The sequence below is a fragment of the Camellia sinensis genome, chromosome 7, assembly GCF_055761805.1.
Source record: "Camellia sinensis isolate YWXY chromosome 7, ASM5576180v1, whole genome shotgun sequence".
Lineage (NCBI taxonomy): Eukaryota > Viridiplantae > Streptophyta > Magnoliopsida > Ericales > Theaceae > Camellia > Camellia sinensis.
In genome coordinates this window covers 189,122,466-189,194,554 of record NC_138967.1, presented here as the reverse complement: position 1 = coordinate 189,194,554, position 72,089 = coordinate 189,122,466, and the positions used below count along the sequence as shown (strand labels likewise).

The 72,089-nt window shown below is 35.2% G+C and overlaps 4 protein-coding genes, 1 long non-coding RNA gene and 1 pseudogene across 10 annotated transcripts; 1 reads left to right on the top strand and 5 right to left on the bottom strand.

Annotated features, from left to right (window-relative positions):
- The first annotated feature begins 5,350 nt into the window (after positions 1–5,350).
- On the top strand, positions 5,351–6,005 carry LOC145796402 (uncharacterized). Its single transcript, XM_082881497.1, has 2 exons — positions 5,351–5,533; positions 5,619–6,005. The coding sequence occupies exons 1-2, from the start codon at positions 5,351–5,353 to the stop codon at positions 6,003–6,005; spliced, it is 570 nt and encodes a 189-aa protein (XP_082737623.1).
- Positions 6,006–20,453: 14,448 nt separating this feature from the next.
- On the bottom strand, positions 20,454–25,026 carry LOC114263194 (ribonuclease 3-like protein 2; annotated as a pseudogene). The gene is made up of 4 exons (XR_014336611.1): positions 24,538–25,026; positions 23,363–23,515; positions 22,103–22,478; positions 20,454–20,927 (listed from the first exon to the last, which is right to left on the bottom strand). The product of XR_014336611.1 is annotated as a ribonuclease 3-like protein 2 (transcript).
- Positions 25,027–33,322: 8,296 nt separating this feature from the next.
- On the bottom strand, positions 33,323–33,949 carry LOC145796401 (uncharacterized). The gene has a single exon (XM_082881496.1). The coding sequence runs from the start codon at positions 33,947–33,949 to the stop codon at positions 33,323–33,325; it is 627 nt and encodes a 208-aa protein (XP_082737622.1).
- Positions 33,950–35,443: 1,494 nt separating this feature from the next.
- Positions 35,444–43,228, bottom strand: LOC114263180 (ribonuclease 3-like protein 2). Of its 2 annotated transcripts, none has more exons than XM_082880220.1 (4): positions 42,475–43,228; positions 41,372–41,524; positions 40,659–41,035; positions 35,444–35,956 (listed from the first exon to the last, which is right to left on the bottom strand). In XM_082880220.1, the coding sequence occupies exons 1-4, from the start codon at positions 42,874–42,876 to the stop codon at positions 35,782–35,784; spliced, it is 1,107 nt and encodes a 368-aa protein (XP_082736346.1). In that variant the 5' UTR covers positions 42,877–43,228; the 3' UTR covers positions 35,444–35,781. The 2 variants fall into 2 exon arrangements, with proteins under 2 accessions (XP_082736346.1, XP_082736345.1); XM_082880219.1 differs by lacking the exon at positions 35,444–35,956 and adding an exon at positions 36,400–37,270 and having other exon boundaries at positions 42,475–43,081.
- On the bottom strand, positions 37,989–39,941 carry LOC145795535 (uncharacterized). Its single transcript, XR_014336612.1, has 2 exons — positions 39,787–39,941; positions 37,989–39,707 (listed from the first exon to the last, which is right to left on the bottom strand). It is a non-coding gene; the product is annotated as an uncharacterized LOC145795535 (long non-coding RNA).
- Positions 43,229–53,327: 10,099 nt separating the features above from the next.
- On the bottom strand, positions 53,328–66,491 carry LOC114263179 (uncharacterized). Of its 4 annotated transcripts, none has more exons than XM_082880214.1 (9): positions 66,197–66,491; positions 64,475–64,546; positions 58,601–58,690; positions 57,917–57,959; positions 56,799–56,905; positions 55,857–55,952; positions 54,926–55,116; positions 54,717–54,786; positions 53,328–53,667 (listed from the first exon to the last, which is right to left on the bottom strand). In XM_082880214.1, exons 1-9 carry the CDS (start codon positions 66,341–66,343, stop codon positions 53,560–53,562), a joined length of 924 nt encoding a protein of 307 aa, XP_082736340.1. In that variant the 5' UTR covers positions 66,344–66,491; the 3' UTR covers positions 53,328–53,559. The 4 variants fall into 4 exon arrangements, with proteins under 4 accessions (XP_082736340.1, XP_082736341.1, XP_082736343.1 ...); XM_082880215.1 differs by having other exon boundaries at positions 64,475–64,543; positions 66,197–66,459; XM_082880217.1 differs by lacking the exons at positions 53,328–53,667; positions 54,717–54,786; positions 54,926–55,116; ... (2 more) ...; positions 57,917–57,959; positions 58,601–58,690 and adding an exon at positions 59,331–61,905 and having other exon boundaries at positions 66,197–66,432.
- Between the last annotated feature and the right edge of the window lie 5,598 nt (positions 66,492–72,089).

The following is a 72,089-nucleotide window of genomic DNA, read 5'->3' as shown; positions in this document are numbered from 1 at the left end:
ATTGAACCCACACCAAGTGTTGATTAGACAACTTGAGGTCCAACCTCCTAACCAACTATACTTCGCCTAGGAGATTGGCCCAAGGGAGAGAGGAATTAAACATGTGACCTTGGGGCTTAAATCCCAAGCCTTAACCACAATGCCACCCACCCTTGGATTAATTTAAAGATTTTTATGAGTAAGAAATTTCAACTATTTGATCTAATTAAAAATTCAATTAGAGAGAAATCAAATTCTTTGAAAAATTAATTTAGTTTGATTTTTGAGAACAATCGTGCTAGATTCTACAAAAATCTCTCATAAATCACTCCCCTCTAACTGATAAGAGTCTATTTACTTATTCTACAATACTAAACTCTTACCGGTCAGAATCTATAAAAGGACACTTTTGTAAAAGACTCTTGCAGGAATAGATTATTTTCCTTTTAAGAAATTGCTTTAAATGAATATTTGTTTATTTTTAATAATTTTTTTAAATGTTGTAATTATTATTTTTAAATATGAAAAGTTCTTTAAAATAAGCAAAAATATACGCAGATTTCTTTTTGAATATTTGTTTATTTGTAATATATTAGTCAACTTTAGAGTTAGAGTGAGTTTGGCATTGGTTTTTTAATAATTTAAAAAATTGGTCGTCTGAGAAGTTATTAAAAAAAAAAATTGTAAGTGGAAAATATTTTGGTTGTAAGTTTTTTATTTGATGACAAATAATTTTTTATTTTTTGACTTATTTAGGATTGTTTTGAAAATTGATTATGTTAATTAGCTTTTTAATTTTTTACGAAATAATATACAAAAAAAAAAAAAAAGTAACGAGAAGAGTGACTTTGATGTTTTGATTTTTTAACTATTTAACTGATTGTCAAAATAAGTCTTTGGAGTTGTTTGGCAACCTACTTATGTAGTATATTTATTGTCTATTTTAATCAAATAAAATTTATTTATTTAGCTCATTCCAAACCATGCCTTAAAAATTCAAATGAATTTGGTTAGATTTTAGGGGGGTTTTACAAAGTGAAAAAATAATCAAAGAGTCATAAAATCTGTTAGGTTTTTATTCTTGGCAATCTCGTTTAACAAAACTCCTTTAAGTTGTATTTGTTTTTATTCTTGGCAATCTGTTAGGTTTTTATGAGTGTTTAGATGCGAATCCAACCCGAATTGTGTCTTGCAGAGAAGTTTGTGATGTTAATACTTTCAAGATTGCCACTTCGCTGATTATGACGGGGATTGAGCTGCATGGTCAGCTCGCAGGGGTCGAGGGGGCAACGCCCCTTGGCGGGTCCAGGGCAGCGCCACGGCGGGGTCGAGGGGCAGCGCCCCCGAAGCAAAATGCAAAAATGCATTCAAAGTCGCCTCCCCGCTTGAGCGTCTACTCCCCCGCTCGAGCGGAGAATGCTGAGTTCTAGAAGTTTGGTGAGTCTGCAAAAATACTGTGATCCGTGTTTTCACGCTCGAGCATCGAAATCCCCGCTCGAGCGTACATCCTGTTTGAAGCATTTCATATAGTGTCCAAGCTCGAGCGTCAATTCCCACGCTCGAGCGGACCTCGCGATTTCAGATTCTATAAATTCACAAGTTGCTCCAAATCTAGGATTACCTCTCCAGATCTTCTTCTTGGGTTCTAAGGTTTATATCTGGGGATATTTTGCTAGTTTTCTTTGATGTTTTGATTGAGTATTCAACTCATGGTTTAAAGAGTATACATCAAAGGATTATTTGTTTGTTCTACACAAAAGAGAGAGTTGTTCTTCGGTAGATTCTGAAGAATTCGAGCCTGAAGCTTTGGTGGATTCCGGAGTGGCTCATCGTCAAGACGATTCCGAGGTGAAGATGGGGTTGGAAGAGGCACATAGGGGTTGGTTCAATTCGGGCGTGAATTCGCTAGGTAATTGAGAGTATACTTGTGTAATTCCTTTATATCTTCTTAGTGGATTGTTTTGTGGCTGTTGCCCGTGGTTTTTTTTATCACAATTGGAGGTGTCCAATTGTGATTTTTTCACGTAAAATCGTTGTGTCTATTTGTCTTGATTGTTTGATTAGGATTGTTGTTTACTGCTTTAAATTGATACATAATCACAAATCAACATCTAGGGGATTTCTAGATTTTTCAAAATCATTACTAAAAAATCAATTACTCTCTCTATTTTTTTATATGTCATATTATAAAAAATTAAAGAATTAATTAAAACAATCAATTTCTAAACGAACTCTTAGATTTTGTTCAAATTGAACTTTTAAAGTGCAAAGAAGTTGGTACAAGTCCAACTCAAGCTTGGATTGTTAAAAGCCATCCATTTGGGATTGTTTTAGGAGAGATGAAAAAATGTGAAATGCTAGTAGTGTTTTCTTAATTGTGTTGCTTACATTTTAAAAATTGCCTAATCAAAAAGATTGTATAAATGTATTGAAATTATTTGTTCAGTTTAAAAAATAGGGGCATTTACATACAAGTCCCATTTTGTGAACTTATACTCCATTAAGTCCTAAATAAAATCTTTTGCTCCTTCAAGTCCCGTTAATTTTTAATACCCTAATTTATCCTTCCAAGACCACCTCATAGCTGCCAAACATCATTGCTGTCTTCATTCTCTCTCTCTCTCTTCATCAGATCTGACTTCTCTACCACCTCCTCCTTATCATCTTTGTCGTGCTCGGCTTCAACAACCGCTTGTAGCGGCGGCGGTGACGGAGGTGAAGAGATGGGAGGTGAACCGACATTAGCGGCCCTCAACAACCACCTCCATCGGCGGAAGAGGTGGTAGCTTACAGTCGTGCCTACAGATATGGTGCCTACAGATACAGACTCTGGAAAATCTAAGCCTCCCGACATTAGCGGCCCTCAACAACAACCTCCATCGGCGGAAGAGGTGGATTTGGCGGCGGAGGAGGTGTTCGTGGAGCCGGAAATCGAGTCAAAAACTTGCTGCCGATGTCATACCTTGAATCCAAACCAGTACAACCAGGATAGCCTCTGCTGAGCTCTTGAAACCCCTTGATTATATCTTCACTCATAAGTATATTAGGGATGAGAATGTCATTATTATTCTCAGAATCCTCCTCCATTTCAGCGTATCTGTTATTGTTGTTGTTGTTGTTGTTGTTGTTTTGGGGGGGTTGACTTTGAGTGTTTTTGGTAATTAACTCTAAAACACGATGGGTTGGGCATGATGGCAGCGGACGGTGGTGGTGCTTTCGTATTAAAATGGCTAAAGAAATTGAGAATATTCTCAGTTTATAATATTCTCAATTTTAATCATGAAAAAAAACTCAATTCAGCAATCTAATGTATCAGGTTCGCAGAATTATCTTTCTTTTCAATCCCATACTTTTCTCAGAAGCCAAACAGAAATTTCTTAGTTTTGATAATTATATACTGAAATCATTCTCTGTTTTGAAAATTGAGAACATTCTCAGTTTTGAAATTGAGAACATTCTCAATTTTGGGATTAAAGGGCAAAACGTCTTTTTACCTATAAATGGGACTTATTGGTTCAAAAACTTTTTGACAGGACCTAAACTACCACCAAATATGTAAACAGGACTTTTTGGTAATTAACTCTAAAAAATACTTCATCCCTTCCAAGATATTAGTTCCTTATTCTATTTTTATTGTCTCAAAATATTAGTCCATTTTCAAAAATCAATAAATAAATAATATAAATTTACTATTTTTCCATTCTTTTAAATTCATTAATAACACAAAAAATACGATTATAACAATTGATATTTCCCAAAAAATATACTATCAAAGGGTAATTTTGAGAAAATTAATATTTTCAAAATATAATAATTGTACTATCAAAAAAAGTTAGATTTCCCAAAAAAGACCATTATTTTAGAACGAAGAGAGTAATTAAAGTTTAAAAAAATGTCTGATAAAAAAAATTGAAAAACAATTGTTAGGCACCAAATGCTAATTATTTCTTAACCATGAGAAAATTATAAAAATTTAAATATTGTGAGCCCAATTATTATGCTTTACTCTTAGGCTATGTTTGGGTAGCAGGAATCTTGAGGGAAATGAGAACTTAGTACTAGTAATAAAATTTTTGTAATAATATTATTCAAGCTTTTGGTTTTGTTTGGAATCTACCATGGGAAAATGATAAAAATTTAAATATTGTGGGCCCAATTATTATGTTTTACTCTTAAATGGGTAACATTCCTCTAATGCGAGATTTCCAATAGGAAGTCTGGGAATCAAATTCTTACTGAAGTAGGTAATCATGAATTACTTTTCTATTGCAGTCCGTTCCAAACGGTGGAATCATAGGAACTCGGAATCACATTCCCCCCCGAAGACTATCATCCAAACTTAGCCTAGACCATCTCCAACGGTTCACCAAACTTGATATCAAATTTAAATTTTGATGAAAAAGTTATTGTTTGGTGCTCTAACGGTTGCACCAAATCGATATCAAATTGAGATTTCACCAAACAATTCATCAAACTGAGGACAATATACAAATTTCACCAAAACACTGTGTATGACCGTTGGAGGAAGGAACCGGTCAACCAGCCGGTTGCCCGGCGGGTTGACCGACCGGTGCACCATTTAAGCCACTAGTTCGTTTGAATCCTCAGCTAGTTGGTTTGAACTGCTACCTCGCGTGACCGTTGGAGAGCAACCGGTTGACCGGCCGGTTGACCAACCGGTCGACTGGGTTGGGTAATTCGGCTACGGTGCACAACTAGCAAACACAGGTTTGAACTAGTTGGTTTCAACTTGTTTGAGCTGGTTTATTTGGACATAGGTTAATTTGTGAATTATGAATAATTTGAAGGGTGATATAAATTTAATTTCCCTATATATTTGACATACATATTTCACAACTAGCCGTTACAATAATTTACCGTTGGATGGACAGAGTATTTTGAAAATTTACCGTTGATGATGTGCTCTATAAAATCGATCTGATTTGTATATCAAGCTAACAGAGTATTTCATTTTCAGAATAGCATTTATATGTTGTGAATTTTTTTTCTTTTGTGTCATTAGATATTTGTTTCCCTTGAAATTTTAATTAATATTATCTGATTAAATTATCTGAATCTGAGTTTGAGCTTTATACCATTACAATATTTTTTAGTAAGTGTATTGTATTTTTTCTAAACTATGGAAGATTTCGAAATGTTTGAGGAATCACAAATGTTTGAGCACAACACTCATATTAATTTTATGTCGGAATCTTCACGAGAATAGAACACGCAGAACAGTGATAATCATTTTATTCCAGAAACTTCTCGTGTTTCTTGTGGTAAAGTATTCACAATTATAGAAGATGAAACTTTATGTAGATCTTGGTTAGCAGTCTTTCAAGATTCCATTATTGGTAATAGTCAGACTATGGCTATATTTTGGGAACGAGTACTTGTTTATTTTAATTCACAATTGAGCAGTGAATCAAATCGAAATCGTATTTCGTTGACTCAACGTTGGTCTGCCATGCAAAAGGCAATTAATAAATTCTGTGATTTTCTTGAACAAATTCAACTGAGGCAACAAAGTGGAACAACTGAGGCAGATATGGTAAAATTTATTTGTGTTATTAAATATCAATTTTCTTTTTTAAATGTATACTTGTTATTGAAATCTTTGTAATTTTTTTTTGTAGGTCCCTGAAGCGAAGCGGATATATCATGCAATACAGAAAAAACACTTCACATTTGATACATGTTGGGAGATTTTGCGCCAAAGTTATAAGTGGGATGAATTTCGATCAAAAAGAAGCACGCAACATGCTGATCCATGTTCGAATCCACCAAGTGAATATGAGGCTTCTCAATCCAACCAGAATAATGCGGTGCACAAACAACTATCTCATACATCAACACGACCAATTGGTACTAAGGCAGCGAAAGAGAAGTTGAAGAATCAAACAACGCACGATAGTAGATTTGATGAAATGGCTGCCAACCAATCCAAAATTGTTGAAGTGTTATTAACTATCTCTGCTAGAACTATTCAGCGAGATGAACAAAAGGTGATAGATCGTGAGTAGAAGGCTGCAGAGCGTCGAAGAAGGGCCGAAGATAGGGAGGAACAACTAAAACTCCTATCTATGATGAATGAAAGAGAACACCGAAATGAAGATCATAAAATTATGTCAATAGACATGACAATTTTAAATCCCATGCAAAGGGTGTACTACGAAGATCTTCAACGACAGATTTTATTTCGAACAACTAATAGATTGCCTTGAAAGGTTCCATATTTGTGCGTTTCATCTTTTGGTTTTATTATTTAAAAATATTATGTCTAACTTGTATTGGTTAGTTTTATTGGTTTTATGAATTTCCCCCGATACGTATTTTTGCCATATTTCAAGTTCAATATCTAATTGTTGCCATGTTTTTTGCATAGGGAGATCTTTGGCCTATAGTTCAATGTGTTTTTTTTTTAATTAACCTCGTCTTCTCTAAAATGATATTTAAAGTGAAGTCATTGACTACTATAAAATGATTTGTACCAGAGGAATCATAACTGGATAATGACCTTTTTGTAGCATTTTCAGGATGTACATAATCATGCCCTTTGTCAACTAGGCATTAAAATGAAAAACTACAATATAAAGTGATAAAAACTGCATAGGCCAATGGTCATAACTGAATAGGTTTTAATTAATGTCGTCCTCTTTAACAAATTGACCCAACAAAAGGTTGTTTAAATAACAAAATACAAAACAATACAAATACATAATGTGAAACACATCAACAGTCATTATTTGGTGGTGGTGGTGGTGGTGGAGAAGGGTAGTAGTGATGGTATATGTCATTTACGCGATGCTCAATCGTATCTACGCGATGCTCAATGTCCACACGAAAATCACCAAATTGTTGAATTAATAAGTTCTGTGCAGTGGCAAATGTATCAAACTGAGTACCCGACGAATTGACCTGATTAGCCGTTTAATGTTCCCATTGAACGTGTTGATTATAACGTTGTTCTTCCATGGCCAAAAACTCAGTCCAATATTGAGGTTGTTCAGTTGATGGCATCACATTGGCATGAGGATCTTCTGGTGCATCATCTTCTGGGACTTCATCTTCTGAATCTTCTGGAGCATTAACACTTCCCATTAAATTGGAGGCTGCACCAGCACAGGTCACTGTATACTGATTAATTGGTGAACGGATTTTGATATCCATTTCATCTACAAGATGAACCTTAAAATGTTTGAAAATTTTTGTTAAGAGTGCCCCAAACAGTAATGACCGACCCGAGAATTGACCTTGATTTTCCAGTATCATTTCTTTCATAATTATGTAACACAAATCTAACTTCTAACCAACTTCAAAATAGTATAACAAATAGGCATTAAAATATGGGACCGCATCATGATGCCCTTTTTCTGGAGTGACATTTTCTACAATCCACCGGTGGAGAATCCGAAGATAAGGTTTTAAATGTCTTGCTTGTAAACTAGTCCCAGTAAATCTGTTTCGACAAATAGTAGTATAGACATCAGTAGCATTACCAACGATATTAGCTAACTCAGTCTTAGTCTGAAAATGAATATTTTCATCATCTAACTCAACTCCAATAATGCTTGCCAAAGTAGGAATATCAAACTGTATACCCTTTCCTTTCACATATGACAAAAGAGTAAAATTTCCATTTTCTTTCTGAGTACCTCTTAGGTGAACATAAAATAGAGATACCAGCCGTAAATATACCTTTTGGGGCAGATTAATTAAGTTTAGCCATCCTATTGCTTCAAGTTTACTAATTAATAGTGCATCATATTGAGATGGAAGATTTACCCTCCTCCCTGTTACAATCGGTCGGCCAGAGAAGTTTGGAAAGGCTAGTGCATGACTTTCACTAAGAAAATCATCAGTAGGATATGACTGAATTTGAGGCTGTTGTTCTTCGCGTCGTGGAGGGTTAGAACTTTCACCAACTTGTGCTCTCGCTCTTTTAGTTCTAGGCATGATGTCAAAATTTGTTGAATTTCAATGAATATAGCTTTAATATTACAATGCATATTAAAATGGAAAAACATTACCATATTTCAGTATGCATACTAATTACATGTTATTTTCATATTACATGTTTTTTTAATTACCCTAAAAGTCAATAGTGAATATGCTGTATGAATTACAGTTCTGTATGAATGTGTTGCCTTAATATGCTATGAAAGTCAATAGGGAGTTGAAAATTCATACAGTACATTCTCTATTCATTTGCTGTATTACAATTCTATGTTGCCTTAAAATCAATAGGGAGTTCATTTTCATATTCTATGTTGACTTTCAACATATTCTCTATTCTGTATGAATTACAGTTCTGTATGAATAATCCTAAAAATCATCATATGCCAGTACCACAGAAAGTTTGATTAAAATATTGAGAAAGTTAAAGTTGAACAACATCAGTAATTGAACATACAGTTCTGTTAATTTTTAAAATATTGAACAATTTTATGTTTTAAAACATTGAACATAAGTTTGATTCAAACATGAATTTCATGCTGTTGAGAAAGTTAAACTTGAACAAATAAAACATAAAATTGAACAAATACAGCATACACACTGAAAGAAAAAGAAAAAGAAGAGAAAAAAAAAAACAGGGCCGGTTGACCAACCGGTTGACCCGTGCCTTTCACCATGCAACATACTACCTCTTGGATGCTGCCTTCTTGTTTCTGTTCCTGCCTTTCTTGATTCAAATGGTTTCCCTTGCTTAGTCTGTGGATTCACACTTACACTACACTGAATATGCAGAGTTTGGGATTAGATTTTGGTTAAGCCGAATTTGAAGGTAGTGGTGGAGGGAATACACTGACTGTGTTCTTAGAGCCAATCTGTGGACAGACAAGCAATCTGTGGGCAAAGGTATTCAGTGAAGGTTGTTAATTTTTTGATGGCAGGTTTGTATATAATTTTGAGCTGATATAGAGGCTCCATTCTTGAGGTAGGTGGTGAGGAAATTAATACTCAACAACCGTATGCAGTGTGTAAAATGAGGCATGGTAGATGAAATGCATTCAATGAATGGTAGGTGGTGTGTGTAAAATGAATGGTAGGTGGTTCAAATGTATGCAGTGTGTACATAAATAATTGAAGACATTATGATTTGTAAGTGGAATGCATTTATCTGCTGACTAAATGAATGGCTTATTATGTATTTTTTAACTATGTATGTTGAATGTATTTTAAGTGATGTAATAAATGAATGGCAAGATCAACATCATTAAATCAATGCCACATCAATAAATTTGTATAAATTTGTATATGCAAAAATAATGATTATGCAGTAATTTAAGAATTGACCTTGAATTAAGAATACTAATTCAAGACATTATTATTAAATTATGATTATGCAGATCAACATCAGTAAAAGAAGACATTATGATTATGCACTTTAACATCAGTAATTGAAGACATTATGATTATGCACATGAACATCAGTAATTTAATATATTATTATTAAATTATCATTTAAGACATGATTATGAAATGTGCATAAATGGATGTGGTATTATCATTTGTGGCACATCAACACAGAATTTAAGAAAATCATATTAACTTTATGCGAAATTATCATTTGTAACTAATTAAGTTATGTATATTATCATTTGTAATTGTCATGAACTGAACACTGCACAATTTTGAATATTAAAGATTGAATATTACAACAGCACATCATCACATAACTTCTGAATTACTTAGTTAATATAGTGCATCATAATGAAGATTACAAACAAGAGAACCTTCCATTCCAAAACTATAAACAAAATTACATGTATTGATGTGGTGAATTTGGTGTTCACCATGAAGATGCCACATATGTTTTACTAAATCATTACGGAGGGCATGATATGCATCCTTATCTCTAATACCTAAATGACGAGACAAAAATGATTGGAAGTCATTGGTAGGAGTAGAGAAAAGTTGCACTGGTGTGTTGGTTGATGAAATATCATAATTGAAATCAAGGTGCTCCTCCCTCTCATCTTCGACAATCATATTATGTAATATGATGCAACTCTTCATTATGTTGGCAAGTATTTTTGAATCCCAATAACGTACAGCACCACTTATAATTGCGAATCGAGATTGAAGGACTCCGAATGCCCGCTCTACATCTTTCCTGGCAGACTCTTGCATCATTGCAAAATGTTGTCTCTTTGCTCCTTGAGAGAAGAAATTGTTTGAACCAATGTTGCCCATTGAGGGTATATACCATCAGCAAGGTAATAACCCATATCGTAACTATGTCCATTAATTGTGTAATGGACAGGGGGAGTTTTACCTTGCGCAAGATCAGAAAACAAAGGCGATCGGTCCAACACATTCAAGTCATTGTGTGAGCCAGGCATTCCAAAAAATGCATGTCAAATCCATAAGTCATAAGATGCTGCTGCTTCAAGAATAATGGTTGGCTTTTTTTGATGGCCTACATATTGACCTTGCCATGCCTTTGGACAATTTTTCCACTCCCAATGCATGCAATCTAAACTTTCCAATATGCCAGGAAATCCCCGAACCTCCCCAATAGCAAGTAATCTAGCAATGTCAGTTGGCGTCGGAAATCTCAGATATTCTTCTCCAAAAATTTCAATCACTGAATTACAAAATTGTTGCAAACTTTGAATTGCAGTCACTACAACAAAAACATACTTTAGTGGCACTACACTAGTGGCATATTTTTAGAAAATGCCACAAAAATGATTTTTAGTGGCACGTTTTTTAAAAATGCCACAAAACGACAAACATAAAAGGCTCTAGTGACATTTCAATGAACAAGTGTCACAAAACTATAACAAAACCACACTTTAGTGACAATATACTAGTGACATCTTTTTAGAAAATGCCATAAAAATAATATTTAGTGGCACGTTTTTGAAAAATGTCAGAAAACGACAAACATAAAAGGCTCTAGTGACATTTCAATAAACAAGTGTCACAACACTACAACAAAAACACATTTTAGTGGCATTACACTAGTGGTATAGTGGCATGTTCTTAGAAAATGTCACAAAAATAATATTTGATGACCCATTTTAGAAAAATGCCACAGAACCACAAACATATAAGGCACTAGTGGCATTTCAATGAAGAAATGTCGCATCAATTTTATGAAATTTTATAAAAGAATGACACAAGATATTGTTTTAGTGACATTTATTAACAAATGCCACTAAACTTTAGTAGCAATGGCATTTTATAAAAAATGTCACTAAACTAGATAGGTGCAAGTTACTTTTTATGACATTAGGTGAAAAGTGTCTTAAACAAATACGAATGTAATCATCAACTGCATCTGCTGCGACACCATATGATAATATTCTCATCGCTGAAGTCATTTTTTGTAGGGGAGATAATCCAAGTACATAAGCTGCATCTTGTTTTTGAACAAAATATGAATTGTGTGCTTGGATTGCATTCAAAATGCGTAGATACAAAGGACGACGCATTCGAAAACATCTCCGAAATATTGTAGGTGAATACACTGGATTTGCAGCAAAATAATCTGCAAACAATCTGTCATGACCCTACCTTCTATCTCTGTGTATATATCTATGACCTACAACAGAGCCACCTATTTTCTTTGAACTATCACTTGACTTAAGAATCTGAAGCATACTAGTATTATTCTGCTCATAAGCTCCTAAAAGTGTGACGATATATTCATCATCATCAGACTCATCATTAGAGGAAGAGGAAGAAGAAGAGGATGAAAATGAAGTCAATATCATGGATTTGAATTTGAAGGCATTCATTATGTTCTGTTTTGTTTAAACTATGATCGTATCAGTTGTGTGGAGTTGTCTGGCATATGGATAATGGGTTTATATGGGAACATAATCCATATGCCAGAAATATATGTAATGGAGGGAAACAGAAATAGGAAAAAGAATTGGGAACAAAAATGGAGGGAAACAAAAAAAAAATAAAAATTAGCTGACCGGTCGACCGGCCGGTCGACCAACTGGTCGCCCCTTTCCCCGGTTCACAAAGGTGGGTTCAAACAATTCAAAAGGGTAAAAAAAAAAAAAAAAATTTACACTTACTAGTCGACCCACCGGTTGCCCCACGGGATTTGATGCACTGTTGGAGCTAGTGATATCAGATTTGGTGAAATGAGTCATTTTTTACTCAGATTTGGTGAAAACAGAAGTTCACCGTTGGAGATGCTCTAAGAGATTATTACCTTCATCAAATGCCATTCTGATGAAAAGATTATTCTGTGAAAGTATTAAAGTTGCTCTTACCTTTGTTCAAAGCAAGAAAATTATTTGAAGTTCTACAACTATGGCTTCTTGAAATTTTTGAATAAATGCTTAAAGACAAGACTTTCATTATCTAAAGTAGTTCAATATGCGGACATTATACACTTAATAATCGTTGCTTACATACAAAAGAATAATTATGATGATCATTATTTATTGTGTCCGTGGCTGAATTTTTCTTCTTTTTACAAAAATGAAAATCCTCTAAGAATTTCTTCATGTCCATATGAAAACTGTTTTTTTTTTTCATCGAAATTGTTGCAGGTAACAGCAGGTGCTATATTAGGATGTATAGTAGCATACCTCATGAAAGGATCCAGTTAAGGGATGGTGCAGTTATTGCTTCTCAATTACCAAATCTTCAAAAGGCTCTCGGGCTTTTCAATTGTGGTAACAGCAGGTGCTATATTCTAGTATTGGTTGCAACTCTTGCTTCCTTTGCTTTTCTGTGTATAAATTTATTTTCAAGGTTTATTGAATTTATGCGGTGTTTGATATTTAAAAATGATTTGGAAACCCCAGAAGTTCCCCATCTCTATACTTTATGATAGTTTGATGGTGTTATCATTTCTATTTGTTGAGTGATTAGCCTGACAAAGTTAGAATGTTAAAATATTACAATGATTGAGGAAACATATATTTTAAAAACATATATGAGTTCATAGAGCAAGTTGAATGCTTCGCCATAATCCTCTGTATATAGATGTTTAGTTTGGATTTGTAAATAATTTTTTTAAATTTTAAAATTTTTTATCAGTACCAAGGATATTTCAGGGAAATAAATCATTCTATTTTCAAACATCATTCTCTTTTTGTTGACACATAATAAATACAAATTTTATTACAATTAGATCAAACAAAATGATCAAGGACGTTAGTACACAACATATTTCTATTGGTTCAGTAGTTCATATCTAATCATGAGTTTTTGTTTGGTACTAGGTTTTCAGACAAAGGGTGTGAAAAATTTCAAGTGTATAAACTAAAAAATTGAAATTTGTGTAAATAAAAAATCTCTCCAAACATCACCTATAAATTGTCATTGTACCAACAATGTCTCAGCCCTAGCCTTCTCATCCGGTGTGGAAAACCTATTCCACGAATTCAACGAAATCATTTTCCCTTTGTTCATCATCACATATTCCACTTCCAATCTTGCCTACACTGAAACACTAATTTTCAGGCCTTGGTTGGTCACTCAACAACCTATCTCCTTGTAAGGATATAAAAATCCGGCTGCAAATGGGAAGGGTTCAGTGCTTTCCAGGAACCAGTCCTCGAGCATCAGAATCACAACAATCTTGCCTTCAACAACACCACAGACAACCATCGAGGTACAACCACCACCTGTTTCATTCCAAGCAGTTTCACAGAGAATCGTACAATGTAAAGATAAAAACAAGGCAAAAATTAGAACGAAAACAGCAATTAGCTATTATGTACCAATAAGGTAACTTAAATGGGCTTTAGGACATCCCATATAATTGGTATATAATTTTACAGACTAATTTTATAGCACCAGCCTTTGTGGGTGTTGATCCCGTGAAGATGCATATACATTGTGTTTTAACTTACGTGGAAACACGTTAGACAATCACTCTCTCTCTCGATTACTCTCTATTCACTTTCTTCCAATCAACTCCTGTCTAACTTAATTTTCGGAGCATCCACGAGGAGAAACCAATCTAGTCTTGGTACCTTCCCATCGGACCTTTTGCAGGCACGTATCAAGAAGGCGAAGGCCAGCAAACCCATAGAACACGTGGATCAATCCAAACCATCTTCCTTTGACTGTATTGCATTATCAAAAACCATCTTCAATCCTTAAATCTTTTAAAATTTCATCAAATTTAAGTAACAATAAATTATTGAAAATTTAGCAAAACTCTAAAAAATTTGCCTCTCCTTGATGGTTGGTGCATAATTTAGATAAAATTGATAAACATAGGGGAGAGTTTTGGCTAAAATAGTCTAATAAAAATAAAATAGATTAAAATAACTAATAAGATAAAATATTACATTAAAATTATTAAAAAAAAATTCTCACAACTATCAAATAAACTAGTAAAAAAAAAAACTATCAACTCGAACACAACATTTTTTAAGCGAGGTTTAAATAATAAAAAAATCAATTAAAATAATTAAGGGAAATTTACTAGAAAATCATTTTTCAAATATTTGTATTCCAATTAGTCTATAAGATATTTTTATATTCCAATAAGTCATATTATTTGAACATTTGATTTTCCGAATCCTAATTTTCATATTTAAAGTATTTTATTACATTTCTATCATTACAAATATTTTTTAAACGGTTAGCAATTTAGTGATGTGAACATTCATATTTTACAATATGAATATTTACATTGATGTGTGAATGTTCATATTGACAGTGTGAACATTGACATATTAACATTTACATTGATTATGGAGGTGTTTGGGAACTTAGTTTTTAAGTTTTTTTTTGTTTGTTTGTTTTCTTTGCTACAAAACAAATGCTTTACAAAATAAAAAAAAAAACAAATCCAAACAAAATATCACATCAAACCTTATAATCATTTCACTTTTTCACTCACAAATATCACATCCAACTACAAAAAAATCTAACTATCTTCTCAAACACAAAAATTTTTTCCTCCAATAATATCCTACAACTAAAATTGGAGACCAGGGTAAGCACGGAAGATGAAATTGGAGATCGCGATTCCTAAGGCGGTGTCGCCGATGAACTCAAGCCTCTGGTACGACGGCGAATCGGTGTAGGAAGGGTGAGTCAGAGCTTCCTCCAAAAGCTTCTTGTCGTTGAATCTGTAGTTGAGAAGCTATTCGATCGCTCGAACTGAGTCGTCCATGTTCGTTATACACTCGTCGGCGATGGCGGCGGAGGAGTCGCTGGCGAATGTGCACGGAACAATCTCGAACATTCCTGATGTGTCGTTCATGGTTTGAATCGCAAGGGTTTTAGAGAGAGAATTTGGAGAAGTTGAATATGAGACACAGAGAGAGAGAGAGAGCGCGCGGTGTGGGGAAGTAATTCTGGTTACATGTAGTCAGGTGTCATGGTTGCGTAAACAATGAATTTGGAATAACTTGGTTCCATTTTTGAAAAGAGAATGCTTCTGTTAAACTTTCAATTGGGAGAATGTGTTTGGTTATGCTTGCGGTGTTTGGTTTCGATTTTTAAAAAGTGGATTCCAATGCGATATTTGAAACAACGATGCTAGAGGGTCACAATTTTTGTGGTCACAATAGCTCAAAACTGTCAAAACGACGTCGTTTTGGCATATTTTGCACCCAAAACGATGTCGTTTTAGCAGTTTGGAGCCATTGTGGTCACAAAAATTGTGGCCCTCAAACATTTTCCTATTTGAAAACTCAGTCTAATCGGTCATTCTTTTGTACATCTCCTGAATGTTCGGCTGATTGTTCGTCAGTTGATTAGGACAGTTTTTTTTTTTTTTACTTTATATTTTTTATATTTCAAATAAAAAATATGACCGGAATTTTTTAAATTTTTTATCATTTTTTTCACTTGTTATTTTTTATATTTTAAATAAAAAATATTTTCAAAATTTTTAAAATTTTTATATGAGTTTTGAACAGTTGTGTGTTTGGTTATGAGTTGTAAGTTTTTTAATCAAATAACTTTTTAATTTTAAAAACTCAAAACTTCCTCCAAAACTCAATTCAAAATTTTTTTCAAAACTCATAACTAAATAAATTTTTCACACTCAAATCATAATTACAAAACTCACAAACTCAAAATATAACTCTATTCTCAAATCATAATTTTAAAACTCTGTCAAACAATATAAGAATCAAAAAATTTTTATTCGGTAAAAATTATTAACCAATGGTCCAATACAAATTTTTAAAACAATTTAATTGAGTCATATTTTTATAAGTTTTTATCGGTAAGAAACTTTTATTTAATGATTTTTATTAGTAAGAAATTTCAACTATTTTGGTCCACGTAAAAATTCAATTAGAGAGAAATCAAATTCTTTGAAAAATTAATTTAGTTTGATTTTTGAGAACAATCGTGCTATATTTTACAAAAAATCTCTCATAAATCACTGCTCTCTAACCGATAAGGCCCTGTTTGTTTGGAGTTATAAGGAGGGGATTGGGTTTGGTAGTGAGGAGGGGATTGAGAATGGGGTGTTTGTTTTGAGAGATAAGGAAGGGATTAGTAATCCCTTGGTATTAGTAAGGAGGAGGAAGGGGGATTGGTAAGGAGGAGGTAGAGATGGTATTAAAAAAATAGTGAGGGGATTAGAAATTTTTTTAATTTTTTAATTTTTTATATATTGGGAATTTTTTTTAAATATAATGTTTAATTTTTTATATTTTTTTATTTGTTTTATTATTTTATATAAAAATAATTTAACAATTCCTCACTATTAATCTCCTCACTATCAATCCCCTCACTATTAATCCCCTCACTAACAATCCCCTCACTATTAATCCCCTCCATTCTATCTCTGAAAACAAACGAGGCCTAAGAGTCTATTTAGGGGTGTTTTGGAAACTTTAATAAAAAGTCAGTTTTTTGACTTTTTAATTTTTTTATACAAAAAAATCCTAAAAAATCAACTTTTTTGACACAAAAAAACCAAAAAGTCACCAAAAGAAGCCAAAAAATCAATATTTTATTAATTTTCCACAACACCACTTACTTATTCTGTAATACTAAACTCTTACCAGTCAGAATCTATAAAAGGAAGCTTTTGTAAAAGACTCTTGTAGGAATAGATCATTTTCCTTTTGAGAAATTGTTTTAAATGAATATTTGTTTATTTTTAATAATTTTTTTAAATTTTGTAATTATTTTTTTTTAAATATGAAAAAGTTCTTTAAAATAAGCAAAAATATACACAGATTCCTTTTTCAATATTTGTTTATTTGTAATATATTAGTCAACTTAGGCCCTGTTTGTTTCACTGGATATAATATGATGTGGGATTTAGTCAGGATATATAATGAATAGGATATAAATATTGAATAATATATCCCCCAATTCATGTTTGTTGACTTGATATATAAGATTTGATATATGTTATCCATGTATTTTACAAAATATATTGTGGGATAAAAACAAATAATTTCCAAGATTGCCCTCATAATATTATATTATATTAAATTCAAATTTTATATTAAATTATATTATATTAAATTCAAAATTTTATATTAAATTATATCATATTAAATTAAATTCAATAATATTATATTATATTAAATTCAAAATTTGTATTAAATTATATTATATTATATTAAATAATATTATATTATATTAAATTCAATTCAATAATATTTATATTAAATTAAATTCAATAATTATATTATATTAAATTCAAAAAATATATTAAATTATATTATGTTATATAGACAAAAGGGTAAATTGGACTTTTTAAATCATATCCCAACCAAGGGGATATGATATAATGGGGGGTGGTGGTATTGTATATCCTCTACTTTTGGGAGATATACAATCTCATAGTATATTACTAGTGGTCATCCGTGCGATGCACAGGATTTTAGAAAGTTAATAATTACTAAAAAAAAATTTGCTATTTGTTTATATTTCTTAATATTTTTATTTGGTTTGTGTATATAAATCTTACTTCACATCATTAAAAATATTTAATATTTCACATTATTGAAAATTTTAAAAAAAGTATTATACATTAGTAAATCATCACATATATAATAGCTAATTTATCTAAGAATTACTTCAGACAACCAAAAGTAGAGTAACAAATGCATATTATAATTAATCAAAATGACTAATATATTAAATAAAAATAACACTAATTTTGCTTAATCAATGGTAGATATTACATTAATCATCTCATATAATATAATAAATTAAAATAAAATTAATTTTAATTCCCATTATATTCAGTTAGTGGTTAAAAAATTTTACATGCTATTTGTTTTTTGGTTTTATTGATTCATTAAACACAAATAGGTTTGGAATGATTATAAAAAAAAATTTAAAAAAAAATGTTTGAAAATGCATTATACTTGAATTGACAAACATAAAGAATATAAATATTTAAATTATTCAAAAAAAAAATTAACATTTTAAATATGAGATATCTTCCATTTGCTCAAACTCTGAATCTAAATAAATAAATAAATAATTTAAACAAAGAAGAAATTTGTGGTTTAGTTCTCAAAGGAAATGAGTTACTAAAAATAAATTTAATCATGAATTATTTCAATAGGATAATCAACAATAAAAAATCAACTGATGAATTCATTTAAATTATAACCCATATCCAATAAATCTTGATGCGTTCTTCATTTTCAATCTAACATCTATACCAAAAAAAAATTAAACACAAATAATCAATAGGTGAGAGTTACAAATTGATAATAGCAGTACTTTTATAAATATAAAAAAAGAATAAAATCTCAATTAAATGACACATTATTAACAAAAAGAAAGAAATAAGGAAAAATACAGATTGTAACCAAAAAAAATTAAAAAAAAATAATAATATCCATTTATATGAACTCACTTTCTTACAAATGCAAAAACTCATGCAAGTTAGAAATGGCTCAATATCGATTGTTTTCCCCCCAATTTTCTGTTCATAGTTTCTTTTGCAGAAACTTGTTTTTATATTAAAAATATTATGTTTAAACAAAAAGATATATATAGAATTCTATCATGTTTAAAATTTGTATGGATAAGTAATTGATGATTTTGAAAGATAAAATATTAAATTCAACTTAAAGATAAACTTTAAAAAGATTAAGTTGAAATATATATAAATTCTATAACAAAATAACAAAAGATAAATATAGATCGTTAAAAAAATTATCATCTTTTTGGAATATTTATATCCCAATCATATTCTTTTTTTTATTTAAATATTTTGTTATCTTTTATTTGAATTTTCATTAAATAGTTATATTTTTATTTTTGTATATTTTTTCATCTATATTTATTTGTTATTCATATATACATAATTACCTTTTTATTTTAAAAATCATTTGACTCGTAATATTTTTTTATAATTAATTGACTCGTAATATTTTTTATTTATTTATTTTTATCTTTTATTTGACTCTTTATATTATTTTGTAGTTGAAATTTGAATAGTTATCTTTTTATTTTATTTATTTTATATTTTTATCTCTACCTCTTTGTTGTTCATATTTAAATATTTATCATTTTATTTAAATATATATAATCCTTTTAGCTTTTGAGATTTGGATAATTGACAAATGATTAAAAATTAGGAAAAGTGGGAGGGGAGACTTGAAAAGTGACACATAAGAGAGAGAATCCATAAGAATTTAGTATTAAGAGTTTGGAGAATTCTCATACTCCACTACATTTGTTTATATAGATAGATAGATATCCTCTTTAGAAAAAAATTACAAACATGGGGTATGTGAACCCACAGGATATAATATCCAATCTCACCCTTTATGTTTTGGAATCAAATAGGGCCTTAGAGTTCGAGTGAGTTTGGCATTGGTTTTTTAATAATTTTAAAAATCGGTTGCCTGAGAAGTTATTAGAAAAAAATTGTAAGTGGAAAATATTTTGGTTGTAATTTTTTTATTTGATGACCAATAATTTTTTATTTTTTGACTTATTTATGATTGTTTTGAAAATTGACTAAGGACATTACACCATATTTCTATTGGTTCAGTAGTTCATATGAGTTTTTGTTTTTTTTGGGTGAGTAATCGTGCGTTTTTGTTTGGTACTAGGTTTTTAAACCAAGGGTGTGAAAAATTTTCAGTGTATAAACTGAGAAATTGGAATTTGTGTAAATAAAAAATATCCCCAAACATCACCTCTAGATTGTCATTGTACCCACAATGTCAGCCCTAGCCTTCTCATCCGGTGTGGAAAACCTATCCCACGAATTCAATGAAATCATTTTCCCTTTGTTTATCATCACATATTCCATTTCCAATCTTGCCTACACTTCACTGAAACACTGATTTTCAGGCCTTGGTTGGTCACTCAACAGCCTATCTCCTTAAGAGGATATAAAAATCGGGCTGCAAATGAAAAGGGTTCACTGCTTTCTAGGAACCAGTCCTCGGGCTTCAGAATAACAACAATCTTGGCTTCAACAACACTATTGACAACCATCGAGGTACAACAACCCCCTGTTTCGTACCAAGCAGTTTCACAGAGAATCATGCAATGTAAAGACAAAAACAAGGCAAAAATTAGAATGAAAACAGCAATAGCTCTTATGTACCAGTAAGGTAACTTAAATGTGCTTTAGGACATTTTACAGCACCAGCCTTTGTGGGTGGTGATCCTGTGAAGATGCATATACATTGTGCTTTAACTTGCATATGGAAACACATTAGACAATCACAAATTAACCAGTATAAACTAGTTGGTCTAGTCCGATATTTGGTCATGTCTAAACTAAATGACCAACTTAGGAAAGATTATACATTATCTGCATAGTGATATTCTTAGATCAGAGACTACTATGGAGTGCATCCAAAATTAAAAGATTGAATTTATATAAATTTGGATTCTTGTAACCCGTGAATCAAAGACGAAGCAGCAGAGTTCTCAGCATCTTTAACTTTGGACCTCTCATCTCCTTCTGCAAATAGCACGCACTGGACAGTTTCAACCTGAACTGAACATATAATTTCCTCTCATGAGAAGGGCCCTCTTCTTTCACTATCCTGCAAGCAAAGGCAAAATAATACCAAGAATAAAATTTTATTGCATGCAAGAGAAAGACGGCAAAATGCAGAGTATTCAAAAATTGTGTCCTTTCAAAACCCCAAACATATAACAATCAATTCATGAACATTAGTTCAAACCCCAAAAAAAAAAATAGAAAGGTAAATGTAACACTACACTATCCTCTTATAATGGTTTGTTTTAACACTCACGAACCCTCGTACTTTTAAAAACATATTAGAAGAGATTATAAAGCTGAGCTGCAAGTTCTCAGCCAATTCACACACCTCAGGAAATAAATATCTCTTCAAACCAAAAAACATTTTGTGAATTTGATGATATTGAGACAACTTGGGCAGCCGATAAAGACTCTTTAATACTTTATGACAACTTGGCCAGCCGATAAAGCTCAAAGAATAATCCATGAAACCTAACTCGTTTTCCACAAGAATTTGATCGTTGTTTTATTGTATTGCAATGAGTCTTTGGGTCACCTTCGAACAATACATGCTAGTACTGTTTCGTACTTTCAACCAAGATTGTGATGATTCTAAGAACTCCACAAGACATGAGCTTGACACACAGTTCTAGCAATCAAGATACACATTTATAATTGACACCCTTAACCAATGCAAAACAAGCTTAGCAATGGATCACTCATCTGAAGCATTTTCAAGATAGTCATACTCAAAGATAGCAACTTACTAGGCAGACAATAAACCTAGGAATAGTCATACTCAAAGCTATTAATACATGAAAGCAATCCAATCACATAATAGTCCATTAATAGCTTGTTTTGTTAAACACAGAAAAGACAAAGCCCAATGGAGATATGGTAACAAGGGGAGACTTCAGCCCCTGACATCAAGGTTGAGGAACCAAGTACCAGTCCAATTATTTATAATTTGGTTGGTAATGTGTCTATTATGGTTGATATAATCCCATTAAAATATTACTAGCCAACAAATCATATATAGATTAAAATCTTCATTTCTCAATCATGTAACAACCTCCGATTAAAATATTTCTAAATGTACAACTTACAGGAAAAATGCTTTCCTAGACAAACAATTTCATAATGATTTCACTTTTAAAGTTGCATTATTTTAGAAATTCACACCCAAACCACATGAGAAGTTGGAAGAAATTTAGCTCAGTAAAGACAAATTCTTACCGGTAAGTGGGTTTTGGCCATCTCTTCTTGCCACAAATCTCATGCATCTTTTGTTTTGCTCCTTCAATCTCATTGGTTCCATTCATACTGCTGTAGATGTCAACATTCATTTTGTCCTCACTATTAGAGTGAGACAACTTCTCCAAACCTGCCCTCCTGCATGCCACTTGGCATTTTCCCTCTGCTCAGAGGACGCCTTGGCAATAAATTCCCCATCCACGTAAACGCTGGCGATGTACTTCTCCCCTCTTCTCCGGTGCTTGATAGACACTTGCTTACCCTCTTTTTGACAAAATTCAAAAGGCATGGTCACGGGCTGTGGTTGTAGCTAAAGATCTAAAATATACCTCTAAAGATCTAAAATATATGAAAAAAACTATGGGCTAGTTTGGAAAAGTCAAAAAGTCACTATTCTATTTAAGTCACATCATCTTATTTAAGTCACATCACCTCTCTAACACATCATTTCAAACCCAACCCAAACCCAATCCATATTTCATAAAAAGTCAAAAAGTGCACTTATTTAGATCATCCCAAACAACCCCTATATGTCATGAAAATTCTTTTTTTAAAAAAAGAATAGAGGGGATTTATAATGAGGGTATTGATAGTAAGGAGATTAGTAAAATTGTATTTGTTTTGATAATAGTCGTTAGTGTCGGGATTGTTAAATTATTTATATATAAAATAATAAAATAAATAAAATTATGATTTTTACTTAACAAAAAAATGAAATCATTAAACATTAATGTTCAAAAAAAAATGCCCAACATGTCCAAAAAAAAATTTTTGCATTGACCGGTTTACCGATTAGATGTCCCGGCGAACGACTGGTCACTCAATAAGCCGACACACTATTTTCCTAATACCACTACTTTGCCCAGACTACCAATCCACTCGCCCAAGGCCTATCCTAGTCCGAACGGACTATCAATCCGGAGGATCTCAAACAAAACAAACGTTAGCTAAGTTCACTGTTCATCCATCACAGTCCACTCCGGACTGTGATGGCGGAAAACAAACGGGGCCTAAGATACCACAGTTGCCCAAATTAGGATAGAAGAATCTAGTAAATTTCTATAGTCCAACTTTTTATTTCAAAATTCTAATGAAATCTACATGAAATAGACAGCTGTTGTTTAATCTAATGAAATCTAATTTACTCATGTTCCAATTCGACAGGACCCCCATGAAACCAAAATATCCGAATTCTTAACAAATTTAAAGAAACAATTGTCCATAAATTACAGAACTACGCACCACCCAAAAAGCTTGCAGATCAAATTGAGGATCAGCATAAACTGCCGCAGCAACAGCCTCAACAATGTCAGCAAGAACCTTTGGCGCTTTTACCATCCCTCCATGCACCACCGTATCTGCCTCCTGCTGAACAGCCAACGTGAAATCCCTCACCTACACAAAATCAAAGAACCAATTTTTTATTTCATAAACTCATCAGAGCATCTCCAATCCTTACTCTCTCTTTTTCACTCAAATTTCATCAAATATGAAGTGAAAAAATGTTAAAAGCTTGATACAATATGGAACACTCATTGACTCTCTTTTTTCATCCCAACTTTTTGAAAAATTTCAACTTAACCCAAAAAAATCTGCTTTAACCATTTTTAATGAAAAGAAAATTGTTCAAAATTTGGTGAAGGAATTGGTTACAGCAATTTTTTCATCAAATTTGAAGAAACTCCAATCCTTGCTCTCTTTTTTTTCATCAAAATTGAGTGAAAATTTGGTTAAAAACTTGATCAGCTATGGCACAGTCCAATTCTTTGTTTGGGGTGCCCTAAATAAGTATACTTTTTGTCTTTTTAGACTAAAAAATTGAGGAAGAAAATATGAATGTTTGGGTTAATTTTTTGACTTTTTTATGGAAAAATATGTAATAAAAAATTATAAAAATTGATTTATAAAGAAAAATTAAGATTGACAGTTGTGTAGCCGTAATTGTTAACTTTTAGTGAATAATGTTAACTTTTTGAATAACTTTTTGACTTTTTAATTTTTTTGCAATATGCCAAACTTGGCCTTACTCTCTTTTTTCCTCAAATCTTTTTAAATCATTTTTTATAAAAGAAAACGATCTTCAATCCTCAAATCTTTTAAAATTTCATTAAATTTGAGTAAAAATAAATTGTTGAAAATTTAGCAAAACCCTGAAAAACTTGCCTCTCCTTGATGGTTGGAGCATATTTAGCCATTTTTTCATTAAAATAGTCTAATAAAAATAAAATAATAAAAAATAACTAACAAAATAAAATATTACATCAAAATTACAAAAAAAATTTCTTTCTCACAACTATCAAATAAACTGTTAAAACAAGAACTATCGACTCGAACACAAGGTTTAAATAAAAATCAATCAAAATAATCAATTGTTCAAACGAGCTCTATATATACATATATGCGTCTATATCTACTACCTTCTCATCAAGAGGGGCAGCATTATGCCGGACGTACTTGTACAAGCCATGTTTTACGGCGGCGCGTGCGAGCTTCTCTGTGCTGATATTGGCGGAGCGGAGGAGAGAGAGTTGGCCGGGGCGGAGGTCAGGGTAAGCGAGGAATATGGAATCGGAGATCGCGAGACCTAAGGCGGCGTCACCAACGAACTCGAGCCTCTGGTACGACGGCGAATCGGTGTAGGAAGGGTGAGTTAGAACTGCCTCCAAGAGCTTCTTGTCGTTGAATCGGTAATTGAGAAGCTATTCGATGGCCCGAACTGAATCGTCCATGTCCGTTATACACTCGTCGGCGATGGCGGCGGAGGAGTCGCCGGCGAAGGTGCACGGGACAATCTCGAACATTCCTGATGTGTTGTTCATGGTTTGAATCGCAAGGGTTTCATAGTGAGAATTTGGACAAGTTGAAGATGAGAGAGAGAGAGACAGCGCGTGGTGTAGGGAATTAATTTTTTTTATCGATGAGAATAAAAAAAATTTATTCATAAAAATTATTTAACGGTAAGAATTTTTTTAAAAAAATTAATTGAGTCATATTTTTATAAGAAAAATGATCCGTAACTCGAAATTCGGAGGTTCGAATTTGGCTCGAAAATCAAAACAACGTCATTTTTTGTTTTGAATTTTTTTTTTCTCCTTTTCTTGCTTTTCGAATAGAGAGACAAAAAAGAGAGAGAGAAGGAGAAAAGAGGAAGAGAGGAGGCGAAGAAGAGAAGAGGAAGAGAGGAGGCGAGAGAGAGAAGAGAAGAGGAAGAGAGAAGGGGGCGGTCGGTGATCGGCGGTGATGGCAATCGGTGATGGCGGTCGGTGATGTCGGTGATCGATCTGTGATGGCAGTCCCCTTTCCAGTAGATCTGGATTTGAGGATGAAAGGGAATTTTTTTTTTTTTGTTGGATGAAGATGATGATGATGTTCAAAATTTTAAGATGATGGGAAAAAAAAAAAATGTTGATGAAGATGTTGATGATGTTGATCTGGATTGAAGATGAAGGGGGAAAAAAAAAATTGTTGATGATGGAGATATGGATCTTCAGAACCAGATCTTGTTGTTGATGTTGACGAACAAAAAAAAATTTGTTCAGAAAAAAATTTGTTGATGTTGATCAACAAATTTTTTTTTTTTTTTTTTTTTTGATGTTGATGAACCTAGCAGCTAGACCCAGCTCCTTCTTCTTCTTATTCTTCTTCATCTTCAGAAAAAACGTGGAAAAAAAAAAAAAAAAGACGTCGTTTTGGTGTCGAGCCACTCTCAAGCCATACTCTCTCGGGCTACAAATCGGAACTGTTTTTATAAATTCTTATTGGTAAGAAATTTTTATTTAATGATTTTTACTAGTAAGAATTTTTAACTATGTGATCCAATTAAAAATTCAATTAGAAAGAAACCAAATCCTTTGAAAAATTAATTTAGTTTGATTTTTTAGAACAATCAAGTTAAACTCTACAAAATTCTCTCACAAATTATTTTGTTGTAATTAATGAGAGCCTATTCACTTATTCTGTAACACTAAATTCTTATGGGTTAGATTTTATTAAAAAACGTGTTTGTAAAAGATTGTGGTAAGAATAAATCATTTTTCTTTTGAGAAATTATTTTAAATGAATCTTTGCTTATTTTTAATAATTTTTTTTAAATGTTGTAATTACTTTTTTTAAATATGAAAAAGTTCTTTAAAATAAGCAAAAATATACACAGATTTCTTTTTGAATATTTGTTTATTTGTAATATATTAGTCAACTTAGGCCTCGTTTGCAACAGGTTTTTTTAGTAATTTTTTAATTTTTTGACTAAAATATGATGTAAAAAAAATTAGTATGTTTGGAATAATTTTTTGACTTTTTACGAAAAGATGTGCAAAAAGTAAAAAGAAAAATAGAATCTTTGATTTTTTTGTATGGGTTATTGGCTTTTTGATTTTTTTAGTGACTTTTTTACTTTTTGACTAAAAAAGTTACTTGCCAAACGAGACCTTAGAGTGAGTTTGGCATTGGTTTTTTAATATTTTTAAAAATTGGTTGTCTGAGAAGTTATTAAAAAAAAAAAAAAAACTGTGAGTGGAAAATATTTTGGTTGTAACTTTTTTATTTGATGACAAATAATTTTTTATTGTTTGACTTATTTAGAATTGTTTTGAAAATTGATTATTTTAATTAATTTTTTAATCTTTTACGAAAAAAAAAAAAACGAGAAAAGCTGACTTTGATATTTTGATTTTTTAATTATTTAATTGATTGCCAAAATAAGCCTTCAAAGTTGTTTGGCAACCTACTTATTTAGCATATTTATTGTCTTTTTTAATCAAATAACATTAATTTATTTAGCTCATTTCAAATTATTCCTTAAAAATTCAAATGAATTTGGTCAGATTTTAGGAGGGTTTTAGAAAGTGAAAAAATAATTAAAGAGTCTTAAAATCATTACTAAAAAATCAATTACTCTCTCTACTTTTTTATATGTCATTTTGTAAAAAATTAAAAAGTTAACTAAAATAATTAATTTTTAAACTAACTCTTAAATTTTGTTCAAATTGGACTTAAATGGCATGTTTGATTGGGTGGATTAGAGCATGGGATTAGGATTATTAATCCGTGGACCCAATTATCCTATGTTTGTTTTAACATTTTGGTTTAGGATTATTAATCCAATAGATAATTAATCCAACAAATTTGTAGGATTATTAGTAATTGGGTAGGGGTGAGATTATTAATCCAATGGATGTTAATCCAATTGAATAGTAAATACCACACTAATTTAATAGGATTATTAATACTTCACTATTAATTTTGTGAATCAAACATGACCAAAGTGCAATGAAGTTGGTCCAAGTCCAACACGAGCTTGGATTGTTAAACTTCATCCATTTGGAATTGTTTTTAGCTACGTAGCATTGTCGTTGTTTTTAGGAGAGATGAAAAAATGTGAAATGCTAGTAGTGTTTTCTTAATCGTGTTTCTTAAAGTTAAAAACTTGCTAGATCAAAAAGATTGTATAAATGCATTAAAATTATTTGTTTGGTTTAAAAAATACTTTCTCCGTCTTAAAATATTAGTCTTTTATTTTATTTTTTATTGTCCCAAAATATTAGTTCATTTTAAAAAATCAATGAATAAAATAATATAAATTTACTATTTTGTCATTCTTTTAAATTCATTAATAAAACAAAAAGTAAAACTATGACAATTGATATTCTCAAAAAAAAATATACTATCAAAGAGTAATTTTAGAAAATTAATATTTTAAAAATATAATAATTGTACTGTAAAAAAAGTTAGATTTTTCAAAAAGGACAATTATTTTAGAAGAGAGGGAGTAATTAAAGTTTAAAAAAATGCCTGACAAAAAAAGTTTTAAAAAAATTGTCAGGCATGAAATGTTAATTATTTCTTAACCATGGAAAAAATTATAAAAATTTAAATATTGTGGACCCAATTATTATGTTCTACTCTTAGGCTATGTTTGGATAGCAGGAATCGTGAGGGAAATGGGAACTTAGTACTAGTAATAAAATTCCCGTGTTAATATTATTCAAGCTTTTGGTTTCGCTAAGAATCCACCATGGGAAAATTATAAAAATTTAAATATTGTAAGCCCAATTATTATGTTTTACTCTTAAATGGATAACATTCCTCTAATGTGAGATTTTCAATAAAAAGTGCGAGAATCAGATTCTTATTTTCACTTTTCTATTCCCCCCCCCCCCCAAACCCACCCACAAAGACTATCATCCAAACCTAGCCTTAGCAATCCTTAATTACCTTCATCAAATGCCGTTCTGATGAAAAGATTATTCTGTCAAAGTATTAAAGTTGCTCTTACCTTTGCTCAAAGCAAGAAAGTTATTTGAAGTTCTACAACTATGGCTCCTTGAAATTTTCGAATAAATGCTTAAAGACAAGTCTTTCATTATCTAAAGTAGTTCACTATACTGACCTTTTACACTTGATAATAGTTGCTTAGACCATCTCCAACGGTTCATCAAAATTAACATCAAATTTAAAATTTGGTGAAAAAGTTACTGTTTGGTGCTCCAACGGTTGCACCAAATCGATATCAAAATGAGATTTCACCAAACAATTCATCAAACTGAGAACAGAATACTGATTTCATCAAAACACTATTTGTGACCGTTGGGGGAGACCAACCGGTCAACCAGCTGGTTGCTCAGCCGGTTGACCAACCGGTCGACCACCAAAAGGTTCAAACAATTCCAAGAAAAGGTTCAAACAGTAAAAAAAAAAAAATTTGCCTTACCGGTCGACCACTAAAAGGTTCAAAAAGTTCAAAAAAAAAAAAAAATTCACCTAACCGGTCGACCAACCGGTTGTCCCGGTGCAAATTTGATGAAAGTTCACCGTTGGAGCGAGTGATATCAGATTTGGTAAAATGGGTCATTTTTTACTCAGATTTGATGGAAAAAAAAATGCACCGTTAGAGATGCTCTTACATAGAAAAGAATAATTATGATGATCATTATTTATTGTGTCCGTGGCTGAATTTTTCTCCTTTCTACAAAAATGAAAATCCTCTAAGAATTTCTTCATGCCCATATGAAAACTGTTTATTATTCATTGAAATTGTTGCAGGTAACAGCAGGTGCTATATTAGGATGTATAGTAGCATACCTCATGAAAAGCTCCAGTTAAGGGATGGTGCAGTTGTTGTTTCTCAATTACCAAATCTTCAAGAGCCTTTCGAGCTTTTCAATAGTGGAGGTCACATCACAGCTAAACATTCCATGAAATCAAAAGAAAACGTGGGAGACCCGTCAGTGTTTGAGGTTGTGAAAGAAATATTGAGAGAGTAATTGAAAGAGCTAATACGCTCTGTAATTCAAAATGTGTATTAAACCTGAAAAGAAGGCTCCATTATATAGGAGAGCTGATACAACATCATTATGATACTACAGCATGAAAGAAAACATATAGAAATAAAAAGCAGCCGAAAGCGAAGCATCTGATGAGAAGGCACTACCTATACAACTAAGCAAAGCACTACAACAAAGCATCTGATGGAGAAGGACTAACTAATATATATATTAAATATATATTAATGATATAAGCATGCAGCTGGTATTATTATATTAACAATAGCTTGATTTCCAACACTCCCCCTCAAGCTACGTTGTAGATGTTAATCAATCCCAATTTTTCCATCAGATCTTCGAAGTTAACTCGAGCAAGAGCTTTTGTGAAAATGTTAGCCTTTTGACAGTTTGTTGGAGTGTAGCTGACTTGAAAAACTCTTTCTTCAATCTTTTCCTTGATAAAGTGTCGATCTATCTCCACGTGTTTAGTTCAATCATGATGAACCGGATTCTTAGCTATACTGATGGCGGCTTGGTTATCGCAGTATAAAATCATGGGATGCTCAGATGGAACCCGTAATTCTTCTAACAGCTTGTTCAACCAGATTCCCTCACAGACACCTAGTGCCATAGCACGAAATTCTGCCTCAGCACTACTACAGGCTACCACTGACTGTTTCTTGCTTCGCCATGTAACCGCGTTCCCCCAAACAAACGAACAATAGCCAGAAGTTGATCTTCGATCAGTCAATGAACCTACCCAATCTGCATCTGAAAAAATCTCAATTTTTCTATTTGTTGTTCTTTGGAAGAAGAGACCTTTTCCCGGTGTCCTTTTTAGGTACCTCAATATTCTGATCACAGCAGTCATGTGTTTTTCGGTTGGATTATTCATGAATTGACTGACCACACTAACAGAGAAGCCGATGTCTGGCCTTGTATGAGAAAGATAAATGAGTTTTCCCACAAGACGTTGATATCTCCCTTTATCACTTGGTGCACTACCGTCACTTTCTTCCAGTTTGATAGTTGTGTCCATAGGTGTTTCTGCCGGCTTGCATCCTAGCATCCCTGTTTCATTCAGTAAGTCTAGAATGTATTTACGTTGTGAGACTGCTATACCTTTCTTTGACCTAGCAATCTTCATTCCAAGAAAGTACTTAAGGTTTCCAAGATCTTTAATCTCAAATTCCTTTGTTAGGAATTTTTTAAGTAAGCCAATTTCCTCTTCATGAGCACCTGTTAGAATTATGTCATCCACATAAACAATGATAATTGCCAATTTCCCTCCTACGGAGTGCTTCACAAAAAATGTATGATCGGATTGACATTGAACAAAACCGTACCCTTTCACTGCCTTAGTGAACCGTTCAAACCAGGCCCTGGGAGATTGTTTGAGACCATACAAGGATTTTCGGAGTCTGCAAACTTTGTTGAAATTTGATGTCGTCTCAAGTCCAGCAGGAATGTCCATGTAAACTTCTTCCTCTAAGTCACCATTGAGAAAGGCATTTTTCACATCAAGTTGGTGAAGTGACCAATCGAGATTAGCTGCCAAGGATAAAAGTACACGAACAGTGTTGAGCTTGGCAACTGGAGCAAAGGTTTCTTGATAGTCAATTCCATAGGATTGGGAGAATCCTTTGGCGACCAACCGAGCTTTATAACGTTCTACATTACCATCTGCCTTGTGCTTTACTGTGAAAATCCACTTACACCCAACTGGTTTCTTACCTCTTGGAAGATCAGTAATTGCCCAAGTACCATTCTTTTCCAGAGCCCGAACTTCCTCATTGACTGCCGCCTTCCACTTCGGATACTTAAAAGCTTCCTGAATATTCTGAGGAATGGGTATCTCCGTGATGCTAGAAGTGAAGGCACGAAACGAAGGTGATAGTCTATCATAAGAAATAAAGTTCCCAATGGGATGCTGAGTACATGATCTAACTCCTTTTCTCCAAGCTATGGGCATATTAAGAATACTATTTTCTAACTCAGAATTATCAGTACTATCTGTGGGAAGAAGATTGTCACCTGGAATGTTGCTTGGATTAGAACCCGGTTCAGCCTCATGGGATTGTTGAGAAAGTGCTCCTTCCTCCGTTTCCTCTTGGATGGGCTCATTATCCCGCAAGTCAACAATGAACTCGGAATTTTCGGCAGGTAAAGATTGATTCAATGACTCAGGAGGTGTGGGATTTTTGGTGGTGATGGATGGCTCACTAAATGACTCAAGGGTCCAAAATTGATATTCCTGGGTTGGAGTCTCCCCCTGAATAACGATTTTAGGGTAGTAAGACTGGGTTTCAAAAAATGTGACATCCATGGAATTGTAGAATTTCCTTGTGACCGGAGAGTAACACTTATACCCTTTTTGATGTGACGAATACCCAATGAAGATACACTTGAGCGACCTGGGATCAAGTTTACTTCGATACTGTTGATGGATATGAACAAAGACAGAGCACCCGAAATTTTTGATGGGATGGTGGAGATGAGGCGAGTAGTTGGAAAGGATTTTAGGAGAAGTTGACAAGGAGTTTGGAATTGTAGTACCCTAGATGGCATCCTATTGATAAGGTAGGTTGCTGTAAGAACAGCTTCCCCCCAGAAGAATTGTGGAACATTTGTGGAAAACATTAGCGATCTAGCAACATCTAACAAATGCCTATTTTTCCGTTCAGCGATGCCGTTTTGTTGTGGGGTGTCAACACATGAACTTAAGTGAGCTATCCCTTCTTTGGCTAAAAATTCTCCTAGAATGGAGTTGAAATAGTCCCGAGCATTATCAGACTTTAGAATTTGAATTTTTGACTGGAATTGTGTCTGAATCATAATTTGAAAATTTTTGAAGATTTGGCTTGTTTCAGATTTGTCTTTCATGAGAAAGACCCAAGTTAATCTAGTATGATCATCTATGAATGAGACAAACCACCTAGTACCAGTTACATTTTTTATTCTTGATGGACCCCAGATATCACTATGAATTAGTGAGAATGGACGAGACGCTTTATAGGATTGAATGGGAAAATGGGACCGTACATGCTTAGACAATTGACAGATTTCACAATCAAAAGGTTTTGGAGTTTTAAATAATGAAGGAAATAAATGCTTGAGATACATAACATTAGGATGACCTAAGCGATAGTGCCACAACATAATTGCTCTATCGTTATTTTGACACGAAACCGAAAAAGAACTACCACGAATTGCTGTTTGAGGTTGTTCATGTGGATAATGGCGTTCCTTAAGGATGTAGAGTCCAGAGCATTCCTCAGCATTGCCAATCGTCTTCCCCGAATCCAAATCCTGAAATTCACAATGAGTGGAGAAAAAATTAGTAACACACCTCTTTTCCTTAGTGAGTTTACTAATTGACAATAAATTACAGTCCAAGTCAGGAACAAGGAGAACAGAGTTGAGAATAAGATTCCTAGACAGCACAACTGAACCTATACCGGCAACCTTTGATAGTGAACCATCTGCTATTCGGACCGTTAAATTATTTTGACATGAGCTATATGTATAAAAAATTGTTGCATCTCCCGTCATATGATTAGATGCTCCTGAGTCCACAATCCAAGGTTTTTTACGTTTCTTACCAACAGTAAAGGCCTTCAAAGAATTACCTTTGTGAGCCAAGGTTCCGGATCCAATGATGTGGTTGGAAGACGAACCAGATTGTGACTGTAGTAGTTTCTGGAGCATCTCCATTTGCTCCTTGGTGAAAGGGCTTGCTTCAGGTTGTGGTGATAGTTCATTTGTACCTACATGATTACCTCGTCCTTCTTTCTCAAGAGGCTGACGTGGCTTCCAATCTGCTGGCTTTCCATGAATCTTCCAGCAAGTTTCTCTCGAGTGACCCGGCTTTCTGCAATGATCACACCAAGGCCTACCTCCTTTATTTTTCTGACGGTTGTCAATAGGAGCGAATTGAGTCTTAAGAGCCGAGCTTTCTGCCATATTTAGTTGTTGATGGGATCCCATCATGAGTTTTTTTCCGACTTTCTTCGCGACGGACTTCAGAGAATGCCTCTCTAAGGCTAGGTAGCGGTTTTACTCCCATAATTCTTCCTCTGATTTCATCAAGATTTGTGTTCAATCCTAACAAGAATGTAAACACACGCTTCCCTTCGACAATCGTAAGATTGTCTTGACGTAAATCGTGGAGGGAGCTTTCAAGCTGGATGATTTCAGATGTGTTTTCCTTGTCTGAAAACGTTTCTTTTGCCATGTCCCAGATCTCTTTGGCAGTATCAAATGACAGAAATTTTTCGCCAATGTCAGTGGTCATAGAGTTGACGAGCCACGACATGACCATGTTATTTTCAGCTATCCACCTTTTGTAGGTTGATGCTGTGGTTTCTGGTAGTGCTGAGGCTCCGGTGATGTAGTCGTCTTTCTCCTTTCCCCGTATAAACATTAATATGGATTGAGACCATTGCAAATAATTTTGCCCATTCAGTTTATGGGCGGTGATCGGAAGATGAGAGGTTTCCATTTGATGAGAGGATAAAGATGATGAGATGATAATATCAGAAGAAAAGGAGGATGAGTCGATAGCCATTCCAAAAGCTGGACCGTATTTAGGCATGAAATAGAAGAATAGATTTGAGTAGAAGAGAGAGACAAAAAAAAAATTAAAACAGAAAACTCGAATACTGACTGAAGAGGCGAAAAATGATGAGACAGGATTACACCTGCTCTGATACCATGAAAGAAATATTGAGAGAGTGATTGAAAGAGCTAATACGCTTTGTAATTCAAAATGTGTATTAAACCTGAAGAGAAGGCTCCATTATATAGGAGAGCTGATACAACATCATTATGATACTACAGCATGAAAGAAAACATATAGAAATAAAAAGCAGCCGAAAGCGAAGCATCTGATGAGAAGGCACTACCTATACAACTAAGCAAAGCACTACAACAAAGCATCTGATGGAGAAGCACTAACTAATATATATATTAAATATATATTAATGATATAAGCATGCAGTTGGTATTATTATATTAACAATAGCTTGATTTCCAACAGGTTGTAATGACTGAAAGCTTGTTTTCTTGTTTCTGGTCTTGGTTGCAACTCTTGCTTTCTTTGCTTTTTTGTGTATAAATTGATTTTCAAGGTTTATCCAATTTATGCCATGTTTGATATTTAAAAATGATTTGGAACCCCAGAAGTTCCCCATCTCCGTACTTTCTGATAGTTTGATGGTATTATTATTTCTGTTTGTTGAGTGATTAGACTGATGGAGTTAAAATGTTTAGCGTTACAATGATTGAGGAAACATATATTTTAAGAACATATGTGAGTTCTTGGATCAGTTTGAATGCTTTGCCATAATCCTATATACATAGATGTTTAGTTTGGATTTGTTAATATTTTTTTTTTAATTTTTTACCAGTACAGAGGATGTTTCAGGGAAATGGATCATTCTATTTTCAAACATCATTCTCTTCTTGTTGACACATAATGAGTACAAATTTTATTACAATAACAGCAAGCAACATGATCAAGGACATTACACACCATATTTTTATTGGTTCAGTAGTTCATATCTAATCGTGAGTTTTTGTTTGGTACTAGGTTTTCAAACCAAGGGTGTGAAAAATTTCCAGTGTATAAACTGAGAAATTGGAATTTGTGTAAATAAAAAATCTCCCCAAACATCACCTCTAGATTGTCATTGTACCCACAATGTCTCAGCCCTATCCTTGTCATCCGGTGTGGAAAACCTATTCCACGAATTCAATGAAATCATTTTCCCTTTGTTTATCATCACATATTCCACTTCCAATCTTGCCTGCACTTCACTGAAACACTGATTTCCAGGCCTTGGTTGGTCACTCAACAACCTATCTCCTTAACGAGGATATAAAAATCCGGCTGCAAATGGAAAGGGTTCATTGCTTTCCAGGAACCAGTCCTCGGGCATCAGAATCACAACAATCTTGCCTTCAACAACACTACTGACAACCATCGAGGTACAACCCCCTGCTTAGTTCCAAGCAGTTTCACAGAGAATCATGCAATGTAAAGATAAAAACAAGGCAAAAATTAGAATGAGAACAGCAATTCGCTCTTATGTACCAGTAAGGTAACTTAAATGTGCTTTAGGACATCCTATATAATCGGTATAAAATTTTTCAGACTAATTTTACAGCACCAGCCTTGTGGGTGGTGATCCTGTGAAGATACATATACATTGTGCTTTAACTTGCATGGAAACACATTAGACAATCACAAATTAAACGGTATAAACTTGTTGGTCTAGTCCGATATTTGGCCATGTCTAAACTAAATGACCAACTTAGGAACGACTATACATTATCTGCATAGTGATATTCTCATAACAGAGACTACTATGGAGTGCATCCAAAATTAAAAGATCGAATTTATATAAATTTGGATTCTTGTAACCCGTGAATCAAAGACGAAGCAGCAGAGTTCTCAGCATCTTTAACTTTGGACCTCTCATCTCCTTCCGCAAATAGCACGCACTCGACAGTTTCAACCTGAACTGAACATAAAAATTTCCTCTCATGAGAAGGGCCCTCTTCTTTCACTGTCCTGCAAGCAAAGGCAAAATAATACCAAGAATAAAATTTTATTGCATGCAAGAGAAAGATGGCAAAATACAGAGTATTCAAAAATTGTGTCCTTTCAAAACCCCAAACATTTAACAATCAATTCATGAACATTAGTTCAAACCCAAAAAAAAAAAACAAAAAAAGGTAAATGTAACACTACACTATCCTCTTATAATGGTTTGTTTTAACACGCATGAACCCTCGTACTTTCAAAACCATATTAGAAGAGATTATAAAGCTGAGCTGCCAGTTCCCAGCCGATTCACACACCTCCGGAAATAAATATCACTCTTCAAACCAAAAAACATCTCGTGAATTTGATGATATTGAGACAACTTGGGCAGCCGATAAAGACTCTTTAATACTTTATGACAACTTGGCCAGCCGATAAATCTCAAAGAATAATCCATGAAACCTAACTCGTTTTCCACAAGAATTTGATCATTGTTTTTGTTAAAATGTACCAACACCTACCACTACACCTACTCCACCCACTTCACCTACTACTCCACCTACTACTCCACCTACTACATACCTGCCTCCTTTAATCTTCTATATATAGGACTCATTGTAAACACAACATACATCAATCAATAAAACATACAATTTATTCTCTCTCTATCAATTTATTTTACATCTCTCTATCAATCTATCAATTTATCTTACATGGTATCAGAGCTATAGGTTAAGCTCTTGGTGCTCTTCGCCTTCTGGCAGGCGGCAACGTTGCCTTAGCCGCCCGCCGGACCTCTACACATACCTTCACTCCGCTGCCACAAATTCCATAACTGAATTGAACTCTTGTCTCTCTTCTTGGCTTGACTTTCAACCCAGATTACCAACTCCCTCGTTGCAACAAGATTCACCGGCATTGCTCGCACTTGGAGATGCCAAGGGTAAAGAATTGGCCTCTGGGTTGCCTCTTTTTGCAGGGACCGGTGCAGCATCAGTAACTTCGGTAGTTTCTTCTTTTGTCTCCTCAACAAGAAGTTCTGCCTTCACCTCTGGAGCCTCTTCAGCAGCAACTTCAGGTTCCTCAACAACTTCCTTAATCTTGGCTTCAACTGCCGGGGCTTCAGCTTTCGGGGCAGCTGCTGGCTCCTCTGTTGTTGCTGCTACCTCAGTTGGTTTTTCAGTCACTAGCTCGGGGGCAGGTGGTGCTGCCACTGCCTCTTCTGGCTGGGTCTTGCTCAACTCAGTTGTTTCAATTTCTGGCAATGCTGTTGCTGCCAGTGTAACCTCAACAGTGGCCCTTGGAAATGCAAATGAAAGCACAGAGAGAGAGAGAGAGAATCTGAAAGCAAGAATGGAAGAGTACAGGCTGTCAGCCGAATAGCTATTTCTTTAATCAAAACCAAAACATATACACACAGAGGACGGCTCTCCCTCTCTCTGGTCTCTCTCAGCTGGTATAGTTGCTCATCATCTGCTAAACAATATACACAAACACATGTCTGCCTCTCTCTCTCATAACAAGTCTTTAGACTCTTCTTCATTTGCAAAGCTTTCTGAAGAAGAGCAAATATACTAGAAACCATGCTGCTGGAAAAGGGTGTGCGCCTTGGCAATTTGATCCGATCTTCCAGTTTTGCTTCTTTATCACAGATTGGAGCTTACTATACATCTCGGGCTGCATCTCCCCTCCAAGAAGCCTGTAAACCTTCTTCTTACAGTGATGATGAGTCCACGGATAGCCCCACTCCAAATCACATTGACCATTACCCATAAAATATCACCATTCCACAATTTTGAAGTGAATAGTGCTGGTGGGCCCTACCACTAGCAAAAGCAATTTATAATAAATACCAACAGCTCACTCCTCAAAAGAAATTTCTAATAATTTCTCTTTCTCACTTTACTTTTTCCCACCCACCAAAACCTAATCATCCTGCTGGCCATGTATCTTCTTCTTTCCACCGAATACCACCCACCTTGTCTCCACTCCTGTTTGCACATGGCATGTCCCTCAGCCTTTTGACAAGTTATTTTTCTATCTTTCTTTTTCATCAATATTTCCTTATTCTACAACTCGTTAGTGAGCATCACCCTTTTTTTCCATTATCTTATTATTATTTTTTATATTCCACCAAAAAAAAAAAAAAAAAAAACCGATGTTTTTCATATGGCCTATCCCCAAATATTTTTATCTATTTTCTTTATCCGTTGTTTTATTTTATTTTATTTTTATTCTTAAACAAAACAACACCACAAAATAACACCACAAACATTCCACACCCTTGTCATTTCTTCATGCCGGGGATCAACCCCGATCACCATTTTACACCACAAAACACAAAAAATAAAATAAAATAAAATAAAAATAAAAATACAAATAAAAATAAAAATAAATAAATAAATAAAAAACACAAACAAAACCCAAACAACCACATCCACAGACGGCCACCCACCGACCTCACTTCTTCGCCTATTCCGCCGGTCTCTTCTTCTTGCCTCCGTCCTGGGCGGCCCTTGACGGTGTTGCCTCCGTGTTTCCCACTCCACTGGGCACGATCACTACTCCCTGCTCCTCCACTGCAGCATATGGCGGCCCTCCAAATCGAAACATAACGGTGGCCTTCCGCTTCAGCTCCTTATTTTCCGCCTTTAGCACACTTATCTCTGCTCGCGCATCCTTATACATGCGTTGGAGCAGAACCAGTTGGGCGTTTAACTGCTGCACCTCATTTGTCCTACTCTGCAGCCGGTGCGACAAATTTGTGACCGCAGTCATGGTTTCAACACATGACTTCAATGTATACTGATTCGCCTCAATATCTGATTGCGCTGCCATTCTTTGCTCCACAGACCGCATAGGAAAGGTCAACGGAGCAAACTCAGGGGCGCTTGGTTGAGGTTCACGGGCAACCGCACCAGTTATTTCTCTTGTGGACTCGTTCAGTTCTGGAAAGAGCGTGAGCAGACCACGGGAAGAGGAGGCCATGTTCTGGGTAGCTGGACGGGAAGAAGAGGCCATGTTATGGGTTGCTGAGTGTTTCAAAGAAGGGTTGGTTACAGAATGTTTACAGAGTGTTTCAGAATGCCAATGTTCAGAGGTTTCAGACTGGTTTGCACAGCCTCCGCCTCAACCTTGGTTAAATAGCCAATGTCGACACGCGCATCGTGCGCCACTCGGCACTAGACGACAACATGGGCGCGCAAGCCGAGGCAGACACGCGCATCATGTGCCTCTCGGCGCTCGCCGACAACATGGGCGCGCCTTTTGATGGCACGCCTTTTTATGGATTGGGCACGTCTTTTTATGGATTAGGCACGCCTTTTGAAAGATTGGGCACACCTTTTGAGGGTGCGACTTTTTAAGGGTCCGACAATACTCTGTAAACTATCCCGACATTGATTCCGATTAGCTCCTTCATGGGTCCGACAAGACTCTGTAAACTGTCCCGACATTGATTCCGATTAGCTCCTTCATGGGTCCGACAAGACTCTATAAACTGTCCCGACATTGATTCCGGTTAGTTTCTACAAGGGTCCAGCAAGACTCCGTAATCTGTCACAACAACTGTCACAACAACTGTCACAACATTGTCTGCTACAACGGTCCGACATGACCCCATAAACTGTCATCTACATTGGTCTGCCATAACCATACAGTCTTCTACAACGGTCTGACACGACCATACAGTGTCTCCTATCCTCTTTTATTTTATGTATTCGTCTATTTTCTTGTTTTGTTACTCTCTCCAAACTCAAGTTGGTTAGTTCCTATCCCCCTTGAGTTTGCAGGGGGCTGTTAAAATGTACCAAAACCTACCACTACACCTACTCCACCCACTTCACCTACTACTCCACCTACTACTCCACCTACTACATACCTACCTCCTTTAATCTTCTATATATAGGACTCATTGTAAACACAACATACATCAATCAATAAAACATACAATTTATTCTCTCTCTATCAATTTATTTTACATCTCTCTATCAATTTATCTTACAGTTTTATTGTATTGCAATGAGTCTCTGGGTCACCTTTGAACAATACATGCTAGTACTGTTTCGTACTTTAAACCAAGATTGTGATGATTCTAAAATCTCCACAAGACATGAGCTTGACACACAGTTCTAGCAATCAAGATACACATTTATAATTGACACCCTTAACCAATGCAAAACAAGCTTAGCAACGGATCGGTCATCTGAAGCATTTTCGAGATAGTCATACTCAAAAGATAGCAACTTACTACGCAGACAATAAACCTAGGAATAGTCATACTCAAAACTATTAATACATTAAAGCAATCCAATCACATAATAGTCCATTAATAGCTTATTTTGTTAAACACAGAAAAGACAAAGCCCAATGGAGACATGGTAACAAGAGGAGACTTCAGCCCCTGACATCAAGGTTGAGGAACCAAGTACCTGTCCAATTATTTATAATTTGGTTGGTAATGTGTCTATTATGGTTGATATAATCCCATTAAAATATTACTAGCCAACAAATCATATATACATATATTAAATCTTCATTTCTCAACCATGCAACAGCCTCTGATAAAAATATATCTAAATGTACAACTTACAAGTAAAATGCTATCCTAGACAAACAATTTCAAGTTTGGATAATGATTTCACTGTTACAGTCGCATAATTTTAAAAATCCACACCCAAACCACATGAGAAGTTGGAAGAAATTTAGCTCAGTAAAGACAAATTCTTACCGGTAAGTGGGTTTTGGCCATCTCTTCTTGCCACAAATATCATGCAACTTTTGTTTTGCTCCTTCAATCTCAGTGGTTAAATTCATACTGCTGTAGACGTCAACATTCATTTTGTCCTCGCTGTTAGAGTGAGACAACTTCTCCAAAGCTGCCTTTGCTGCATGAAGCCTGACATTTTCATTCTGCTCAGAGGACGATGAGGCAATAAATTCCCCGTCCACGTAAACGATGGCGATGTTCTTCTCCCCTCTTCTCCAGTGCTTGATATCCACTTGCTTACCCTCTTTTTGACAAAAGTCAAAAAGCATGGTCACGGGCTGTGGTTGTTGCTGGAGAACATCAAGCGTAACAATAGGCTCCAATATACCTCTAAAGATCTATAATACATGAAAAAAACTATGTCATGAAAATTCTTTTTAAAAAAAAAACTACATGTCAAATCTTAGTTTTATGTTGGGAAGTTCATTGCAAATACTAGTTACTTTGAGATACCACAGTTGCCCAAATTAGGATAGAACCTAGTAAATTTCTATACTCCAACTTTTTATTTCAGGATTCTAATGAAATCTACGTGAAATAGACAGCTGTTGTTTAATCTAATGAAATCTAATTTACTCATGTTCCAATTCAACAGGACCCCCATGAAACCAAAATATCCCAAATTCTTAACAAATTTAAAGAAACAATTGTCCATAAATTACAGAACTACGCACCACCCAAAAAGCTTGCAGATCAAATTGACGATCAACATAAACTGCTGCAGCAACAGACTCAACAATGTCAGCAAGAACCTTCGGCGCTTTCACCATCCCTCCATACACCACCATATCTGCCTCCTGCTGAACAGCCAACGTGAAATCCCTCACCTACACAAAATCAAAGAACCAATTTTTTATTTCATAAACTCAAAAATCCATCTCCAATCCTTATTCTCTTTTTCATTAAATTTGAGTGAAAAAATGTTAAAAGCTTGATATAATATGGAACACAACAATCCTAACTCTCTCTTTTTTCATCACAACTTTTTGAAAAATTTCAAACTAATCCAAAAAAAATCTGCTTTAACCATTTTTAATGAAAAAAAAAATTTGTTCAAAATTTGGTGAAGGAATTGGTTACAGTGAATTTTTCATCAAATTTGACGAAACTCCAATCCTTGCTCTCTTTTTTTATCAAAATTGAGTGAAAAATTGGTTAAAAACTTGATCAGCCATGGCACAGACCAATTCTTACTCTCTTTTTTTCATCAAATCTTTTTAAACCATTTTTTATGAAAGAAAACCATCTTCAATCCTTAAATCCTTTAAAATTTAATCAAATTTGCGTAAAAATAAATTGTTGAAAATTTAGCGAAACCCTGGAAAATTGCCTCTCCTCGCTGGTTGGGGCATAATTTAGCCATTTTTTCATCAAATTCAAATTTGATGATGAAATTGATAAACATAGGGGAGACGGTTTTGTGCTAAAATAGTCTAATAAAAATAAAATAAATTAAAATAACTCAGTAAGATAAAATATTATATCAAAATTATAATCATTTTATTTTATTTTCTCATAACTATCAAATAAACTGCTTAAAAAAAAACTATCGACTCGAAAACACGTTTTTTAAGCGACGTTTAAACAAAAATGTTAGAGATCAAAAATTTTACCAAAAGTTTTATATGAACCTTGTGTGGATCTCACCATGTGACACATTTAGGAAAAAATTTAGTAGAATTTTTACTCAGATTTAAATAATAATAAAAAAATCAATTGAAACAATCAATTTTCCAAACGAGCTCTATAGATACATATATGCGTCTATATCTACTACCTTCTCATCAAGAGCGGCAGCGTTACGCCGGACGTACTTGTACAAGCCATGTCGTACGGCGGCGCGTGCGAGCTTCTCGGTGCTGACATTGGCGGAGCGAAGGAGAGTGAGTTGACCGGGGAGGAGGTCAGGGTAAGCGAGAAAGATGAAATTAGAGATCGCGATACCTAAGGCGGCGTCGCCGACGAACTCAAGCCTCTGGTACGACGGCGAATCGGTGCAGGAAGGGTGAGTCAGAGCTTCCTCCAAGAGCTTCTTGTCGTTGAATCGGTAGTTGAGAAGCTGTTCGATCGCTCGAACTGAATCGCCCATGTCCGTGATACACTCGTCGGCGATGGCGGCGGAGGTGTCGCCGGCGAATGTGCACGGAACAATCTTGAACATTCCTGATGTGTTGTTCATGGTTTGAATCGCAAGGGTTTTAGAGAGAGAATTTGGACAAGTTGAATATGAGAGAGAGAGAGAGAGCGCGCGCGTGGGGAAGTAACTCTCGTTACATGTAGTCAGGTGTCATGGTGCGTGAACAATGAATTTGGGATAACTTGTTCCATTTTTGAAAAGAAAAATGCTTTACCCCTTTAATTCTGGAGCTCCAAAGCATCCTAATAAGTTGACAGTAGGTTTCATATAATATTTGAATAATGTTTGAGATCTTGAATTTGGCCCTTTCTAATCTTCTTAATTTTCAAAACGATGCTATTTTGGGAATTTTTTTTTTTTCTTTCTCCATTTTCGACTCTGAAACAGGGAGAGAAGTAGAGGGGAGGGGAAGAGAGAAAGAGAGAGAGAAGACGATCGTCGATCGCCGATGCCCAGTCGCCGATCGTCGCCGGTCGTCGTCGCAGCCCCGCTGTCACAGTCCCCTCCTTCCTCCTCCTCCTTCATCCTTCCTCCTCCTCTTCTCCTTCTTTGCTTCTGAAAGGCCCCCTCCAGTCCCCTCCTTCCTCTTCCTCCTCCCCCTCCCTCCTTCCTTCTCCTCTCCTCCTTCTCTGCTTCTGGAAAAAAAAAAAAATTAGGGGGATTCGGGGTAACTCATTTTGAGCTACCCAGCACGACTCATAATATTTTGTCTTGGTTTGTTTTTATTTTATTTTTGCCTCCTTGTTAAGTCATTATTATTCTATTAGGACATCAAAATTAGTACTCTAAATTATTGTTGTTTTGAAAAGGATCTCCAATTTTATATCATATTGAAGGATATTGTTGAGTTGGTGGGGATTTATTACAAGTTTCATTTTGATAATTCAAATCGTTATATATAATTTGTTGAGTATTATATATTTGTAAAAAATTATATTGATCGATATCAATAGTTACTTGATCAAATTAGTTTTATATATAAAAAAAAATAGATAGTAAAAAATAAACAGTTAACAGAAATCTGATCCGATGAAATAATTCATCGATGTGATTTTTTAAAGGCATATAGTACTCGACAAGTTCTACACATTAAATGATTCAGATTATCGAAACAGAACCCAATGAGCCGCGCAGATCTAACAGTACCCTTTAGCTCGATTTGGGACCGGAGAAAAGCTAGTCCAATGCTTCTGTTAAACTTTCAATTTGATCAAATAATTAGGTTGCGTTTGGTTTAGTTTTGTAATTGTAATTCTCTTTTGGGAGTTATAAGTTGAATGTGAAATTGTGAGTTGAGTTTTGAAAAGATGTGTTTGGTTTGGTTTTTGGAGATAAATTTTCAAAAAAATACTTCGGGAAAAAATTTAGAAATTTTTTTTGTTCGTTTGGTTGTATATTTTAGAGATAGTTTTGGAGTATGAGAGTTTGGGATGATTTGTGATATTTTTGTTGTAGATGTGTGTGAAATAAAAAGTAATTAAGGAAGAGAGATGAGAGAGAAAAAGTGATTGATTAATGTGTAGAAAAGAGAAAGTGATTTTGAAATTTTTTTAAAAAAATTTCACACCAAACAAAATTTTAGAAATTTTTTTCAAAAATTGTGTTTTGAGAGTTAAACCAAACAAGGCCTTTGTTTGGTTAGAGTATCTCCAATGGTGAACTATTTTTTTTATCAAATCTCAGGAAAAAAAAAAGGCTATTTCTTCAATCTGATACGAGTTGGTCTAACGGTGAACACTGTTGCTTGCATCAAATGCCTAGGGACGTCCGGTGAGATGACCGGCCGGTCGACCGCTTACGCCATTAGTCCCATTCTGTGTCACTCATGGGCCTGAGCTCTCTCTCTCTCTCTCTATGTCTGTGCATGTGACCACTTCCATTAGTCCATTTTAGCAAATACGCAGGCCGACTCCTTTAGAGGCGCAGCGGATCAATTTTTGCCTGTGTGGCGCTCAAACTCCACCAAGTTTAAGCCCGCCATTGCTCGTTGACAAATCGAGTGTTGATGATCTCACCCGTTTGAACATTAGGTCCCAATGCTTTGTCAAGCAAAACAACTTCACAAGGAAGCTCCGTCTTCACCCGGATGCCACAAGTAGGCCTGACGCCTCAAGTGCACCAAGCACGGCATAAGTCGCTTCATAGCGCCAAGCTTACTTCAAGCGAGGTGCTCGCCCAACTTAGGTTCATGTCATCAAGGCGCCTAGCCACACAACAATGTGCTAGCGAAGGTCCTCAACTTAGCTGACAAGCCAACATTGCCGGTTGGGTCTTTAACAGCATCTCGAAGTGTCGCAGGGTCTAGCATGCCTCAATAGATGCATATTGGATGGCCGCTTGGTCATGCGAAGCCCACAAGCCACCGAGGGCCAATCTCGTGCCCACGGCGTAGTCCTCGTGCCAACACGCGTGCTAGATTCCGCCTAAGGCCATTGCGCACCTTAGCGTTGCACCAACGTGTAGCATGAGTAAGGCGACGTCTTAATCCGTAGCTTGCTCGTAGCATAATGTAGTCCCTCAATGGACGTTGTCGTTGCATAGCTTGATGCCGTCATTCGATAGCCCACACATGCGGTGTCGCCTTCCAACCGCTTAGCTTAAGCCACGGGATCCCCTCGTGCAAGGTCGAACCCAAACCAAGCACTAGAGTTGGCACACGAGGCCTCTAGTGGTGCCTCGATAGCCCATTCGGTCCAAGACGAGTCCCAAAGATACCATATTGCGTGGCATAATGGAAACAACGTAGTGGACCTCTCACCCAGGAGAGACGCGCAGTGCCTACATCTTCGCACCGTCCACGGGGCTCCCAAACCCACATGGAGACTCTAGACACCCCTCTGGATGCCTACAGCCCGCCCTTGAGTTGCCCCAAGGTTGCTCACTTCAAGTCCAGTTTGGACGGGGAGGTTGGTAGGCAGCACACCATACCCCCTTATAGTAGCTTGTTAAGCCCTTCTTCATCTGGCAGGAGGAAACATCATACATGTCTGAGGAGTCATAATGACTTATATGGGCTATGGCTTTGTCTTGTGTTGGCTATTGGTGGCATACATGCCTTGGGCTACTTGGGGCCAATGTTGGGCCACGTTGGGGCACTTCCAATGGCCACTCTTGAGCACTCAAATGGCCACACCACCGCGAGCGAAACGTCACGGAGTTGGCCTTGCAAGGCAACCCGTGACACTCTCCTCCACTTCAACCATCAACGTCCTCGTTGATGTAGCACAAAGCTGATGCTGCAGTGCGTGTGCCGGCTCCTCTGATCAGTCCAACACCTCTGTGTGGATGGCCTACCTTCAACGTCTAACTCTCTTAGCCAAGCTCCCCTCATTGTTCTCTACTCAAACCCAGCTGAACTGCACTTCACTTGTTGCACCCTCTGCTGGTGACTTCTCTCAAATGGCCTCTGCCAAAGCTCCTCTGAGCGTCTCTAAACTCTGCTCTTTTGCCAATACTCTTGAAATGCCAAGCCCTTTTCTCAAATGGCCTCTGCCAATGCTCCTCTGAGCAAACTCCTCTGCAAACTCAAGCTCCTCTGAGCTAACTCATGCTCCTCTGAGCTGACTCCACTAGACGATGTTCCTCTAAACTCAAGCTCCTCTGAGCTAACTCAAAATGGCCTCTCTGCCAATGCTCCTCCGAGCAATGCTCCTCTTGAGCCCTCTTCTCGAATGGCCTCTCTGCCAATGCTCCTCCGAGCAAACTCAAAATGGCCTCTCTGCCAATGCTCCTCCGAGCAAACTCAAGCTCCTCTGAGCAAACTCACAGTGGGTTGTCGCATCGCGACTTCCTCCTCCACTCGAGTTGTCGACGCCCTCGTCGACTCAATGCAATCATCAATTGCTCCTCAAAATGATTCAACAATGCCCTCTGGCAAGCTCAAAGCCCTCTGGCTGATATCTTCAATACACTGAAGTATCTCTATACTGTGCCCTCTGGCAAAATGAAAGCCCTCTGGCTGCTGCTCATTAGCAAGCTCATGTCTCTGAAGCCTTCTGGCTGATGCCCTCTGGCAAACTCAGTCTCTAAAGCCCTCTTGGCTGTTGCCCTCTGGCAAACTCAAACTTCGAAGCACTTTTAGCTGAAGCCCTCTGGCAAGTTGTAGCCCTCTGGCTAATGCCTTTTGTGCAAACTCAAATTCTGAAGCCCTCGTGGCTGTTGCTCTCTAGCAAACTCAAACTCTGAAGCCCTCTGGCTGTTGCCCTCTGGCAAAATGAAGCCCTCTGGCTGAACTCAAACTCATGCCCTCTGGTCTCTCTTTCTCTCTCCCTCCGTGACCATCATTATTTCCCAGGGGATGAAATGGCGAAATGGGTTTCTCTAAAAACTGTTTCCAAGAGCTACTATTACTAGAGACCCACTTTATATGTATCAGTGTAAGAAATGGGTTGGTTGAATCCTTTTTTAAAAGCACCATTTTTTTACTCTTTTTCTTTAAAACCCCAGTGATCAAAACTTTCATTTTGGCACAAACCCCACCTCTTTTTTCACCCACATTCCTCAAAAAAAAGCCCCAGCTTTTTCACTTTTCTATCTAACCCAATCTTTTAAAAGCAGAACCACCACTCTCAACTGAACTTATAAAGCAACTAGAGATGGGTTGTTACCTCTAAACTAAAGGAGGAAGTAGTCACTATTTGTAGAGAGAGAAATGGGTTTCTACAAAGCTGTGTACCAGAGCTACCATTTTACTAGAAAGCCACTTTATATGTATCAGTGTAAGAAATGGATTGGATCGACAGAATGGGAGTTTTATATGCAAGGGACGACCGGTGAGACGTCCTATGGGACGACCGGTGGGACATTCGGCCGGTTGTCCAGTGAGCCCACTTCCAACGTAAATGCATAATGTTTTGGTGAAATCTGCTCCGCTTCTCATTTTCGTGAAACTTTCGGTACATTCTCAATTAATATCTATTTGGTGAAACCGTTGGAGCCATAAAAGTGATATTTTTTCATCAAATTCAAATCTGATAATAAATTTGATTCACCGTTGGAGATGGTCTTATGAATTTTAAAAAGAGTTTTGGAATTTTGAATTTTAAAAAGGGTTTTGAGTTTTGAAAAGAGTTTTGAGTTGTATTTTGAATTTTTTGGATTTATTTTTTTAAAATATATAATTTTTATTTTATTTTTTTATTTTATTATGTAAATATTTTAATTTTAATATTTTAAACTCAAAACACAACTCGACACTCAAATCGTAACCAAACAGATAACTCAAAACTCAATTCAAAAATTATTTTCAAAACTCAGAACCAAACACATAATTCGAAACTCCATACTACTTTCAAAACTCTACACTCAAATCATAACCAACACGTAACAAAAAAAATTAAAATATTTAAAAAATATATTTATAAAATAAAATAAAATATTTAAAATAAAAAATAAAAATTATATTTAAAATAAATAAATATTTTTTTAATATTAAAAAAATACAGCACATAAATATATGAAATATAGTGCACATTAAAATAAATAAATAAATATTTACCTTAAAAATAAAATTAAGAAAATTTTTAAATATTTAAAAAAATAAATCTAAAAAATTTCAAAATACAACTTAAAACTCAAAATATAACTCAAAACTCTTTTTAAAATTCATAACCAAACAAATTTTCTTTTTTCAAAAATCATAACTCAAAACACGACTTTACACTCAAATCATGATTCTAAAAATAATTTTAAAAATATATATATATATATATATATATATTTTTTTGAATTTTTTCTTTTGAATTAGAGTTTTGAAAAGAGCTTGGTTTTGAGTTTTGAGTTGTGTGTTTAAACCACCTCCAACCATTCACCAAATCCATCATCAAATTCAAATTTGGTGAAAAATATGTATTTTTTGTGCTCCAACGGTTGCACCAAAACGGTATCAAAATGAGAAAATATTAAAAGTTTCACAAAACTGAGGATGGCTCGCCCCTTTCACCAATTTACCGTGGGTAATCGTTGAGTTGGACCCACCGGACGACTGGTCGGATGTCTGCCCAGATGATCGCTTTAAGACAAAAATTTGTGAAAATTTACATTAACAGGTCGACCACCTTAGCAGTTTTTTGAAGCAACAGAAATGAAGGCAAAAAAAATTGCTCTTACCGGACGACCCTCTCTGTTTGATGCACGCTACAGTGAACGGTTGGAGCTGCTAGTCTCAGATTGAGAAAATTGGCTTTTTTTTACTCAAATTTGGTGAAAAATTTGTTCAACCGTTGGAGATGCTCTTAGTTATGAGTATTGAAATTAATTTTTAAATTGAGTTTTGAATAATTTTTGATTGTGTGTTTGGTTATGAATTTTAAAAAATGATTTGAAAATTTTGCCTTTGGAATCATGATTCCAAAGGCAAACCAAACACAGCCTTAGTTTTTTTATCGTACACAGTACGGGGTACAAGATACGACAAAATAAAAATGAATATAGTTAGTTATTGTCCTATAATATTTTTGTTACAAAATTTCTTTATTGTTCTTGGTTTGAACAGGAAGAGGGTAAGATCATAAGAAACAAACCAAAGAAATACAGAAATTCACAACTTAATTTGAATGTGAAGGAAAAGAAACCTAAAATGTTGAAGCAAAGCTCAGCAAAACAAAGTCGAAGTGCGATCGAGTTCGAGGTAGGAAGTTGAAATGCGAAGTACGAAGTCGATCTCGTCTTCCTTACTTGTACTCGTCTCGATCTCGTGTTCTTTTCTCTCTTGATCTCTCGATCTCTCCTATTCTTCGTCTCTCGATCTTCTTTTCTCTCTCTCCCTCTCTCTCTCTCGATCTGTCTTCTCTCATGTATGTTCTCTCTCTCATCCCAATATTATTTAAGGCCTTGTTTGGGAACCTTCATTTTTAGTTAAAAAGTCAAAAAGTTACTAAATTAGCCAAAAAGCCAACAATCCATACCAAAAAGTCAAAGATTCTCTTTTCTCTCTATTTTTTGCACATCTTTTCGTAAAAAGCCAAAAAGTCATCCCAAACATACTAGTTTTTTTTAGTTCATATTTTAGCCAAATAGCCAAAAAGTTACTAAATTAGCCTGTTCCCAAACGAGGCCTAAAACTAAGGATAAATTACATTGACACCCCTTGAGGTTTGGTCCAATTACTACCTACCCCTTGACGTTTTGGAAATTACATTCTCACCCCTGTGGTTAATAGTCTCATTTCACAAACCCCTCTACTTATATAAAAAGTAATAACTCCAAGTAGAAAAACAGATAAAATTATATATATTTTTTAAAATGTAAAGGAAAGGGAAAAAAAAAGAAAGTAAAGTAAAGCCAAAAAAGAGAGAGTGCATGAGTTCGATATCTTCATTTCGTCTAAATAATTATAATGACATGGGGTTAGTGTAATTTTCCAAACGTTAGGAGATGATATGTATTAAACCCAAACCTCAGGGAGTGTAAGTGTAATTTACCCTAAAACTAATAATGGCTTTCTCAAGTTCAGCAAGCTATGACTCCACTACTTTTATTTAAATAAGGTATGGGCTTCCCTCTAGTCTATGATCGAACTTGAGAGTACTGTTGTGCCTATGAGGGCCCATCGTGGGGTCCGTTTCGATAATTCAAACCGTTTAATGTGTAGAACTCGTCGAGTACTATATGCTTGTAAAAAATCAAGTTGATCGGATATCGATAGTTATCTCATTGAATCAGATTTCTATCAACCGTTTATTTTTTCAACATCCAATTTTTTTTAATACAAAACTGATTTGATCATGTAGCTATCAATATCCGATCAGCGTGATTTTTTAGAAACATATAGTACTTGACAAGTTCTACACATTGAACAGTTTAGGTTATCGAAACGAGACCCATATTAAACCCCCACAAACTTAACAATACCCTTTCATCCGATTACAGATCGAAGAAAAGCCAACCACTTAAGTAATATCCCACCACTACTCCACTATTTTTATTTAAATATAATGACTCTCTCTCTTCCCACTATTATTTAAAGACAATCATGTTTCTCTCTCTTTCAACTCATTACTTTTAAAACAATAACTTTAGAAAGATAATAATTTTATTTAAAAAATATTTTATATTATATTTAATTAATTAAAAATATTTTTATGTTATATATAATTAATTAAATATTATTTAAAAATTTATTTAGATAAGTTTTCAACATGATAATTTAATAAATATTTTTTAAAAATAACTATTTACTGTATCCTCGTATCCGTATCTAAATTTAAGGGTTGGTTTGGGATGTCCTAAAAAAGTGCACTTTTTGACTTATTGGTGGGTTTGGGTTGGGTTTGGGTTGGGTTTGATGTGATGTGTTAGAGAGGTGATGTGATTTAAATAAGATGATGTGACTTAAATAAGATAGTGACTTTTTGACTTTTTGGCTTATTTAGTACATGCCAAACTAGCCCTAAATCTATATCCCCGTATCTTTCATTTTCAATTACCCTTAAATATGCACCCGCACTTGATACCCGTACCCGAGTCCGTGTAACGTAAATAAGAGTCTATTCACTTATTTTGTAACACTAAACTCTAACCGATCGGAGTTTATAAAATGGCATTTTTGTAAAATCTTGTAGGAATAGATCATTTGCCTTTTGAGAAATTGTTTTAAATAAATCTCTGTTTATTTTTAATAATTTTTTTAAATGTTGAATATGAAAAAGTTCTTTAAAATAAGCAAAATTATACACATTTCTTTTTGAGTATTTGTTTATTTGTAGTATATTAGTCAACTCAGAGTTAGAGTGAGTTTGGCATTGGTTTTTTAATAATTTTAAAAATTGGTTGTCTGAGAAGTTATTCAAAAAAAAAAATTGTGAGTGGAAAATATTTTGGTCGTAACTTTTTTGTTTGATGACAACTAATTTTTTGTTTTTTTTGACTTATTTAGGGTTGTTTTGAAAATTGATTATGTTAATTAGTTTTTTTAATTTTGTACGAAACAACACACAAAAAAGTAACAAAAAGAGTTGATTTCGTTTTGATTTTTTAACTATTTGATTGATAGCCAAAATAAGTCTTCGGCGTTGTTTGGCAACCTACTTATTTAGCATACTAATGTCTTTTTTAATTTATGTAACTCATTTCAAACCATGCCTTAAAAATTCAAATGAATTTGGTCAGATTTTAGGGGGTTTTTAGAAAGTGAAAAAATAATCAGAGTCAAAAATCAACTATTCTCTTTACTTTTTTATGTCTTTTTGTGAAAAATTAAAAAATTAACTAAAATAATCAATTTTCAAACAAGCTCTTAGATTTTGTTCAATTTGAAATTGAAGTGCAAAGAAGTTGGTCCATGTCCAACTCGAGCTTGGGTTGTTAAAATTCATCCATTTGGGATTGTTTTTAGGAGAGATGAAAAAGTGTGGAATTCTAGTAGTGTTTTCTCCTGCGGCTTAAAGTTAAAAAATTTGCCTGATCAAAAGATTGTATAAATGCATTGAAATTATTTGTCCAGTTTAAAAAATAATTAAAGTTTTAAAAAATATCTGGTCAAAAAAATTTTAAAAAAAATTGTCAGGCACGAAATGCAATTATTTCTTAACCGTGTTGCTTAATGTAAAAAAGTGTCTGATCAAACAAATTTAAAAATTTGTATAAAAATAGTGAAAATTTTCAAATGGATAAATTACATCTACCTCAATCAATTTAAGTAAATTCAATAGATAAGAAAGTGATTTTGTCATTTACATATTTACAAAATATTTAAAATAATATAATAATTTCATCACTTTGTTAGGAATAAGTATATTTGATAATGGGTACAAATAGTACCGATAGAAGATAAATTGAAAGAGAATAAATTGAGATAGTTTAGTCATATATAACGGAAATCAACAGAGACAATAATGAAGAGATGCAATACAGTGACAGTAGATAATAGTGTTAAGAGAAGGGTAGACCTAGAGATATAAATATTCTTAATTTAACTAACGAAATGATCTTGAATATAATTGAATGGAAAATAAGAATTTATACAGCCTACTCTATTTGAGAAAACTTAAAACTTGATTTGATTTAATTTGGTAATAATTTCATCACTTTCATTACTATAGTAAAGCTACCCGATCCAATTTCATCAAAATTAATAGGACAAATTGTAATTTTTTACTACAGTGTTTAAATTTTAAATTTGTAGAGAGAGAATAAAAATAAAACAAAATAAAATAAGAAGGCAAGAAGATAAACATCGATAGTATCATGCATCCTTGATACAACCCCGAAAAGCAGCTTTTACTAAAAACAATTTCTTGAAAACTCATTTTAGATATTAAACTTTCGAGTATTCAAAGTTGCTCTTGTTATTTCTTGTTATTTCCAAAATGACGCACTGTTTGACCTCCAAAAATATTAAAAATTAAGGTCAAATTTAGCATACTTCAAATAATTCATTTTTTTATCTTTTTTCCATCACATCACCTTTTTACTTTTCTGCACATCTTTTCGTAAAAAGACAAAATACACTTATTTAGGTCATTCCAAATAACAAACTACAAAAGAAAAGCAGATAAAAGCAACAGTTGGGTTTTGGTATAAATAAACCAGACAAAGGGCAAGACATGGGTTTGTTCCGTTAGTCCCAAGTCTATTCCTTCATACATGTAATTACTACAGAATTTGTGATAAAAAGGTATGGTAGAGATAAAGATAACTGAAAATTCACATTCACATACACAGTACTCTTGCTTGTAGAAGTAACAACAGAAGGCAAAAATCCAAAAGCACCAGATGTCAGTCGGTTTAGTTCACCAGCATATGTTCGAATCCTCCTCCAGCCTGTAACCCGACCCGAGGTCCCTGGACATTGTAAAGCAATTGCTGTAGCCACCTTCTCGTTGTCGGATCTTCCTGAAAATATAAAGAGAAGCATTGAAGTGACCATCCACCAAAGTAAAAAAGAGGGGGCCTCCAAACAACAACACATCCTAGGGCTGCAAATGAGCTAAGCTAATCTGAGCTTTGGAGTATTCGAGCTCAAGTAAAGTACGAAGAATCAAGCTCGAGCTCGGCTTGAGTTAATTTAATTACATAAACAACTTGACCTCGAGTTCGAGCTCAAAAAAGAAAATTAAAACTTAATTAACATGCACATTAAGAGCAAAAGGAGAGGATTATGAACAAAATATAAAAGAATGCTCACATTAACAATAAGTTTCATCAATTGAATATGCAAATTTACACAAATACCAAACATAAACAAGAAAATATCAATTAATGAAAATATAATTGTTATATTATTAAAGAACATTAATTTATATATTCTTGCGTTCACAAGTCAATTCGAGCCGAGTTTGGTTTTACTCAAACTCGACTTTGTTACCAAAGGAGCCTAAAACTTTGGCTCGAGTTTGAGGTTCATAAACAACTCGGTTGAATGTAGAGGGGCGGCTACTAATGTACATGAGCACCAAATTTGGCTTGAGCTGTTCATGAACACCAAATTTCCTTGAAAGTAGAAGGCTTACTACTGTACATGTTCAAGAAAGCATTACTTTCATTTCATCCTCCCTGACAAACACAGGTATACAGGAGTGGCTTTCCAACTAAGTATGTTATATTGGCTATCAAATTCGAGACCGAGTTAGCCATGATGTTCTGATTTACAAACCAACAACTCGGCTTTCCTAACTGCAACGACCCAAAAAAACCCGATACTACCCTAGTGGACATTGGATGCTCAGTTGCATCTCGAAGAATAGCTTATTATTAACCAAGGAAAAGTACAGACCCCTCTAGACTACAAAATGATATTAACTACGGTGCAACAGTGGATATCAAGTATGCCAGTAACATTAAAATGACAACCGGCATGAGCCATATTAAAATTTCAAGGAGTTAACGCAATGACTCCATGATACACAAAAGTTGGAACTCTAAAAATTTTAACCAGCACTTACACGAAGGCATGTACTAAAGGTGGCATCCCTAAGCATGTCTGGCAGACAACTTCGTAATGCATCGCAAGCCCTGCATCATAAAGAACCAAAGATCATTGATTTAGTAAATATATGAATATGAAAAATAATAAAGGGTGAATGACAGACACCAGCATTCTATATTTTATGATTGAAATAGCAAATTAGTCCACATTATGCAATTGACTAACCTTGGGTTATCAGATAGTCGAAGATAACAACGAATAATATGTTTTAGCAGCCGTGATGAGGGTTGTTCAGCAAGTGCTGCCACCATATTCCCCAAAACTCGACCTACAGCAAAAAACCGCTCTGCTGTGGTACATATATAATCCAAGCCCACATCATCCAACAAAATTTTTTGAACAATGAATGTTGCAACCTGCCAGCATAAAAATTACTGAGACTTCTATGAACCTAAGAGCCTAGTCCACGGATGGTATAAACATCTTGTTGGAGTTTATTACAAGGTTAGCATCATTTGAAAAACGAGAAACTTAAATAAGGAAGATAAGGGTCAGCATCATTTTTTTTGTTTAGTTTTTTTTTTGGCGTTATTTGTGTCTTCAAAAACAAAACAATGAGAAGTATGAAACACCTATAGTTTTCATTTGTGTGCAAAAACAATTTTGAAAATTCAAAAGTAACTTTTCTGATGTTTCCTTGAAAAGCAGGCTATTCAAAAAAAAAATTTCTTTTCCTGAAACTGATTTTGGAAACAGTTTGCCAAATAAGTTTTTTGTGTTTACTGAAAATGAAAACATAAAACAGAACCAAACAGTTGCATTGCAAGGGAACTAAAATAACACCCAGGGAACCTGTAACCTTATTTATCTCTGCAGGATGTGCCACTACTAATATGAAATAAACAGAACATATTCTTGGACTTAGACCAACTTCAACAAAGGAAAGGTATAAAGGATAAGGACAATTGTTTTCTTGTTATCTGAAGAAGAATATTACAAAAGGAAGAAACTAGAAAGAATCCATTATCCTCGTATCGACTTAGGCATTACCTATAACTACCAATGTTCAGTAGTGAGACGGAAACTACTAGGACGTTTGAACAACAATTAGAGAAGAAAAAGTTTAAAAAAAAAAAGATTCAAAAGTGACACTTACTGTTTTTGATAGTTCACTGCCCATCTCCATTGTCCTCAGGCACAGCGGAATTATTTCTGTTGAGAGAAGGAAGCTGATAACCTCTGTATCATCAACCTGAAATACGAAGAAGAAAAAAAGAGATGTATTGACCTTCATAAATATTTCAAATAAAAAAGACAAAAATAATGACATGAACAAAAGGGTAGTTATTAGAACCACCAAAGAGGAGAATAGTTATAAATTTACATTTTTTTTTTCTTTTATCAATGAATTTCAAGTTTGTTTATTTAAATTTGTAATGTATTTCATGTGCCTAAGCGATACATGTGTTCCCCGCATGTCTCAAGTGTATCCGAGTTTTTTTTAATTTTCAAATAATAGTAGGACATGTTTGGAGACGTGTCCAAAAGGTGCTGAGAAATGTCCGGCAAGTGTTGTGTCATGTCGGTATCCGATACGACATGCCACCTTTTTAGAAGTGTCCACGCTTCTTAGATTGGTAGTACCTAACTGCTCTAATGTAATCAAAACTTAAAAAAAAATTTGGGGTGGGGGAGGGGGCGGGGAAGAAGGGGTAGATGAAAAGCTGATAAGGGACATATATAATAAAGAATTCAACACTTCACTTATCAAAATGATAAGGAAAAAAAAATCAAAACTTCTCTGTTTGAGGTAAAAAATTCCTCATGGGTACCGGTGAGATTGAGGCAGTAAAAGCAAAATTTACAACATTGGCTGCAAACAGCTTCTCAATATAACCAGCTGCCCATGACTAACATTGTCAATAGTAGTTAATTATTGTTCTTTTAAACCGATTTTTCTTTAAAATTTCGTACATAAATCAACTTTAAATAAACATATCCACCTCCAAATATAATGTTGCACACTATTATATAAAAAAGAACAGAATAGTCATGACAATACACACACACACAAATATTTATCAGCAGGAAGAAGCACCTTCACCAAAGCACCAATGACGCCCAAGGAAGTAAGCCTTAAGTATTCAAATGGCCTTGATTTGCTTGTTGTATTAAGAAAAGGGTACAGATATAAGGGAATGTGGGCTGCAAAGGAGAAACCGTCAGTCAAAACAATTTCATTGAAATTTGAACAGATTTGTGAGAACAAATGTATCAACAACAAGCCAAGGAAAGAGTAGCCTATTTGTCTTATTCTAACATAAGGCTCGCTGAGGAGGAACTTTGTTGACTTCAAAAAAGGTAGAACATAAACTGCTAAAATATAAGTTTAATCACACATATAAAGGTAGCAAATCATTAATCTATTAAAAAAATGGATAAAAAGCTATCAAATGGCTAGCTGATTGGAAAACTTTACACTTTTCATCATTAAAGCAATTTACTCCTCTATTAGCAAGCCATGTAGAAGGCACAAGAAGGGAGAGGAATCCTCTAATACATTCTAACTGTAACAATACTACAAATCTAACAAAATGGTGGTAGCACCCACTCAGCATGGTTACAAGATGTGTGGCATGGAATCTCAAAAAGGAGGAAAGCGACAAAACTGTTGACGTAGGTGTTCATAATGGAACTGACATTGCAGTAGCAGAACTAAATGTCCATGTAGCAGAACTAAGCGTTCAGATGTGAAAACTGGCAAAGGTAACATGACACTGTTTGCTCTTCATTTATTCAGTAATCAGTATCTAAGATAAAATTTACCTTGTTGCGATGAGACTTTGTTCTCCTAGTATTCTGAAAGGACTAATATACTATAGACCAGCATTAAAGTAATTTGAAATATAGGGTCTGGGTTAGTCCCCAATGGATGGAAGTTCCCCCGCCCCCCCAAAAAAAAAAATTGAGATTGACTTTAAGATCTTCAAAATGTGCATCAAATAAAAGAAAAAGAAAAATTTAATCTCAATTTGTACTAGATTTCACATGATTTTAACACAAATAACCAGTAAAGATGATCAGCATACCCCGAAAGAGGCTCTTATGACAAATGGATATGCATTAGACTCAAGAAAACAAAAATGGGAAAAAATGGAAATCCAATTGGTGCAGGTAATAAAGTCCTTATGTGTTGACATGATCCCTGAAAATTACCATTGAGGAACAACATTCTTGTGTCTGGGTGAGAGGCCACACACTGCAAAAGAATATAAAATGAATACACAGCATTAGTAAGAATTCACAATGTATTTGGAGGGGAGGGGGGGAGTGATATGGTAAATTATTATTTTGACTGTCAAAATTTATTCTCAATATCCTCCAACTTATAACTTTTCCAATGAGCCCTGGAACTTTCGTAAGTACGCCAATGTAGTACAACTCATTAACAAAGCTGAGAAAACTAATCTCCATTACCTAAACCTACAATTACCAATGGTTTCCTCTCACTATCTCTATTTCTCATGTTTAGGCAATCCTTTTCTTAGTTTAAACCCTAAAACAAGCTTAAGTAGAAAGCACAAAATGTAATAGGATAAATTGTTTTTTGATAAATAAAGAGTAAAATTTTATTAGAAGACAATATGTAATAGGATAATTTTTGGGTGCTGCTACTAGCGCCCACTTAAATTCTTTGAACCCCCACCAACAAATTTCAAAATTTGCAAAAATTCATGGACACCCCACTTAATACCAAAAATAACCCCACTATCAAAACCCTAACCACCACCCACCCAGCCCGTTAGGTGGTTCTGCACCAAGTGCAAAACAAAAACAAAAAAAAAAAAAAGAGGAAAATAACCGATGATGTAAAACTTACAAGATATAAATGTATTATACCTGAAGGAGGGCAAGTGCATTGCAGACACGGTTCGATTGTGCTGGGGTAAGGTTTGGTGGTGATAAGACGGGGTATATGGAAACTATCTCCTGCAAATAACGGGAAATTCCATTAATCATACAAATGGCATAACATGATATGTATCCAATCAATTAGTTACAAACAAAGGAACTACCAATCTTAAAATTTTACTTTCACATGATATGATAGACCGTAAGATTCTGAATAAACTTGTATATTCAACTATCAATGTTTACAAAGTATTCATCAGTTTATATAGCCCTAAATCTATGGCTTAACAAGGAATGACGAAAAAGGAAATATGTACGCTTAATTAACGCCTAATTCCTAATAAACATAACCATGCCATAAATACAATCTTGCCATATATATAATATATTCTCACACCCCCGCTCAAACTCAAGGTGTTTCAGCAGAAAACACTGAGAGTTGGCAAAGAATAAATTGAAACCGAATGGTAGTGTGAGTCTTGGTGAAGAAGTCCACAAGTTGCAAAGCTGAGGAGACAAAAACAAGCAAGAGAGAGCCAGACTATAGATGCTAGCGGACAAAGTGACAATCAATCTCAATGTGTTTCGTCCATTCACGGAAGATAGTATTGTGGGCTGACTGCGGTTGTCACAATATAGATAGGTCGGAGAAGACTGAGGGACACCTAAATCAAAGAGAAGACAACGAAGCCAAACAAGTTTAGCAGTAGCATAAGCCATAGCACGGTACTCAGCTTCGGCAATAAAGCGAACAACAACAGTTTGTTTCTTGCTTTTCCAAAAGATCAAAAAATCGCCAAGAAATATACAGAAACCAGAGGTGGGCTTGCAATCATTAACATCACAAGCCCAATCAGAATCAGCATAGGCCACCAAGTCTAAAGAGGAAGTAGAGGATAACAGTAAACCCTGAAAGATAGTACCTCGGAGATAGCGAAGAATGCGAACCAAAGCAATGGGTAGAGCAATGAGCAGAAACGAGCTGACTAACCACATGCACAGCATAAGTAAGATCAGGGCGAGTAACAGTCAAATAAACTAAACAACCCACAAGCTTGCGATAGATAATGGGATCATCCAGAAGGACACCATTAGTAGAATTGAGCTTGACATTAAGCTCAATAGGTGTATCAGAAATCTTAGTATCAGTAAAACTGGCACGATGACTAACCTCATTAGCATATTTTGCCTGAGACAGGAAATAGCCCTTTGGAGAAGAGGCAACCTCAATACCAAGAAAATACCGCAATGGACCCATATCTTTTATTTCGAAGGTGCAAAACAGATGTTGTTTGACCTCAGAGATAGCAGAAGAATCAGAGCCAGTGATGATTATATCATCCACATAGAGTAAGAGAGCAACAAAACCAGCCGAGGTATGTCTCAAAAACAAAGCAGAGTCGGAAGCAAAAGGATGAAACCTAAGCTCGGTAATAGTAGTTTGAAAACGATCATACCAAACACGAAGAGATTGCTTCAAACCATACAGAGCACACCGCAGATAACAAACCTGCCTAAAGGGGTGGAGAAGGCCAGGGGGAGAATACATGTAGACTTCCTCAATGAGATGAGCGCTAAGAAAAGCATTCTTAACGTCCATCTGATAAAGAAGCCAATGTCGAACAGAAGTAACAGAACTTAAGGTACAAACAGTAGTCATCTTAGCAACATAGGCAAATGCCTCCTCATAAGTGCGAGAAACCCTTTGCAACGAAGCGAGCTTTGTATCGCTCGAGAGAACCATCAGAATGAGTCTTGACTTCATAGACCCATTTGCAACCAATCAAATTCTTGCCAGCAAGTAAGGAAACCCACTTTCAAGTATTAGTCTTCTGCAAGACAAACAACTCATCCTTCATAGCTTGAACCCAATTAGGATCCTAACAGGCCTCCGTGTAAGACTGAGGTATTGAAAAAGAATGAATAACAGACAAAAAAATACGATAGGCAGCAGAAAAACATATATTAGACTAACCCAACCTGTTTGGGGGACGACACTGGCGTGTAGGATATCGGTGATTAGCAAGATCAAAGTCGTCAGAAGCAAAAGGAGCAACAACAGGAGTAAAGACAATTGGTGGTGGAGGAACCCGGCGACAAGAATAGACTAACAACGGAGGGGAAAAAGAAACCAGAGGAGGAGAAACAGCTAGAGGTGAAGAAGGAGAAGAAGATGAAACAAGCTCAGGAAAAACTGTGAAAATGTACTCATCAGATGGGACCTCAGGAGGAAACAGATCAATATGAACCAAATCTTCTTTGGAAACTGGGGCAGTGAGAGAAGAAAGCTGAAAGTAAGGTAGGCGTTCGAAAAAAGAAACATGATGGGAGACATAAAGACGACGGGAAACAGGGTCGTAACACCGATAACCTTTCTGAATAGTACTATAACCCAAAAAAGACACAGAGGACCGACCGGGCACTAAGTTTGGTCCTATCTTTGCAGGGAAGAAGGACAAAACAGGCAAACCCAAACACACGAAGGAGGGAGTAGTAAGGAATTTGGAAGAACAAAGCCTCATAAGGAGACCGATCAGAAATAAGAGGAGTAGGCATGCGGTTGAGAAGAAAAGCAACAGTAAGAACTACCTCCCCCCAGAATGGAGCCACAATCGAGGCAGAAAGAAAAAGAAACCAAGCTGTCTCAAGGAGATGACGGTGTTTACGCTTGGCTCGACCATTTTGGGCAGGTGTATCTGTACAAGAAGTTTGGTGAATGGTACCCAAATTGGTCAAATACTCACAAAACTCATTTTTAAAATATTCTCCACCCAAGTCAGGCCGTAACACTTTAATTATAGACCCAAGCTAAGTAATCATAGACTGAAAAGTACGATATATCTGATAGAAATTGGACTTATAAGCCATAAGATAAACCCAAGTATAACGGGTGCACTCATCAACAGATAACACATAGTATGCAGAACCCCCTTTGGTAAGAATAGGAGAAGGGCCCCAAACATTAGTATGAACTAAAGAAAATGGTGTATCAGTAATAGAAATACTTTTACGAAAAGGTAAGACAGTCATTTTGGCAAGTTTACACCCCGGACATTCAGTACGTTCACTAGGAGAAACTTTACCTAATATACCAAACTGAACTAAAGACCGTAAGCGATCAGCCGACAAATGCCTAATCTAAAATGCCACAAGTAGAAAGGACTAGACAGAGAATCTAACTGAAAAGAGGAAAAGACAGTTGGAGGGGTTGCCATAGGCAGATGCAAGCTCTCCACCACATAGAGGTCTCCAATTCTACGGCCGGTCCCAAACTGCTGCTTAGACATCCGATCCTACACAAAACAATAAGAAGAAGAAAATATAACATCAAAACCAGAGGCATCAAGCTGACTAATAGATAATAAACTGACAGATAATTGAGCAACATAAAGGACAGATGGAATAGAGGCAACAGACATAGCAGACGGTAGGACAGATCCAATAGATATAATAGACATACCAGACCCATTAGCAGCATTGACAATAATAAGAAAGGGAGGAGGAGTACAATTTTAAAGTAAGGAGAGATAGGGAGTCATATGATGAGAGGCATCAGAGTAAAAAATCCAAACAGACGAAGAAATACCTAAAGAAGACCCAAGCAAGCCTAAATGAAAAGATGAAACAATGGAAGCAGACGGAGATGGCTGGGAAGTAGACAACATATGCTGAAGGTGACTAATTTGAGCAGTCAAGGAAGCCAAGTCAGGATCAGGAGCCGGAACAGATGCAGTAGAAGCAACAGGAGGCCAAAAAGTACTCAAAGCAGGACCTCGGAACTGGGTCTGAGGCGGCTGAGAAGACTGAGCAGTTACAAGCGAAGCAGACAAAAATCCCTTCTTGGGACAATGATACTTCCAATGACCCCTTTGATGGCAGAAGGCATACTCATTAAAAGCCAGAGACATCATAATAACCAGAAAGTTGAGAGGTATAAGTGTAAAAACCAAAATAAATTGAGGGGTCAAACTATAATAAATCAAATAGGCTGATATTTGATGGTCAAATACGACCAAAGCAGAGCCAGAAAGAGAGAGACTGAAACCGAAGTTAAAGTCAACGAACAGATGGGTTACAGTTTTAGGTTGATCACCAACTAGAGAACCAGAAGGCATGAAGCAAAAGCAGAAGCAGAAGCAGAGGCAGAGTTGAACTCAGATGAGTCACGAAGCAGAGGTGTCAGCCATGAATGAGTCACGAAGCAAAGGTGGCTGGTGTTGCGACCTAGGATGAGTATCGCAAACAAACAACCACGAACGGCAGAGATGGAAGCCACAAAATGGAGTTTTGGTCCTAGGGTTTAGTTGAACCAGACAGACAAAAAAAAAAAAAAAAAAAAAGAGAAGAATAAGAATAAGAAGTCATCGATTCAGAGGCAGGATTTTGGCTCAGAGGCGGCTCTGATACCGTGTAAGATTCTGAATAAACTTATATATTCAACTATCAATGCTTACAAAGTATTCATCAGTTTATATAGCCCTAAATCTATGGCTGAACAACGAATGATGAAAAAAGAAATATATATGCGTAATTAACGCCTAATTCCTAATATACATAACCATGCCATATATACAATCTTGCCATATATACAATATATTCTCACATACATGTACCCGCAATTTAGTCCCTAGGTATGGGTGTTGGGTATAGGTGCGTATCTAGAGGTTCAATCTATCAAACCTCAAATTTAAGGATATGTGGACTCAGCAAAAAATGGTGATATTTTTATATTTTTAATCCATTATGAAAGGTAAATGGTGTTATATGCAACATATAGCGTCAAAAAGGCATTTTATTCATTTTATAGGAATTATACAAGAATATATACATATAATGATAGTCTTGAATACAAATATATAAGAAGTATCCGATAGAAAGAAAATATCAGACACATATCCCACACCCTTGTCAAAGAGGTAAGTGTTCAACAAAGGTAATTTATTTTGAAGAGTCCATGTCCCATATCCCATTGGATGGAAGTTTGGAAGGTAGATTGGGTATAAATCTAGCCTTCAGCATTATTTGCAGAAAGTGGTTGCCCTCAGGTTCGAATCCACGATCTCAAGGTTGATAGGCCAAGTTTTAACCACTGAACCAACGGCCCCTTGGCTGATTGACTACATATGCCAACAGAAAACATTCTTTTTTTTTAAAGAGGTTTTAAAAATAAAAATGAAAGTTCATAGAAACAAATCACAAATATGGATGTGTAGAGCATCAATTATGCATTTGATCAAGCTACCTGAAGTCTTACCTATTTGGGCCAAACAATTTTGGGGTAACTCATCAATAGACATCTGCATAACCTCTAAAGAAACCCAATCAACTCAGTTCCCTCCTAATGTTGCCACTCTTGACATAAGAAAATATCTCAAACCCTTTCTACACAAATATTCCACTATTGTCACATCCTTACCACTACAACATGAAAAATAACAGGAAACACATTCATCATCCTCTCTTCCCCACATTACCAATGAAGCCAAAACTTCACTCCTCCCATCCCCAATTATAACATCCACAATAGGGAGGGCTAACTTTGGGATAAATGTGGTGTGGTTAGTAAATCTGACTGAGTCAAGATTCAGAATATAGCTTTGTGCACTATGTTGACCTCAGCAGCAACATATACCCCTTATTTGCTGTGCTCTTTAAAGGAGCATAATATCTGTCTGATTGACAAAAGAAAAGCTAAAACCAATAGCATTTTCTAGTGATATAAATTATGATTGGAAAAGAAAATTAAGATAAGTTCTTTGACAAGCAGATTAGCCAGTGATTAAGGAAGAACGCTGCAGCAAACATTAACTGTGGGGCAAAAAACTGATTACAAAATATTATTATGAACAATATGGAGCATACCTGCAAGAGTGCAGCAATAGTACCAAAAGAGTTCCACAACAGTGGAGCCAAATCTTGAAATAATTCTCTCTTCTAAAAATAAAAACAAAGACAAACGCAAGTTTATTAGGCATAAATGTAAGAGAGCAGCTAGTATGAAAAGAATTACACAGAAAAAAGAAAGCCAAATCTAAAAATAATTCTTTGGACCAATGACCATTTTGAGAAAAGATATATGACAATGACCATTTTGAGAAAAATCATGGTAATTTGTTATCTATGCAATTGAATTCATACAGTCCCTTAATATCCAAATGCTCACTATGTTAGCATAAACTACTAATTTGCAAAAGTAGTTATTAATTGATAATAAGAAGGGAAAAAAATAAAATTGTTGTCAAACATGTTGGTCGATGACCACCACTAACATGCAAGTGGGAAAATCAGGGTGCAATCAAACTAATTGAAAGAATGTATTATATGTGTTTGTAGTTTAATCCCTGACTTTCTCTATTTGCAATTTAGTCCCTAGAGAGAGAGAGAGAGAGAGAGAGAGAGATGAGTAATTGGAAGAAAAGAAATTTTGGCCGATCTTAAAGATTGATTCTATACTTCTAATACTTTAGGAAGACGATAAAAAAAAATAATAATGATATTCTTGTTCCCTTTTTCTGTTTCATAATTGAGTAACTCTAATTTATGTGCCCTATTGGAAATCTCTAATTTCTATCATCTAATTTTTTGAAAGGCCTTGTTTGGCAAAGGCTAAAATTTGGCTGTTTAGGCTAAAATCTACAAGAAAACAAAATAGGTTAAAATAGCCAATAAGACAAAATATCATATCAAACCCATAATCATTTCACTTTTTCTCTCACATACATCACATCCAATTACAAAAAAATTCAATGTTCCCAAACACAAAAATTTTAGCCTACTAAAAAAGCCAAAAAGTAAAATAGCCTACTAAAATAGCCACCTTCCCAATATGCAGATATCTGGATTGTGAATTTGGGAGGATTTTTTTATTAAATATGTACAAGGGCCCCTCTTAAGGCTGTGTTTTGATAATGGATTTGGATAGCAATTTGGAAAGACAAAGGGAAAAAGCGAGTGAAATGTAGATGGAAGATAGCTATATTTTATTCAGATTTTAACCTATCTTTCCCTTTCCCTTTCCCTTTCCCTTTCCACGTCCCTACTCAAATTCACAATCTCCACATCCCTACTCAAATCCACGATCCAAACACAGCGTTAGAGTTCTTCTAGGCCCTACCTCCACTTTCCTTCTTACCATCCTGCACATATACCAAAATCTCACAATAAACCCCCACTTTAGTCCCTCCATCAATTTTTTAAACAATGATATACAAATAGACCCAATCATAACTCGACTCAAAGTTTAGTCATAAGACAATTAAAAGGTCAGAGGCAAACTGAGACTAGACTAGAGTACAAGGGTACAAAGCGTATTTTGCCCCTTTTAATTTTGCATAATTTTCTCAGAAACCAAACAAAACAGAATTTCTCAAACATTTCGCTTATTGCATGTTCAATACACAACCAAATTGACAACAAATCGTCGACTCGCGTTCCAAAATTATATTTGTGAACTCAATAAAGGAAAAAAAATTAAAAGAAAATAGTAGCCCAGATCATAAGAAACAAAACCGAGATACATATACAAAGAATCGATAGGGATACATACATACATAATATATATATATATATATATATGTATTATACCTTGGAGAGCTCGAGAAGGGCGTTTTCACGGAGATCAGGGTTGCTGAGATCGAGCACCAACTGTTCGGCAGATTGCATTTTGCGATCCTTGTTAACTTCAATAGCATTCGAGGCCGGTGATCCGAGTCCGCCAAATGGAGAGTTCATAAACTGAGAAGATTTTCTCGCGCTTTCTCGCACTTTCCCACCGATTTTCTTTCGAGATCGAGAGAGAGAGAGAGAGAGAACAAAGTAAGAGAAAACAAGGATATGAGTGCATTTGGTATTTATAGCACACAGAGTTTTAAAATGTACGTATGTAAACATTGCACGTGCCATTCATGCGTGTTAATAACGTTCTACAAGTGAAGGAACTATGATGCGCCGTGTGGTTTGTGCACGTGCCATTCATGCGTGTTAATAACATTCTACAAGTGAAAGAACTATGATGCGCCGTGTGGTTTGGTTTTTGTTTTTTGTTTTTTGTAACGGTTTTTTAATTTTTGTTTTGTGATTTGAGCTTTGAGAAACATGGATAATATCCAAATTGTTTTTTTTTTTTCAAAGTACAATAAATGAAAAATAAATTAATACCAAAAGATGAAATTTTAATTCTTTTTCCTTTTTTTTGCCCTTAGTTAACAATTAAGACGTGTCGTGTTGTTCAATTTTTTTTTTTTTTTTTTTTTATAACAGTTTGAATTTGTGATTTAAGTCTTTGACAAACATAATAATAACTAAATTATTTAAAATAAAATAAAAAAACTTATCCTAGGGATGATAACTTTAAAAATAATTTCAAAAAATATGGAATTTTAACTTCTTCTTTTTTTTCTTTTTTGCCCCTAGTTCTACAAGTGTAAGAACTAAATTGTATCGTGTTGTTGTAACGGTTTGAATTTGTGATTTAAGCCTTTGATAAACAAGATAATAGCCATTACCATTAGAGATGATAACTTAAAAAAAAAAAATCCAAAACTACAGATTTTTGAATTTTTTTTTCCTTTTTGTGCTTCTATTTCTACAAGTGTAAGAATTAAGATGTGCCGTGCGTTTGCTTTTTTGTAACGGTTTGAATTTGTGATTTTTGCCATAGGAATGATAACTTTAAGAATAGTTTCAAAAATATGGAATTTTGAATTCCCCCCTCCCCCTTTTTTTGCTTCTTTTTCTACAATTATAAGAATTAAGATGTGCTTTGTTATTTCGATTTTTTTGTAACGATTTGAATTTGTGATTTAAGCCTTTGTCAAACATGATAATAACCAAATTATTTTTTTTAAAAAAAATTAGACAAATTTCAATAAAATGAAAAAATAGAAAAACAAATTAAAAATGAAATAATTGCCACAGGAATGGCAACTTTAAAAATAATCACAAAAATTTTAAAAATTTAAAATTTTCCTCCATTTTGCCCCTATTTCTCTCTTTCCTTCTCCCTTTCTTTCTTCATTCGCCCTCCTCCTACTTTCCTTCACCACCTCTAATCCCTTCTTTACCACTTCTGTACTACCATAGCACCCTCAGTTTTCAAACATCAATCGCCATATTGTGATCTCTATTTCTCTTGCATTCTTTCTAACTCTCTCACAGGTAATGAATATGAGAGCATGGTTTTGAAAACCAGACCTGACCGGTCGGGATTTTGGTCTAGATATACCCTTTAAACCGTTCGAAACCAAAAACTAACCTATTAACAGGGAAAACCAGCTGTTGAACCTGCGAATTGGGGGACGGTCTGCCGGGTCGCTGAAATTGAAGATTTTAATTTTATTTTATTTTTTTATTTCTTCTAACTTTTTTTTTATTCTTTCTTTTTTATTTTTATTATTATTATTATTATTATTATTATTATTATTATTATTATTATTATTATTATTATATATAAGAATATAATAAAATTTTAATTGAAAACTCTTTTTCCAGTGTCTCTTCTTGTGAGGAATCCCATTAAGAGCTTGAAATTATTGTGAAAGTCTCTACCTATTTCTAAGGGAAAAAAATTCTTCCAAAAAAACTCAAGAAATCCATGTGAGATTCAATCAAATTTATTGGAGGGAGACTTGAAATTTTAATATCGCTCCAAAATTTTTGCTCTTCTTTCAATTAAATTATTTGAATTAAAATCATATGGGAGAATATTGAATATTTGATTTACTCTTCCAAAATTAAACTCAATAATATTTTAAAATATATTATTATATTTTTTAGTAAAAAAATATTAGGAAAAATATTTAAGATAATTTAATTTTTTTAATATATAATTTTATTACTTATATTTTTATTTAAATATAATTTTAATATATTTATTACATCACGGTTCGATTTCGATTCAATCCGAAGGTTGAATTGGCGACCCATCCATCTTATTCCTTTTTTCGGTTCGCTCACCGGTTCAATTTTTAAAACATTGTGTGAGAGTTTCATTACAGTGGTAAGAAAGTGTTTGGAAGTCGTCATAATGGTGGCATAGAAAGGGCAGAAAGGTGTAATAGTGGTAGCAAAAGAGGGTGATAAAGGACTAAAGTGCTAGGTGAGGGTAAGGAAAGGTCAAGCTAGTGCAAGAAGGTGTTAATCGTAGTAAGGAAAAGTGTGGAAAGGATTCGGAGTGGCAATAGTGACGTCCATAGGGAATGACTAGCGGTGGAATTGCAAGTAAGGGGTTAGATAGGAAATGGGGCAATTTCATCATTTCAAGGAAGATTTCAACTTATTTGTAATTAGTTTTGAGTGTTGTTATTAGCATCTCATCAATTATTTTGGACCTTCTATTTCACTGGACCCCCACTTATAAGTTGTAAAACCCTTAAAATTTCTTTTTTTTTTTTGGGTAAATTACACTGACCTTCCCTGAGGTTTACCTTAATTACAGGAACCTCCCCTGTAGTTTCAAAAATAATACTGGCCTCCCCTACTTTTGAAAATAATATACAGATTCCCCATTCCCGTTAAAAGAGCCTTAACGACGTTAACTTGACAGTGAAATTGACCATAATACCCCTCTCATTCATTCCTATATATATAGAGAATATATATATAAACACATACATATCTTATATTGTATCCATTCCATCTCTCTTCTCTCTTATTCTCTGTGTGCTCTGCCCTCTCTCTCTCTCTCTCTCTCTCTCTCTCTCTCTCTCTCGCGATCGTTACTGCCTCTCTCTCTGCATCTCTGTCTCTCTCTCTATCTCTCTCTGCATGCGCAGGTTCTCGATTTGGGTTAAGAGTGGTTCGACTAGCTGGAGACGAGGGAGGCGAAGCTCGCTGACTCGGCTGTTATAACAAGCAACACTGCGCCAGTCGCAAGGAACTGAGGGCGTGAAGGAGTCCCAACCGTTGAGGAAACCGAGAGGGTCGTGGAGGTTGAGCTTGAAGGAAGTTAGGGCTTTGATCTCGGCTAGGGTTTCGGGGCTGGGCTTGAAGGAAGTCAGGGCTTCGATCTTTGCCTCTCTCTATCTCTCTCACTCACACTTTCTCTCTCTAACTATTTGTGTTTCCTCTTCTCTAGAAGCCACTAAAAGAAGACTTTTTTTTTGTAAAGATGAGGCATAAGAGGGGAGGTTGGATACGGGTTAGCACTTTTTAACCTCATATGGATGTGAATCATTGAGGTACTAACGCGACGGAAGAACCAAGCCAGAGTAGTCATCGAAAGCCAAAGTTGAATTTGTAGGGTCGTGATCGAAGGAGTCGGTGACGACATAGATCTGGCTGCCTTTGCCACCGAAGGCTGCTTGGGCGAACCCAATGATGCAATCGTTAAGTCGTTGGCGGTTGTTAGCCCAATTTGGGTCGCACTACCAACAATCGTCTATTGGGTTTCTAATAAGGCACAAGAGCTGGTCTTTGGAGCCGTCATTGTTGGTGTTGGTGGTGGTGGTGGTGGTGGTGGATAGCATTTGTCTTTTAGATATTGATACATTGAGTCTTCTGTTTAGAAAAATGTAGAGTGAGCCCAGATTAGAAAATAGTATAGTGAGCAAAACTCAGATGAAGACTTTTGTAAATTTTTGTTGGGAACAATGTAATAGCAAATGTGTAAAGAACTTAGAAGAACAGAGTGAGTGGAATTATAGAAACCTTAAAATGAGAGAAAAAACAGAGACGGCCAGATTTGAAAATGCTGCAATGAGGAAAACCCTCTTTTGGGATTTTTTTTTTTTTCTAAAAATAGAGGAAAGTCCTAAATATAGCAATGAGTAAAACTCAAATAAAGAATTTTGTAATTTTTTGTTGGAGATAATGTAAAGGGAGATGTGTGAAGAACTTAGAAGAACAGAGTGACCTAGATTATAAAAACCCCAAAATGAGAGAAAAACAGAGAGGGCCTGATTTGAAAATGCTGCAATGAGCAAACGCAGATTGGGATTTTGTCTGCAAATAGAAAGGGCAAGTACTTAAATGTAACAATGAGTAAAACCTAGATGAAGAATTTTGTAAATTTGCCTCCTCCTTAATCTTCATCTCTCTATATATATATTTGTTGTGTTTATGTTTGGATTTTGATCTGTTTGTTCTTTGATATGTTGAATCTGTTTGTTCTTTGTTAATGGTCAACATAAACCCTATAATGGCCAAAGGGTAGTATTGGAATTTGTAAAATAATTATGGATGACATCAACAAAATCTACTTAATTTTGGACGGATGGGTAATAGAGGGGGGAATCTGTATATTATTTTCAAAAGTAAGGGAGGTCAGTGTTATGTTTGAAACTACAGGGGAGGTCTCTGTTATTAAGGTAAACCTCAGGGGAGGTTAGTGTAATTTACCCCTTTTTTCCCCTCAAATAATACTAAAATTATCTTTGATAATGCAACGGTTCCAACGGAGGATGGATCAGGTTGATCACACTTCTAACGGGTTTGCTGGCCTTGAAGTCCACGGAGTGTGCCTGCAAAAAGGTCCAAAAGGAGAGGTAATCCCCCGGTGGACACTTCGACGATCGAGTTAAAATAGAGTAGATTGATTGCGTAGAAAGAGAAGAGAGGGATAAAGAACTTAACCTTTAACACATCTCGGAAGCTTCCTTATATCCTTTGCTCATTATTTCCTTGTCCATTCCAGTCTGTAGTGTTGGCCGAAAGTCTATATTCTAGCTCGCATCGTTCATGGTGAGTCTGTATCCTCCGACGTAAAGGGGTTGTCACATTTAATACTACAAGAGCCTCATTAATGGCATATGCGTGGGTGCAATAACTTTGCAAGATCTTTATCTGCTTATATGGCTAGGCCTCTGCTTGACAAGTGTTTGAATGTTATTGGTCCTAGCCTAGCATTGATTTCTTAGTGTTATTGGGCTTTGATCTCTAGACTGTGAACTGGGCCCTAATCCGTAGGTTGGGTCCTCTTAGGTGACCATTAGTATCAGTAGTCCCCCATTCCCGAGTGCAACTTTAGTCCAATGAAAAGAATAACAATGCGGGAAAGAGACCTCCAAGGCTTGGTAGGGGCAGGGATGCGTGGGTTAAAATGGTCAATTGTCAGGTTGGCTGACCGCAAGGGTGACCGATCGAGCGGGAAGACTGTCAGGTTGGCCGACCGCGAAGGTGGTCGAGCATGAGGGAAGACTGTCAAGCTGGCCGACTGTGAGGTAGGCCGAGAGTGAGGGAAAAACATCAGGCTAGCCGACCATGAGGTGGGCCGAGCGTGAGAGAATGCCGTCTGGCTGGCCGACCGTGAGGTGGGCCGAGAATAAGGAAAGACCGTCAGGCTGGCCAACCATGAGGTGGGCTGAGAGTAAGGGAAGAACGTCAAACTGGCCGACCGCAAGGTAGGCCTAACATGAGGAATGCAAACTGACAAGGGGACAGTGATGGACACGGGGCTCAAGGACCAGGACAGCACGTGACGATGTAAAGTGGAAAAAATGGGAAAGAAAAGGATAATTAATGGTGGCGGCGCAGCGCGTGG

Coding starts and splice junctions, on each gene's coding strand:
- LOC145796402 (XM_082881497.1), top strand. CDS start 5,351: ATGGCTATATTTTGGGAACGAGTACTTGTTTATTTTAATTCACAATTG. Junction 5,534..5,618: donor GAACAACTGAGGCAGATATG/GTAAAATTTATT, acceptor TTTTTTTTGTAG/GTCCCTGAAGCGAAGCGGAT.
- LOC145796401 (XM_082881496.1), bottom strand. CDS start 33,949: ATGGCTATCGACTCATCCTCCTTTTCTTCTGATATTATCATCTCATCA.
- LOC114263180 (XM_082880219.1), bottom strand. CDS start 42,876: ATGAACAACACATCAGGAATGTTCAAGATTGTTCCGTGCACATTCGCC. Junction 41,525..42,474: donor CTGCCGCTCTTGATGAGAAG/GTAGTAGATATA, acceptor GATTTTGTGTAG/GTGAGGGATTTCACGTTGGC. Junction 37,271..40,658: donor TGGCCAAAACCCACTTACCG/GTAAGAATTTGT, acceptor TCTTGCTTTCAG/ATTCTCTCTCTCTCTCTCTG.
- LOC114263179 (XM_082880214.1), bottom strand. CDS start 66,343: ATGAACTCTCCATTTGGCGGACTCGGATCACCGGCCTCGAATGCTATT. Junction 57,960..58,600: donor ATGCACTTGCCCTCCTTCAG/GTATAATACATT, acceptor ATTCTTTTGCAG/TGTGTGGCCTCTCACCCAGA. Junction 53,668..54,716: donor CCTTTAGTACATGCCTTCGT/GTAAGTGCTGGT, acceptor TTATATTTTCAG/GAAGATCCGACAACGAGAAG.